At 38.0% G+C, this 72,089-nt stretch overlaps 6 protein-coding genes across 6 annotated transcripts; 1 reads left to right on the top strand and 5 right to left on the bottom strand.

Annotated features, from left to right (window-relative positions):
* Positions 1 to 2,287: 2,287 nt before the first annotated feature.
* LOC129627936 (olfactory receptor 1038-like) lies at positions 2,288 to 3,244 on the bottom strand. The gene has a single exon (XM_055547373.1). The coding sequence runs from the start codon at positions 3,242 to 3,244 to the stop codon at positions 2,288 to 2,290; it is 957 nt and encodes a 318-aa protein (XP_055403348.1).
* A 23,738-nt stretch (positions 3,245 to 26,982) lies between these two features.
* LOC129628544 (olfactory receptor 1038) lies at positions 26,983 to 27,942 on the top strand. Its single transcript, XM_055548000.1, has one exon. The coding sequence runs from the start codon at positions 26,983 to 26,985 to the stop codon at positions 27,940 to 27,942; it is 960 nt and encodes a 319-aa protein (XP_055403975.1).
* Positions 27,943 to 39,074: 11,132 nt separating this feature from the next.
* On the bottom strand, positions 39,075 to 40,016 carry LOC129628543 (olfactory receptor 5AL1-like). The gene has a single exon (XM_055547999.1). It carries the CDS (start codon positions 40,014 to 40,016, stop codon positions 39,075 to 39,077), a length of 942 nt encoding a protein of 313 aa, XP_055403974.1.
* Positions 40,017 to 50,751: 10,735 nt separating this feature from the next.
* Positions 50,752 to 51,693, bottom strand: LOC129628542 (olfactory receptor 5AL1-like). Its single transcript, XM_055547997.1, has one exon. It carries the CDS (start codon positions 51,691 to 51,693, stop codon positions 50,752 to 50,754), a length of 942 nt encoding a protein of 313 aa, XP_055403972.1.
* Positions 51,694 to 62,502: 10,809 nt separating this feature from the next.
* LOC129627935 (olfactory receptor 5AL1-like) lies at positions 62,503 to 63,453 on the bottom strand. The gene has a single exon (XM_055547372.1). It carries the CDS (start codon positions 63,451 to 63,453, stop codon positions 62,503 to 62,505), a length of 951 nt encoding a protein of 316 aa, XP_055403347.1.
* A 3,178-nt stretch (positions 63,454 to 66,631) lies between these two features.
* LOC129628541 (olfactory receptor 8U9-like) lies at positions 66,632 to 67,590 on the bottom strand. The gene is given in 2 exon segments (XM_055547996.1): positions 66,632 to 67,257; positions 67,260 to 67,590. Coding segments are annotated over 2 exon segments (957 nt in total).
* Between the last annotated feature and the right edge of the window lie 4,499 nt (positions 67,591 to 72,089).

Genomic DNA, 72,089 nt, shown 5'->3' with positions numbered 1-72,089 from the left:
GACACTGCAAACAAATAACACTGGTGTGTGCTCGCAGTGCCTCAGCCACACTGGGTCTGCCCCCGCTCACGGCGCATGTAGTCTCCCTGCCCACACTGCTCCGGTTCCAGGCTGCTCCGCTGGGAACCATCTGTGTTCGGCCCTGGGCTGCTTGCACCTCCCAGGTCTAAGCCACTCAGGTTCAGGCACTCGGGTAGTCCTCAGAGGCGCAGACTCGGTTGGGCCAGTGTTTTGTGCCCTTCCCAGGTCCGAGCAGCTCAGGTGATGAGGTGTTTGGTGAGTGTGATTGCTGCCACTTATCGCCTCCCCGCCGCTCGGTTATCTAGGCGTACAACTGGCGCACCTTCTCAGGTGGATGTTGACCATCCAGACCCCCAAGAAGTTTTAGTTAGCAAAGAAGCCTGCTTACAGTTTTGTAGATAATGTCTCTCTGGGGCTGCGATTGCCCCCTTCCGGCTCTGGCTGCCTGTCACCGGAGGGGGATGGTCTGTAGCCGGCTATCTCTGTACAGTCCTTTGTTCCGTGCACGGGCCTGGTGGTGTCTTAGGTTAGGGCTGGCTTTTTGCGTGGTCGATATCCCACAGTCTGGTTTGCTAGCCCAAATTATTTTGCTCAGATAGTGCTTGGGGTATTCAGGCCAGATCCTTGCGATGCAGCCCGCGCCGCGCCTCTCTGCCCAGCCCCCGCTTGCTAATGGCGGATGCAGGCATCTGCAGTGCTTCTCCACTGGGGGAGTTACCGTAGGGCTCACAATCTGTGATTTTTAATTGTTTATTTATTTTTCCTCCCTGTTATGTTGCCCTCTGTGCTTCCAAGGCTCGGCACAGATTCGGCAGTGAGAAGTTTCCTGGTGTTTGGAAACTTCTCTCTTTTTAAGACTCCCTTCCTGGGATGGAGCTCCGTCCCTCCCTCTTTTGTCTCTTTTTTTGTCTTATATATTTTTTCCTACCTCCTTTCGAAGACATGGGTTGCTTTTCTGGGTGCCTGATGTCCTCTGCCAGCATTCAGAAGTTGTTTTGTGGAATTTACTCGGCGTTTAAATGTTCTTTTGATGAATTTGTGGTGGAGAAAGTGTTCTCCCCATCCTACTCCTCTGTCATCTTAGCTCCCCCCCCCATTGCTTCTCTTAAGAATTTGTACAATTTACCTCCACTTAGAACACCTTGTTGCTGCTTTAACAATGGCATATACTAAAGGCATATATTAAAATAGAGGCATATATTAAAAAAAGTTTAATATAAATAATTTAACATGGCAATATTGATGTCTTCACATAAATCTGAAATCTAACAATGAAATGTGTACTAAGATAACTTGGATAAAATAAGCTAAATGTTTCTGAATAACTTATACCATCATGGTTTTTTTTTTCTTTTTTTTTGGCCAGTATTTCCAAAAATAGCAAACTGTTCAGCATGTTCAGGAAAGTTTTTGATTTTGCCCTACAAGAATAGTTCACAATATCACCCACATGGTAGACACCAAATATTTGAATCTAAATTATAAACAAAACAAAACATTCCAGTTGATGGCTTAAGTGGGTCTTAGATTGCATCACTTTACAACCACCCCAACATAAAACTATATTCCTGACATCTGACAGCAACCATATTTATAACTTGATTTTACACTACCACTTCCTATCCCTTCAACCCATTGTAATTTCTTCAAATCCCTAAAATATAAAAGGATCTTAAGCTTTGCTGAGGGAATATAGGGTTATGTCTTCATTTTTGCTTTGATACAGAAAAAGAGAGTATGACTTTCCAAAAGCTAACCCTGATTCCCAGATCTGCATGGCAAATAATGACATCTTTTTGAACAACATGAGAACCATGGAATTACAGAAAGTAACCAACAGTGAATCTAGTGGGGGTCAGAAGCAGAGAGGAATGATTTTTAGCAGACAGGATACAGTTGAGGAACAGCTGCTGCATGACATGGAATGACATGGGGTGGTAAACTTCCTTTACCACCTCCCTTTTTCTGTCTCCACAATGTACAAAATAGAAACATTTTTGAAAGCAGTGGCTAAATCTTATTATCAGTTAAATAGAAACTATCCAGGTCAAAACTATCAAGTGTCACATATGCAAATAGTAGCAATTTGTTAAAAATATGCATTATAATCTTTTAAACCTTTTATCTTACTTATAAATTACATGAAAAATAGAACACATGTGCAATGTCATTTTGCTCATACAAAAATGGTAAAATTAACCTATCAAAGATAATAAAAACAACATATTGGCATGTGGCACAGTTCCAAGACAGTCAGTGTTACAAGTTACATTCTAATGTTTATTAGAGACAGAAAATAACATTTTTCAAAGGCTTTCCTCAAGGCATTTTTTACCTCTTGGTTCCTCAGGCTGTAGATCATGGGATTCAACATAGGAATGACTATTGTGTAGAAGACAGAGGCCATTTTGTCTGTGTGAAGGGAATGGTTTGATTTGGGCTGCAGATACATGAAGATCAGAGTCCCGTAGAATACAGTGACAGCAGTCAGATGAGAACCACAGGTTGAGAATGCTTTGCACCTCCCTTCTGCAGACTGGATTCTCAGGATGGCAGCCACAATGTATAGGTAAGAAATAAGGACCGTGGTCAAAGAGCTGATCATGTTGAATCCAGCAAAGATAAAAATCAAGATCTCTTTGAGGCTGGTGTCTGAGCATGCAAGGGCCATCAAAGGGACATCATCACAATAGAAGTGATTAATAGCATTGGGGCCACAGTAGATCAATCGAAAAGTAACAACTGTGTGGAGGAAAGCAACAGAAAAGCTGTATAAGTAAGGGCCTGTGACCAGTTGCATGCACACCTTTTGGGACATGATCACCATGTAGAGAAGAGGATTGCAGATGGCCACATAGCGGTCATAAGCCATTACTGCAAGAAGGAACGTCTCCAAAACCAAGAAGTTTAGGAAAAAGCCCAGCTGTGTCGCACATGCATAGGGAGATATGGACCTGTGCTTGGTCAGGAGGGCCTCCAGGAACTTTGGGGCTATTGATGAGGAGTAACAAAAGTCCACAAATGCCAGATTACTGAGAAAAAAATACATGGGTGTGTGAAGGTGAGGATCCAACCGGATTACGGAAATCAGGCCAATGTTTCCCACCAGAGTCAGAGAATATACCACTAAAATGAGAAGAAAGAGAAGGATTTCAATCTCCCTCTGGACTGGAAAACCCAAAAGAATGAATTCCATCACCCTGGTAATATTCTCTTCAATCATTTGTTTTAGTCTCTGAACTGCAGAAAAGAGACAAGGTAAGGACAGATAAGTTATCAGGAGTAAGGAATTGTCATCAGATGCCAAAACGTGTGTGTTTTAACTTGAGAAATTACTGCTCATTGAAGCAGAATATCAGAACAAATAAATATAGCCCCTCTCAAACTCTCCTGTTTGACTATTTATAATTTTCTGAAGCCAAAAATTGAGGTTTAATAAAAATAATGTTTATAAAAATATGGGATATTTTAGGTTTAGATTATTTTTAGTTATATTAAATAATAGAGAGAATAAAGATGTTGTTAAATATCCTACTCCCAATATTTACTTCTCAGTGGAGTAAAATTTTAATACATAATATTTTATCTGTTTTAACAGACATATATTTTATTTTTAAAAATGTACATTATGCTAAATATAATAATACAAAGCTAAACAGGATAGTCAATGGATGGAAAAATGGAGGCAATTAAATATTCCTATTTGTGAATTAGGCAAATTTTGGATTCCTTTTCAAATGCTACTTTCTAAAAGTGATACCGTACACTTGTAGTTAGAGTTAGATTACACATATGTTAAAAAGTAGAGTTCTTGATAATCATTTACTCAATGGACATGAGTTTGAGCAATCTCCAGGGGATAGTGAAGGACAGGGAAGGCTGGCATGCTGCAGCCCATGGGGTCACAAAGAACCAGACATGACTGAGTGAGTGAACAATAACAAATAGTTTTACATTAATTATTTTCAACACTTATAATCAGGAATGCTTTCTAAATTATCTGGTCAATTTTTGGTGTAACAATAGCATGCACTCTTGCTTTTGAAAGGTAGCCATCTCTTTGACAAGAGAAATAGCAATTATGTGGAAATGGTACTCCTACCATAATGTTCAACTTGCATGATGTGGTTTTTGAGAGTTCTATGCCTCTTTTCACTTCTGAGGCAAAGGAAGATAACCAGCTAATTTTAATTTCAGGAGTAAAGTTAAAAATAAAAATATTTCACCATAGCAAATTAAAATGAAGTGTGCAAAATAGAAAGAATAACCCTTTACTTTTCCCCTAAACATTTCACCCAAAGGGAAGCTTTGTTTCTTGTTGTTGTTTTTTAACAAGTTACTGTGAGTAGTCAGAAAATGTGTCCTTTTAGTTTTTCCTCCTCTTTCTATTGACTCAGCTTAATGCGATGACTTGTACCTAATGTGTTTTCCAGAAAAAAAAAAAAAAATACACATGCACCTATGTGTATATACTTGTGTGTGTTAAGTCACTTCAGTTGTGTCTGACTCTTTGTGACACTATGAATTGTAATCTGCAAAGGTCCTCTGTCCACAGAATTCTCCGGGCAAGAATACTTTGACGGGTTGCTGTATCCTTTTCCAGGGAATCTTCCCAACCCAGGAATCGAACCTGCATCTCCTTTGGTTCCTGAACTGCAAGCAGACGCTTTACTGCTGAGCCACTAGAGAAGCCCATATATATATATATATATATACACACGCACACACACACACACACACACATACATACACACACACACACACACACACACATACATATATGGTAAATCATCTGCCTGCAATGCAGGAGACCCAGATTCGATTCCTGTGTTGGGAAAAGCCCCTAAGAGAAGGAAATGTCAACCCACTCCAGTATTCTTGCCTGGAGAATCCAATGGACAGAGGAGCCTGGTGGGCTACAGTCCATAGGGTCGCAAGAGTCAGACACAACTTACTGACTAAACCACCACCACATACATATATACATACATATGCATATATACAAACACATGCATACTTACACATAAGTACATACATGTCACATGAAAACTATTTTCCCCCATTCATTTATTTTCCTCTTGCTGGAGGCAAAACCTAGCTTGTGAAAGGCGTTGTTTTAACTAACTTATCTTCCTGAACAGACATCTTAACAGAGCTACTGGCACTACAGATCACCATTCTGGCAAAAGAATGGAAAAAATGATAAAATATTGATCTGAACGTCATTTGCCCATTTCCATTATGGTAATATAATAACTCTGGTCTCACTTTGGTCTTCCATGATAAATATCAATTTGGATATTTTAGAGGTAATTAACAGATATTTTGATACTGAGTTACTTTTCATTGAGCATACATTGAAACCAGGCTTATTTTTTTATATTTCTTCTTTGTAATAAAAGGAAAAAGATGCCAAACTCACACAGCCACATCAATTAAAAAAAAAAAAAAACAACTTCCTTATTTTGTGAATTACTTTCAGCCACAAATGTCTCTTTTTTGCATTTTTTTAAACCATCAAAAGTTTCCCCTGAGAGAAAGACAACACTCACACATACAAATTCTTTTCTGCCTTAGGAATTGGCTTCTACAGTTTCATCAATAAAGTGTTTTCTTCTAAAGGAAACCCAAGTCCTGGGCAAAAGTCAAAGAGGATATTTTATTTGGGGTGGCCCAAGACAGGTATTTCATTATTGTGTATACATGTCACCTTCATCCAGCTGGGGAAGAGTTAGGCAGGGTCATCTACTTTCCTTTAAATTGTGAAAAGTGTAGAGGCTTGGGAAAGGGGGGTTATGGAAATGACTGACAGTACCTCTTAACCTACTTGTTTGTAGAAGAAATATTCCCCTGAAAGTTGAAATACCCAGGGTACCTGAATGTGTGAAGTAGGCCTTTATAAAGTGCAGTCCCTATTCCTTGGGGAGTTAATTCCTAATATTCCCCAGATGTGACTACATCAGGTTCACTGACCCTCCAGGGTGCAACTGTGATTAGAAAGCTTCAATTAGAAAAAAAGAAAAAAATAACCTATAAAGACAAAGGTAACAATAGGTCTTATTTTAAACTAGAATGTTGTGAAGTAATTAGCCTTCAATTAAAATAAATAAATTAAAAAAAAATAAACTATAACGATGTAATCATGAAATCACTAATCCTTGATTCAGTTCACTTCAGTCACTCAGTCATGTCCAACTCTTTGCAGCCCCATGGACTGCAGGATGCCAGGCTTCCCTATCCATCACCAACTCCTGAAGCTTACTCAAACTCATGTCTATCAAGTCAGTAATGCCATCCAAACATCTGATACTCTGTCGGTCCCTTCTCCTCTAGCCTTCAATTTCTCCCAGCATGAGGGTCTTTTCTATGAGTCAGGTCTTAGCATCAAGTGGCCAAAGTACTGGAGTTTCAGCTTCACCATTGGTCCTTACAATAAATATTCAGGACTGATTTACTTTTTGGATAGGTTGGTTGGATCTCCTTGCTGTCCAAGTTCAAAAGCATCAATTCTTCTGCACTCAGCTTTCTTTATATTCCAATTCTCACATCCATATGTGACTACTGGAAAAACCATAGCTTTGACTAGAAGGACTTTTGTTGGCAAAGTGATGTCTCTGCTTTTTAATAGGGTGTCTAGGTTGATAATATCTTTTCTTCCAAGGAGCAAGGATCTTTTAATGTCATGGCTACATTCACCATCTGCACTGGTTTTGGAGCCTCCCAAATAAAGTTTCTCACTGTTTCCCCATCTATTTGAGTGAAGTGATTGGACCAGATGCCATAATATAAATCTTAAGTTGTTTTCTATATTCTTTGCTACGTGTAGGCCTAAGAACAATAAGTACCCTCTATTTACATCATATGTCACTAAAATTCAGCTTTTAAAATTACATAGCATTAATTTGTGTGTGACCTGTGGCAAAAATCTAAGCTATTGTTTTTCCACACAGTGAACTAATTTCCTTAATATTATTAATTAAATAATCTATCTCCTTCTTATTATATTTATAATTAACAAGACTTTAAAAGTATCAACTCATTTACTAAAATATCTCAATAAAATCCATGAATTTAGAGTTTTAGAAAACTTTTAGGGCACTTTTATATATGCTTTACTTTATGAAAAGAAAATGTTTTTTAAGAACATAAATAAAGTATAGTTGACACCTGAACAACACGAGTTTGAACTGCATGGATCCACTCATATGCCATTTTCTTTTCAATAAATACCACTGCAGTCCTACTCTATTCAAAGTTGGTTGACTCTTCAGATGAAGAACTGCATATCTAATGCAAAATTAAAGCAAATTCTACAACCAGTGGGGGTAGGATTAGGGACACAAACCCCACTGGTTGTAGAATTTGCTTTAATTTTGCATTAGATAAAGATAGGCTCAATAAAAGACAGAAATGGTATGAACATAAGAGAAGCAGAAGATATTAAGAAGAGGTGGCAAGAATACACAGAAGCACTATACAAAAAAGCTCTTCATGACTCAGATAATCACTATGGCATGATCACTTTTCAACCCCATGGAAGCAGCATGCCAATCTTCCCTGTCCTTCACTATCTCTGAGAGTTTGCTCAAACTCATGTACATTCAGTCAGTGATGCCATCCAACTATCTCATCCTCCATCACCTCCTTCTCCTCCTGTCCTCAAATTTTCTCAGCATAAAGGTCTTTTCTAATGAGTTGGCTCTCACATCAGGTGGCCAAAGTATTGGAGCTTCAGATTCAGCATCAGTCCTTTCAATGAATACTCAGGTTTAATTTCCTTTAGGATTAATTGGTTTGATCTCCCTGCAGTCCAAGGACTCTCAAGAATCTTCTCCAGCATTACAATTTGAAAGAATAAATTCTTTGACCCTCAGTCTTCTTTATAGTCCAACCGTCTCATCCATACATGACAACTGGAAACAAACAAACAAACAAACATAGACTTGTACTTACTTTAGTGCAAAATTGTCTTTTTTTCAGCACTGTTCTTTGCAAAGTTATTTGTGTTCATATGCTGCCTCTAGTGTATGTCCTCCCACTCCTCATGAAATCATTCCAGTCACTCTTTTACTCCCATTATTCACAATAAAGTCCACTTAAGAAGATCATGCTATTTAATCTATCAGCCATATTTGCCATAGTTTTTCCTTCCTTGATGAGTTTTCTCACATTTGAATTTTCATGCCCCCCTGAGTTTTTCCCTGAATGTTCATCCTCAGTTTCATTGCTGGTTTCTCTTCTTTGCCTTGACCTCTAAATGTTGGACAGACATAAGTTCAAGTCTTTGTCAATTTCATCTGTTTATATCTACACATTTTCCTTTACTTGTTAATTTCATTCAGTCTTATTCCTTATGATCTAAATCAAATCCCTTATGATTATACAGTGGAAGTGAGAAATAGATTTAAAGGCCTAGATCTGGTAGATAGAGCGCCTGACGAGCTATGGAATGAGGTTCGTGACATTGTACAGGAGACAGGGATCAAGACCATCCCCATGGAAAAGAAATGCAAAAAAGCAAAATGGCTGTCTGGGGAGGCCTTACAAATAGCTGTGAAAAGAAGAGAAGCGAAAAGCAAAGGAGAAAAGGAAAGATATAAGCATCTGAATGCAGAGTTCCAAAGAATAGCAAGAAGAGATAAGAAAGCCTTCTTCAGCAATCAATGCAAAGAAATAGAGGAAAACAACAGAATGGGAAAGACTAGAGATCACTTCAAGAAAATCAGGGATACCAAAGGAACATTTCATGTAAAGATGGCTCAATAAAGGACAGAAATGGTATGGACCTAACAGAAGCAGAAGATATTAAGAAGAAATGGCAAGAATACACAGAAGAGCTATCCAAAAAAGATCTTCACGACCCAGATAATCACAATGGTGTGATCACTCACCTAGAGCCAGACATCCTGGAATGTGAAGTCAAGTGGGCCTTAGAAAGCATCACTATGAACAAAGCTAGTGGAGGTGATAGAATTCCAGTTGAGCTATTTCAAATCCTGAAAGGTGATGCTGTGAAAGTGCTGCACTCAATATGCCAGCACATTTGGAAAACTCAGCAGTGGCCACAGGACTGGAAAAGGTCAGTTTTCATTCCAATCCCAAAGAAAGGCAATGCCAAAGAATGCTCAAACTACCACACAATTGCACTCATCTCACACGCTAGTAAAGTAATGTTCAAAATTCTCCAAGTCAGGCTTCAGCAATATGTGAACCATGACCTTCCTGATGTTCAAGCTGGTTTTAGAAAAGTCAGAGGAACCAGAGATCAAATTGCCAACATCCGCTGGATCATGGAAAAAGCAAGAGTTCTAGAAAAACATCTATTTCTGCTGTATTGACTATGCCAAAGCCTTTGACTGTGTGGATCACAATAAACTGTGGAAAATTCTGAAAGTGATGGAAATACCAGACCACCTAATCTGCCTCTTGAGAAATTTTGTATGCAGGTCAGGAAGCAACAGTTAGAACTGGATATGGAACAACAGACTGGTTCCAAATAGGAAAAGGAGCACGTCAAGGCTGTGTATTGTTACCCTGTTTATTTAACTTATATGCAGAGTACATCATAAGAAATGCTGGACTGGAAGAAACACAAGCTGGAATCAAGATTGCCGGGAGAAATATCAATAACCTCAGATATGCAGATGACACCACCCTTATGGCACAAAGTGAAGAGGAACTAAAAAGCCTCTTGATGAAGGTGAAAGTGGAGAGTGAAAAAGTTGGCTTAAAGCTCAATATTCAGAAAACGAAGATCATGGCATCTGGTCCCATCACTTCATGGGAGATAGACGGGGAAACAGTGGAAACAGTGTCAGACTTTATTTTTCTGGGCTCCAAAATCACTACAGATGGTGACTGCAGCCATGAAATTAAAATACGCTTACTCCTTGGAAGGAAAGTTATGAGCAACCTAGATAGCATATTCAAAAGCAGAGACATTAGTTTGCCAACAAAGTTCGTCTAGTCAGGGCTAAGGTTTTTCCTATGGTCATGTATGGATGTGAGAGTTGGACTGTGAAGAAGGCTGAGCACCGAAGAATTGATGCTTTTGAAGTGTGGTGTTGGAGAAGACTCTTGAGAGTCCCTTGGACTGCAAGGAGATCCATCTAGTCCATTCTGAAGGAGATCAGCCCTGGGATTTCTTTGGAAGGAATGATGCTAAAGCTGAAACTCCAGTACTTTGGCCACCTCATGCTAAGAATTGACTCATTGGAAAAGACTCTGATTCTGGGAGGGATTGGGGGCAAGAGGAGAAGGGGACGACAGAGGATGAGATGGCTGGATGGCATCACTGACTCGATGGATGTTAATCTGAGTGAACTCCTGGAGTTGGTGATGGACAGGGAGGCCTGGCGTGCTGCGATTCATGGGGTCACAAAGAGTCGGACACGACTAAGCGACTGATCTGATATGCAAATTGTTCCCATTGTAACTCTTCACCTTAGTGCATTCTGAATTCTGAACTCTCACATTTAACATCAGATTGATGTCTTTACTTGGTAGTGCACTAAGCATCTTAGATTTAGTGTCCAACGCTGAGTTTCTAATACCATGCCCTTTCCTTTCTCAAGCCTGTTCCTCTCAAACTCCTCTGAATCCTGTGGTTGCTCCAGGCAAATACCCTTGAATGACTCTTGATTTGGAGAAATTCAGAGTGGTGTTACCTTCCAGTTCATCTGGCATCCAACTTATTTTACCAGATAAAATGCTACTCCATGTTTTTATCCATCATCCTTTCAGCTAGGTTCCCTGTTTCCATCCTTTCTCTCCTCAGTCGATCATAAAGCAGAGTAATTTGTTTAAAACGTAAATTAGGTTATCTCATTCCCTGGCACAGAATCCTCCAGTAGTTGCCCATTTCACTCATTATAGAAATCAGATTCTTTTTTATGTTTTTTTTTTTTTCAAATTTATTTTGAATTGGAAGATAATTGCTTGACAATGTTGTGTCGATTTCTGCTGTACAACAATGTGAGTCAGCTTTAAGTAGACATATATCTCCTCTTGAGTTTCCCTCCCAGTTCCCTGCTCCATCCCATTCTCTAGGTCATCACAGAGCACCAAATGAGCCCCCTGTCCTCTACAGCAATTTCCCACTAGCTCTATTATACACATGGTGGTGTTTACATGTCAATGCTCCACTCTCAGTGTGCCCCATTCTCTCGGATATGCAGAGGACACTGTTCTAATGGTGGAAAGCAAAGAGAAACTAAAGAACCTTCCGATGAAGGTGAAAGAGGAGAGTGAAAAAGCTGGCTTAATACTCAACATTCAAAAAACTAAGGTCATGGCATCCAATCCCATCACTTCATGGCAAATAGATGGGGAAAAAGTGGAAACAGTGCTAGATTTTATTTTCTTGGGCTCCAAAATTTCTGCAGACTGTGACTGTAGCCGCAAAATTAAAAGATGTTTGCTCCTTGGAAGAAAAGATAATAAATATAGACAACTTCTTAAAAATCAGAGACATTACTCTGCTGACAAAGGTCTGTATAATCAAAGCTATGATTTTTTCAGTAGTCATGTAAAGATGTGACAGTTGAACCATGAATAAGGCTGACCACTAAATAATTGATGCCTTCAAATTGTGGAGCTGCAGAAGACTATTGAGAGTCCCTTGGACTGCAAGAACATCAAACCAGTCAATCCTAAAGGAAATCAACACTGAGTATTCATTGGAAGGACTAATGAAGAAGCTCCAATGATTTGGCCCCCTGATATGGAGTACTGACTCATTGGAAAAGACCCCAGTACTGGGAAAGATTGAGGGCTGGAAGAGAAAGGGGTGACAGAGAATGAGATGGTTGGATGGCATTACTGATTCAATGGACATGAGTTTGAGCAAACTCCAAGAGACGGTGAAAGACAGGGAAGCCTGGCATGCTGCAGTCCATGGGTTTGAAAAGAGCTGGACATGCTTAGGGGCTGATTGACAACTCCTTCTCCTGTGTCCACAGGTCCTTTCTCTACGTCTGTGTCTCTATTCCTGTCCTGCAGTCAGGTTCATCAGCACCATTTTTCTAGATTCCATATATAGGCATTAATATATGATAGAATGTGGTCCACTGGAGAAGGGAATGGAAAACCACTTCAGTATTCTTGCCTTGAGAACCCCATGAACAGTATGAAAAGGCAAAATGATAGGATACTGAAAGAGAAACTCCCCAGGTCAGCAAGTGCCCAATATGCTACTGGAGATCAGTGGAGAAATAACTCCAGAAAGAATGAAGGAATGGAGCCAAAGCAAAAACAATACCCAGCTGTGAATGTGACTGGTGATAGAAGCAAGGTCCAATGCTGTAAAGAGCAATATTGTATAGGAACATGGAATGTCAGGTCCATGAGTCAAGGCAAATTGGAAGTGGTCAAACAAGAGATGGCAAGAGTGAATGTTGAACCCTCCTCCCTCCTCCCTCCCCACACCATCTCTCTGGGTCATCCCAGTGCACCAGCCCCAAGCTCAGGATGGGGAGCACATGTATACCTGTGGCGGATTCGTTTTGATGTTTGGCAAAACTAATACAGGGTATCAGGTTTAAAAATAAAATAAAATAAAATAAAATAAAAATAAGGACAGAGAAACCTAAAAAAAAAAAAAGAGTGAATGTTGACATTCTAGGAATCAGCAAACTGAAATGGACTGGAATGGGTGAATTTAACTCAGATGACAATTATATCTACTACTGCAGCCAGGAATCCCTCAGAAGAAATGGAGTAGCCATCATGGTCAACAAAAGAGTCTGAAATGCAGTACTTGGATACAATCTCAAAAATGACAGAATGATCTCTGTTCATTTCCAAGGCAAACCATTCAATATCACAGTAATCCAAGTCTATGCCCCAACCAGTAAAGCTGAAGAGGCTGAAGTTGAACAGTTCTATGAAGACCTACAAGACCTTTTAGAACTAACACCCAAAAATAATGTCCTTTTCATTATAGGGGACTGGAATGCAAAAGTAGGAAGTCAAAAAACACCTGGAGTAACAGGCAAATTTGGCCTTGGAATACTGAATGAAGCAGGGCAAAGACTAATAGAGTTTTGCCAAGAAAATGCACTGGTCATAACAAACACCCTGTTCCAACAACACAAGAGAAGACTCTCTACATGGACATCACCAGATGGTCAACACTGAAATCAGGTTGATTATATTCTTTGCAGCCAAAGATGGAGAAGCTCTATACAGTCAGCAAAAACAAGAACAGGAGCTGACTGTGGCTCAGACCATGAACTCCTTATTGCCAAATTCAGACTTAAATTGAAGAAAGTAGGGACAACCACTAGACCATTCAGGTATGACCTAAATCAAATCCCTTATGATTATACAGTGGAAGTGAGAGATAGATTTAAGGGCCTAGATCTGATAGATAGAGTGCCTGATGAACTATGGAATGAGGTTTGTGACATTGTATAGGAGACAGAAATCAAGACCATCCCCATGGAAAAGAAATGCAAAAAAGCAAAATGGCTGTCTGGGGAGGCCTTACAAATAGCTGTGAAAAGAAGAGAAGCGAAAAGCAAAGGAGAAAAGGAAAGATATAAACATCTGAATGCAGAGTTCCAAAGAATAGCAAGAAGAGATAAGAAAGCCTTCTTCAGCGATCAATGCAAAGAAATGGAGGAAAACAACAGAATGGGAAAGACTAGAGATCTCTTCAAGAAAATCAGAGATACAAAAGGAATATTTCATGCAAAGATGGGCTCGACAAAGGACGGAAATGGTATGGACCTAACAGAAGCAGAAGATATTAAGAAGAGATGGCAAGAATACATAGAAGAACTGTACAAAAAAGGTCTTCATGACCCAGATAATCACGATGGTGTGATCACTGACCTAGAGCCAGACATCCTGGAATGTGAAGTCAAGTGGGCCTTAGAAAGCATCACTATGAACAAAGCTAGTGGAGGTGATGGAATTTCAGTTGAGCTATTCCAAATCTTGAAAGATGATGATGTGAAAGTGCTACACTCAATATGCCAGCACATTTGGAAAACTCAGCAGTGGCCACAGGACTGGAAAAGGTCAGTTTTCATTCCAATCCCAAAGAAAGGCAATGCCAAAGAATGCTCAGACTACTGCACAATTGCACTCATCTCACACGCTAGTAAAGTAATGCTCAAAATTCTCCAAGCCAGGCTTCAGCAATATGTGAACCATGACCTTCCTGATGTTCAAGCTGGTTTTAGAAAAGGCAGAGGAACCAGAGATCAAATTGCCAACATCCGCTGGATCATGGAAAAAGCAAGAGAGTTCCAGAAAACATCTATTTCTGCTTTATTGACTATGCCAAAGCCTTTGACTGTGTGGATCACAATAAACTGTGGAAAATTCTGAAAGAGATGGGAATAGCAGACCGCCTGATCTGCCTCTTGAGAAATTTGTATACAGGTCAGGAGGCAACAGTTAGAACTGGACATGGAACAACAGACTGATTCCAAATAGGGAAAGGAGTTCGTCAAGGCTGTATATTGTCACCCTGCTTATTTAACTTATATGCAGAGGACATCATGAGCAACGCTGGACTGGAAGAAACAAGCTGGAATCAAGATTGCCGGGAGAAATATCAATAACCTCAGATATGCAGATGACACCACCCTTATGGAAGAAAGTGAAGAGGAACTAAAGAGCCTCTTGATGAAGGTGAAAGTGGAGAGTGAAAAAGTTGGCTTAAAGCTCAATATTCAGAAAATGAAGATCATGTCATCTGGTCCCATCACTTTATGGGAAATAGATGGGCAAACAGTGGAAACAGTGTCAGACTTTATTTTTGAGGGCTCCAAAATCACTGCAGATGGTGACTGCAGCCATGAAATTAGAAGACGCTTGCTCCTTGGAAGGAAAGTTATGAGCAACCTAGATAGCATATTCAAAAGAAGAGATATTACTTTGCCAACAAAGGTTCGTCTAGTCAAGGCTATGGTTTTTCCAGTGGTCATGTATGGATGTGAGAGTTGGACTGTGAAGAAAGATGAGCACCGAAGAATTGGTGCTTTTGAACTGTGGTGTTGAAGAAGACTCTTGAGAGTCCCTTGGACTGCTAGGAGATCCAACCAGTCTGTTCTAATGGAGATCTGCCCTGGGATTTCTTTGGAAGGAATGATGCTAAAGCTGAAACTCCAGTACTTTGGCCCCCTCATGTGAGGGGTTGACTCATTGGAAAAGACTCTGATGCTGGGAGGGATTGGGGGCAAGAGGAGAAGGGGACGACAGAGGATGAGATGGCTGGATGGCATCACTGACTCGATGGACGTGAGTCTGAGTGAACTCCAGGAGTTGGTGATGGACAGGGAGGCCTGGCGTGCTGCGATTCATGGGGTCACAAAGAGTCGGACAGGACTGAGCGACTGATCTGATATGATCTGAGGCTGTTTATGGCTTTCTGACTACATTTATCTTAATTCTTCCCCTTCCCCCATTCCCTTCTTTCTATCCATATATATACATTTTAATATTTCGGGGCATGCCAGCTTGCAAGTGTGTGTTCTAGGCTCCTCTGTCCATTGGATAATCCAGGCAAGAATACTGGAGTGAGTATTCATTGTCATGCCCTCCCTCAGGCAAATCTTCCCAACATAGGTGTCAAACCCATGTCTCATATCTCCTGCATTGGCAAACTTGTTCTTTACCACTGGAGCCACCTGGGAGATCCCATGTTTGCATTTGCTCCCTCTGCCTGGAATACCTTTCTTTAACATGTCAATCTTTCACCCCCTGGACACTTTCACAGTGTGAAATGTGAGAACACTAGAGTTAGGTTATCTAGGCCCAAATTCTGGCTTTGTTGTTATGCGCCATGACAATACTTATTCACATAACACCCTTTTGTTTTCAACATCTTTGAAACAAAAATGGACATAGTAACTGCTTCTGGTGTGGCTCTGAGGATTAAATGTGTGTGTATGTAAACTATGCAAATATGAAGGATGTAATATTGCATAGTTTACACACACACACATTTAATCCTCAGAGCCACACCAGAAGCAGTTACTAAGTCCATTAGAATCATGTCTGTGTTATCATAAATGCCACATCAGCATTAATTGCTAGTACATTACTTCTCTTCCCTAACTTACTTTCTTCCCCCCAATATCATTTATCATTATACCAAATTTTTAGTTGGTTTGTTTCTTTGTCTTCTCTTTTATGTATCATGTGGGAAGAAGTTTTGGTCTCTTATCAGTCTCTTTATATGTATTTGTTGACACAAACTGGAGACTCAATAAAGATTCTCAACAGAGTTGTAACAGTTTACATTTTTTCTGCACTAACATTAATAATCATATATGTATACACAGTTATCACTTGCCAAGCTCATTCTTTAAAAGTAATATTTTCTCTTTTATGCCTATTAAATCATTGTTGTTGTTTAGTTGCTATGTCATTTCCAACTCTTTTTCAACCCTGAGGACTGTAACCCACTAGGCTCCTGTGTTCATGGGATTTTCCAGATAAGCATATGGAGTGGGTTGCCATTTCCTTCCACAGAAGGTCTTCCTGACCCAGGGATTGAACTCGTGTCTCCTTCATTGGCAGCAGATTCTTTATCACTGAGCCACCAGGGAAGCATTAAATCTTTAGTAAATTTTATGTTAATCATTAGTAAAATATAAATTTTACTAATACTTAAATAAATAAACATAAAAGAGGAAACATCCTTTGAAAATAATGAGATTGCTATTGTTGTCAGTCAAACTGCCAAAACTTTTTGAGAAATTCATTTATTGCTCAACAATAATTTATTAAGTCCCCAGTTGTGTCAGGAACTACAGATAAAGTGGCTAAAAAATGACTGCATTTAGTTATGTTTTCTTTGTTGTTTTTGGTTTTTAATTCCTAAATCAAGTTACATAAGGCTTTTTATTTTCTTTACCCAGTTTTTTGTACTTAATTTCTTTTTTTATGTTTATTTATTTTTTAGACACCCACAAAAGTTTGTGAAATTTCCTGTATTGGTTTTGGACAATTGCACAATAAATTAGCCACCAAGGGGAAAAAAAAGTAAATTTATTTATTTTAATTAGAGGCTAATTACTTTACAATATTGTATTGGTTTTGCCATACATCAACATGTATCCTCCACAGGTATACACGTGTCCCCCATCCTGAACCCCCCGCCCACCTCCCTCCCTAGTTTCAATCTTTCTTATTTAACTACCAAGGAAGATACGGCTATTCATGAATAATTCTCTACATATACCTTCATTTGTATTTTTTTTTAGCTTTTATTTGGGCTTCCCTGGTAGCTCAGATGGTAAAGAATATGCCTGCAGTGTAGGAGACCCTGATATTAAACACACACACATACACAATTTTTTCTCTGATACTTTTAAGCTGAAAACTTGACTTATTCCTCGAAGCAAGTTTTGTATTTGTTTTCACAAAGTAAGTTGATTTGAGGGCCCCCCAGATAATGATAAAGAATCTGCCTGCCAGTGCAGGAGAGCAACAGATGCAGGTTCAATCCCTGAGCTGGAAAGATTCCCTGAATTAGGAAATGGTAACCTACTCCAGTATTCTTGCTTGGAAAAGTCCATGGACAGAGGGCTTGGCAGGTTACAATTCACGAAGTAACAAAGAGTTGGGCACAGCTGGACACTGAGCCCTGGCACTGATTGGACTTCATTTGATGCCTTCATTATCTTGTTTTCATTGTGATGAGACTTTTGTGCCCTAATTTCCAGAAAATGATCAAACCGTAAATATGAGCATTTTAATCATATTTTGTTTCATAATTTCCATTCTAGAGTTATGAAGAAACCAAAACTTTGTCTAATTATTGCAGCTCACACACTATCACCTCATCCAGACTATGCACACATGGTGTATGGCGTCTCACATTGGTAGTACATATATTTCACATTTGCTACTTCAATCCTGTCTCCCATCTGAGTTAGCTTTTACCTAGCTGACTATTTAGGATTTTATTTTTTAATTCAGGGAAGTATTAAACCCATTGATATCCTTTAATGCATTCTAGCAGGACCTTCCCTGATAAGTTAGAAATCCGAAATATGAAAAAAAAATAGTAGCAACATTGAATTTGAAAAAAGAATTAATCAGTGATCCTATTACCAAATTATTTGGTGTTAGTGAATATGAAGTATCTCTCCACAAAATTTACAAGTTCCCAAGTGACTGTTGCTTGCCCATAATATATAATATTAAATAAATTAGGTTAATATTTCCATTTCTAGTCTGTTTGCAAAAATTCAGAATATCTGGGAAAACCAAGAAAAATATATATATTTTTGTAGCTACCATTCTTTACTTGTCTATTTTGATTGAATAATTGCTGATCATTAAGTAAAGAGAAACTGAAGTCAGAGCGTGCTTGAGTGCCAGTGATGAAACTGTCTCTCTGGGTCTTATTACAAAACTCTTCCCCGCAAACAGAATCCCCTACTGTAATTGCTGAAAGTAGATTTACCTTTTAATCAGTTTCAAGGAGACTTATTAAAATAATTTCTCAGCTTTTTCTTGGGGATGTATTAACAGAAACCAATTTCAACAAACAAGGTTTCAACTCAGGATTAATGAATATGGGGTGCAGTTTGAGTGTGTTGAAGGAATCATCTGATTCCTCAGGGATGACTCTGTCCTCCGCCTTCAGGCATCTTCCTTTGGGAGATCAAACTGCAGACTGCAGTAAGATTAAAGGTTTTAGAGCAGGATGTAGGTTTGACTCAGGCTTATCAATTACCTCCCCACACACACTTGGGAAAGTCATGAACTCCGAGTCCCAATTAAGAAAGAAAAATACTACTTATAACACCAGGCACTTTTGATGAATAAACCTTTAATGGACAGTAAATGAATTTGCAAGCTGAAAATTGATGCTGCTGTAATAATTGCAAGTAGAATGATAGTAATGGTGGTAACTGTGACTAAGATTTACTGGGTCCTAATTATGTGCCAAGCAAGGTATTAAAAAGATCTACATACGTTATATCGTTATTCCTTACAAAACACAATGATGCAGGAAAAATGCTCCCATATTTTAGATAAGAGAAATTCAGACAATTTGAATAATTTGCCTCAAGTCACAGCTGATTAAAACTTTAGCTAATATCAAGAATCAAGGTCTAACTGCAGAATGGCTATTATTTCAAAATTAATGCAATCTAAAATTCTCAAGAATGCACTATTACTGTGTCCCTTTCAGAATGTCTAACAAAATTCCTGGATACTTGTGTCATTTTTGTAGTAGTATAATAGACAGATGATAGACAAATACACACATACATATATGCTTACACATATCATTAAATTGTTTTATATCTCAACCAAAGAAATTTTCGTTGCTCAAATAAGAATCCCACTATAGAACCCCTATCACACCAACATAAACCAGAGAGCAATAAACTATAAAATTACATCTCTAAATTCCCTTGTTTTTGAAGTACACACACATCATCTATAATATGTATTTTTTTCACTTTGAATTCCATTTTTTCTATCACATTCAGAGGTAACAACTGTAAAGGACAGTTTGAAGGTATATATACATATTTTTTTTTTCATGTGTGAAGATTTGCTGACCTGTATGATATTAGTTTTAAAAAAGATGTATTAGTATTTCAAAGCACAAGCTGAAACAGCTACTTACAGACTTTCAATGATTTTTATCTTTTTACTAAGAAAACTAATTATCATATAATCAGGTTTTTTACTATGGAAATTTTCAAACCTATACAAAATTACAAGATTTGATACAATAATTTCCTCCATAAAAACTGCCAGCTTTAACATGTCTGTTCATTGTCAGATAGGTTCCATCCGTACCTCTTGTTGTTCAGTGGCTCAGTTCATCTGTAGGTCCATTCATGTTGCTGCAAATAGCATTATTTCATTTTTTCTTTATGGCTCAGTAGAAGTATTCTTGGAGAAGGCAATGGCACCCCACTCCAGTACTCTTGCCTGGAAAATCCCATGGATGGAGGAGCCTGGTGGGCTGCAGTCCATAAGGTCGCTAAGAGTCGGACACGACTGAGCGACTTCAATTTCACTTTTCACTTTCATGCATTGGAGAAGGAAATGGCAACCCACTCCAGTATTCTTGCCTGGAGAATCCCAGGGATGGGGGAGCCTGGTGGGCTGCCGTCTATGGGGTCGCACAGAGTCGGACACGACTGAAGAGACTTAGCAGCAGCAGCAGCAGTAGTATTCCACTGTATATATTTTAATTGTAAGGACATATAGGATGGATAAACAACAAGATCCCACTGTATAACATAGGGAACACAGGGAACTATGTTCAATATTCTGTGATAAACCATAAGAGAAATGAACATGAAGAATATATATATATATATATATATATATAATGCATGCTCAGTCATGTCCACCTCATTGAGACCCCATGAACTGTAAGCCTTCCAGGCATTATATATATATATATATATATATATACACACACACACACACACACACACAGATATGAATCAATTTGCTCTGCAGAAGAAATTAATGTCAACTATCCTTTAATAAAAATTTTTTAAAAAATAAAATGTGCCTTATACATACATAGGAATATCAGTGTTAAAAAGAAATTCTGCCATATGTGACAACATAAATGAACCTGGAGGATGTTGTAAGTAAAATAAGCCAGTTAGAGTAGGATACATTGCTTATTATCCCACTTATATAATGTATCTAAAATAGTCCTTCAAAGAAATGGTAGAATGGTGTTTGCCAGGATCTGGGAGGAGGGGTCAATAAGAGTTGTTGAGGAAAGAAAACTATCAGTTATACAAGATGAATAGCTCTAGAGATCTCCTGTACAACACTTTGTCTATAGTTAACAATATCTTATTGTGTACTTAAAAATTAAAGTGGGTAGATCTTATGTTAAGTGTCCTTCAGATCAGATCAGATCAGATCAGTCACTCAGTCATGTCTGACTCTTTGCCACCCCATGAATCGCAGCACGCCAGGCCTCCCTGTCCATCACCAACTCCCGGAGTTCACTCAGACTCACATCCATCAAGTCAGTGATGCCACCCAGCCATCTCGTCCTCTGTCGTCCCCTTCTCCTCTTGCCCCCAATCCCTCCCAGAATCAGAGTCTTTTCCAATGAGTCAACTCTTCGCATGAGGTGGCCAAAGTACTGGAGTTTCAGCTTTAGCATCATTCCCTCCAAAAAAATCCCAGAGCTGATCTCCTTTAGAATGGACTGATTGGATCTCCTTGCAGTCCAAGGGACTCTCAAGAGTCTTCTCCAACACCACAGTTCAAAAGCATCAATTCTTCAGCGCTCAGCCTTCTTCACAGTCCAACTCTCACATGCATACATGACCACTGGAAAAACCATAGCCTTGACTAGACGAAACTTTGTTGGCAAAGTAATGTCTCTGCTTTTCAATATGCTATCTAGGTTGGTCATAACTTTCCTTCCAAGGAGTAAGCGTCTTTTAATTTCATGGCTGCAGTCACCATCTGCAGTGATTTTGGAGCCCTCAAAAATAACAGCTGACACTGTTTCCACTGTTTCCCCATCTATTTTCCATGAAGTGATGGGACCAGATGCCATGATCTTCGTTTTCTGAATGTTGAGCTTTAAGCCAACTTTTTCACTCTCCACTTTCAATTTCATCAAGAGGCTTTTGAGTTCCTCTTCACTTTCTGCCATAAGGGTGGTGTCATCTGCATATCTGAGGTTATTGATATTTCTCCCGGCATTCTTGATTCCAGCTTCTTTCTTCCAGTTCAGTGTTTCTCATGATGTACTCTGCATATAAGTTAAATAAGCAGGGTGACAATATACAGCCTTGACGTAATCCTTTTCCTATTTGGAATCAGTCTGTTGTTCCATGTCCAGTTCTAACTGTTGCTTACTGACCTGCATACAGATTTCTCAAGAGGCAGATCAGATGATCTGGTATTCCCATCTCTTGAAGAATTTTCCACAGTTTATTGTGATGTACACAGTCAAAGGCTTTGGCATAGTCAATAAAGCAGAAATAGATGTTTTCTGGAACTCTCTTGCTTTTTCCATGATCCAGCGGATGTTGGCAATTTGATCTCTAGTTCCTCTGCCTTTTCTAAAACAAGCTTGAACATCAGGAAGTTCACGGTTCACATATTGCTGAAGCCTGGCTTGGAGAATTTTGAGCATTACTTTACTAGCGTGTGAGATGAGTGCAATTGTGCAGTAGTTTGAGCATTCTTTGGCATTGCCTTTCTTTGGGATTGGAATGAAAACTGACCTTTTCCAGTCCTGCGGCCACTGCTGAGTTTTCCAAATTTGCTGGCATATTGAATGTAGCACTTTCACAGCATCATCTTTCAGGATTGGAATAGCTCAACTGGAATTCCATCACCTCCACTAGCTTTGTTCATAGTGATGCTTTCTAAGGCCCACTTGACTTCACATTCCAGAATGTCTGGCTCTAGGTGAGTGTGGTCACACCATCGTGATTATCTGGGTTGTGAAGATCTTTTTTGTACAATTTTTCTGTGTATTCTTGCTACTTTTTCTTAATATCTTGTGCTTCTGTTAGGTCCATACAATTTCTGTCCTTTGTCGAGCCCATCTTTGCATGAAATATTCCTTTTGTATCTCTGATTTTCTTGAAGTGATCTCTAGTCTTTCCCATTCTGTTGTTTTCCTCTATTTCTTTGCATTGATCGCTGAAGAAGGCTTTCTTATCTCTTCTTGCTATTCTTTGGAACTCTGCATTCAGATGTTTATATCTTTCCTTTTCTACTTTGCTTTTCGCTTTTCTTCTTTTCACAGCTATTTGTAAGGCCTCCCCAGACAGCCATTTTGCTTTTTTGCATTTCTTTTCCATGGGGATGGTCTTGATCCCTGTCTCCTGTACAATGTCACGAACCTCATTCCATGGTTCATCAGGCACTCTATCTATCAGATCTAGTCCCTTAAATCTATCTCTCACTTCCACTGTATAATCATAAGGGATTTGATTTAGGTCATACCTGAATGGTCTAGTGGTTTTCCCTACTTTCTTCAATTTAAGCCTGAATTTGGCAATAAGGAGTCAGACACACTTAGCTCCTGTTCTTGTTTTTGCTGACTGTATAGAGCTTCTCCATCTTTGGCTTACTACAGGTTAAAAAAAAATAGCAAAAGAAAGAAAGAAACAGGAACTTCCTTGGTGGCCCAGTGGTTAAGTACCTGCCTGCCAATGTAGGGGACACAGGCTCTATCCCTGGTCTGGAAAGATCCCACATGTTGTGGAGAAACTGAGTCTGTGCACCACAGACTCACAGACTTCCAAAGCCTGTGGCCCTAGACCCCGTGCTCCATAAGGAGCACAGCCACTGGGATGAGAAACCCATGGACTGCAATGAAGACCAAAATGAACAAATTAAAAATAACATTAAAAAAATAAGTCAAGGAAATCATGGTATCATAAATGACAAGAAGTGAGATAATGTACAACATTTTCAGATTTCAGAGGAATCTAACTAAGACTTGGCAAAAGTTTATTGTGTTTATCGATCATATAATAATCACACAAGCTAGAAAGGACTGGTGTCAGTGCTGTGGGAAAAAACTTGTTGGAAAGGACTAAGGTTAGGAGAAACCAGAAGCAGTGGATAACTTTTCAGGAAGTTGGTCTACTACTGTGATTACCGTTTTCATGCACAAACATATTTTGAAATTGGTTTAAAGTTGATTTTCTAGTTTGAAATTTGTTTAAAAAAAAATCTGGATTTCATCATTAATGATAACGTTTTCTTTACTGTGTAGATTCACCAAGATAGAGTCTGACACTGTGATGAAGTGGTTCTATTTTTCAGGTAGTTTTTTGGAGTAAGTATGTTTATTTTTTTTTATGTTCTGATTTACTTTCCTTTTTAAAGCAAATCGCTTTTGAGTATTCATTATCATAGAGTTTACTGAGTCTTTACATACAGTAATACATTCAATATTCATTAAAACATAAAACATGTTTCACTTGACTTTACAATTGAGAAAGCGGAAATCCAAAAAAAAAAAAAAAGAAATACGGACATTACCCACATTCCCATAATTTACTCAGAATTTAAATGCTGGTCTTAACCTTTCACAAAACTTGAGTTCTTATTTAAATGAATGAAAGTGTATGGTCTTTTTACATTGCTGTCTTTAATACAGCCTTCTTTTGCTTCTGTGGAAATTGTCTGATAGGTATACTTGAAGTATAGTTCCCTCAGGAATACAGATAATTATATATTTTTTTTCAATATAATTTGTTCAGCTCGTCATACTTTGAGAGAAACAGAGAAGGAGATATTACATCTTTCAGATATCTCTAGAGGTTCAAATTTAGACTCAGAGGGATCTAGGAGCTATTAAATGACCCAGACAACTTCGGAATGAGTACATTCGGAGCCAGAATCATGGCTAAGCAGGTGAGTCCCGTGAAGTTTGTAGAGTGAATAGTCAACCATCCACCTGGAACTTAGCTTTCCACTGGAAACCTTTCTGCTTTATGAGCTGCTGTATTAAATGGAATCATAATACTTCTAACGTCTTAAGTGCATTTCTTACTTTCATACTCTGCATTTCAGTCCTTTCTACAGGATATCTAATTGTACTTCAAATGCTTTTAGAAAACTTTTTACAAGTTTGATCTCCTGAAATTTGGCTCAACTACAGTTTTCATGTTTGACTTCTCTAAACATTAGGTTCATACCAGAGCAAAGTGGACATATCTGCCAGTATTGTTACACAGTGGGCAGCATGGCTTGATGGATTAGGAATATGGGCTCTGCAGTCAAACAAACCCAGTTACACCCATACTGTACCATATACTCTCTGTGTTGCTGTTGCTGTTTAGTTGCTAAGTCATTTCCAACCCTTTGCAACCCCATGGACTGTACCCCACCAAGCTCCTCTGTCCATGGGATTTCCCAGACAAAAATACAGGAGTGGGTTTCCATTTCCTTTTCTAGGGGATCTTCCCAACATAGGAATTGAACCTGCATCGCCTGCACTGGCAGGCATATTCTTTACTGCTGAGCCACCAGGGAAGTCCCTACTCTGTGACCATAGCTCTAAGCCTGGGTTTTTTCCATTGCTATTCAGATATGATGGGATAGAAATTTCATCAGAGTGTGTTAGCAAGAAACTATGAAAAGTGAAAGTCGCTCAGTCATGTTCAACTCTTTGGGACCCCATGGACTTCACAGTCCATGGAATTCTCCAGGCCAGAATCCTGGAGTGGATAGCCTTTCCCCTCTTCAGGGGATCTTTCCAACCCAGGGATTGAACCCAGGTCTCCCACATTGCTGGAAGATTCTTTACCAGTTGAGCCACAAAAGAAGCCCAAGAATACTGGAATGGGTAGCCTATCCCTTCTCTAGTGGATTATCCCAACCCAGAAATTGAACTGGGTTCTCCTGCATTGCAGGTAGACCAACTGCTCTGTGAGGGAAGCCCATACCACAAGTGAATTCATGTTTTGCACTATGTAGAGTATCTGTAAGGACAGTCCTCAACTTCAATAGATAAATAATAATAGTATTAATAAATAAAATTTGAAATATGAAGGAGTTATACACAGTAATATCTTGAGGCTCCTTATTTTGTTAATATTTCATGGCTCCACTATGTGGGAAATAAAGACAGGATAAAAAATAAAATTCAAACAGGCTAACATTGGATTTAGAGAAACTAGTCTTATTTTTCCAGAGCTGTCAAAAATACAAGTAATTATTCTGAAGACTACTATACATGCTTCCACAAAACTTCGTTTACAACTGAAAGTAAGTACTTTGGATATTTTAAGCCCCTGAAATATACTGACACATGTTTATGGGAAAAGGTGTTCATCTACATATAGTACAGAATAAATTATCTAACAGACTACTTAATGTTATCTCTCAGAAACAAACTACAAAATGTAGTCAATTTTTGAATTGGGAAATAATGCTAAGTCTCTTTAATTCCTATGCAAATAAAATGATAGTTTCCCATAGGTCTGATTAATTACCTTTTAACTTACATAGCATCAAGAACTTATTTTATAAAAGTAAGTAAGTAAGTCATGCTAGATCATTTTTATATTTTAAAGCTTTGGGAACTTACACAAAATTGAAAAACAGGGAAATAAAAATGTACTTTCATGTATCTGTTATGTATTTTTAACTGCTACATATGTTACCTAATCCAAGCTCACTCTGTTTACTGTAAGGCAAGCCAATTAGCTGTGAGTTTAGGTGTTGAGGCAAGGAATATTGACTTTATGCAGAAAGCCAGCAGACAAAGAAGATAGCAGACTGATGTCTCAAAATAATCATCTAATCGGGGTCCAGATGACAGGTTCTTTTATAGAACAGAGATCAGGGGAGGGTGAAGAAGTAAATTAAAAAGGCCATTAGTTTTGCAGTTATCTCCTGGAATGGCAAGCCTTGGGCAGAGGATGTGTTCATTTCTTCCCTCCTGTAGCCATCCACAAGTGGACAGGGTCCTGAACAGATGCACTTTGATTTAACATTCAGGCAGAGGAGCAGGGTTTTCCAAAGTAGACCAATATGTATGAACAGTATTCTTTCAGTGAACAAATGCCACAGGAAACAAAGGTTAAAGGAAAGAAATATATCCAACACGGAGTAAATTATTCCCTGTAACATATACATGGGCACCAAAACCTTGGTGGCACCTGAAACACTGGAATATTACTATTAATTGTCTCAAGTGCTTTCTTTCAGATACTATTTAATTTTTCATCAGCATCTTCCCATATTTTCTACATCATAAAGCAAAGAAGCACCACTTCTTTGTAAAGCAAAGTAAGGCTTAAGAAGACTACTCTGAGAGTAATAGATTCCTTTCCCTGGAGCAAGAATGGCATGTCATTGGAGAGCCGTAGCTACATTGTGCCCACAAGGTGGTGTGACTCACGGATAGAAGATGCTAATGATCACCTTCCCAAACACTGGCAGAGGCTGTAGAAGGTGTCATTTTTATTCTTCAACTCACAACAAACTCTTCAAAATCCATCAGATTAAATGGCTAAAGTGAATCTTACTTTTGTCACTGAATTCATTCTCAAGGGAATTACAGAACGGCCAGAGCTTCAGGTCCCCTGCTTTGTGGTGTTCTTGGTCATTTATCTGGTCACGGTGCTGGGCAACCTGGGCTTGATTACCTTGATTAGAACTGATGCTCGACTCCACACACCTATGTACTATTTCCTCAGTCACTTGGCCTTTGTTGATCTTTGCTACTCCTCTGCTATCACACCAAAGATGATGGTGAACTTTGTTGTGGAGCACAATACTATTGCTTTCTATGCTTGTGCAATGCAACTGGGCTGTTTTCTCACCTTCATGATCACGGAGTGTTTCCTCTTAGCTTCCATGGCCTATGATCGCTATGTAGCCATCTGTAGTCCCCTGCATTATTCCACACTGATGTCAAAGAGAGTCTGTATTCGACTAGTGGCAGTTCCATATGTATACAGCTTTCTGGTTGCCCTGTTCCATACCATCATCACCTTCCATCTAACTTACTGTGGCCCCAAAGTCATTAACCATTTCTACTGTGATGACCTCCCTCTCTTGGCTCTGTCATGCTCAGACACACGCATGAAGGAAATTCTGATCTTTGCCTTTGCTGGTTTTGATATGATCTGTTCGTCTTCCATTGTCCTCACCTCCTACCTCTTCATCATCACCGCCATCCTAAGGATTCGTTCTACCCAGGGGCGACTCAAGGCCATTTCTACCTGTGGCTCCCACATGGTGGCTGTTACTATTTTTTATGGCACGCTGATCTTTATGTACCTGCAACCCAAGTCAAACCACTCCCTGGACACAGACAAAATGGCATCTGTGTTTTACACTGTGGTGATCCCCATGTTGAACCCACTCATCTATAGTCTAAGAAACAAAGAGGTGAAGAATGCCTCCAAGAAAGTCTTGGGAAAAGGTTGTGAAACTTTAAAGATATTAAAATTAAGAAAATAATAATAATAACATTGTATTAAATACAAGAAGAAAAATAAGTGAGTCTTTCCCTTTTTGACATTGCTTATAATTTCTTTACCAGTAAACTGAAAATGTGATTATTACTTCAACAGGCCCTGATAATTACTACAAGGACCCAGGTCAATTCTGGAAAGTCAGTTTGATTCTGAGTCCTGCTCAGGCAGGACATAGTAGCATTTAAAGACCATGAAATCATCTTCAAAAGCAAACACAAATACTCTCCCAAACACATATAAATGTATCCCAAACAAAGGTAGCAGCATCTTTTTCTTAGAACTCAGGACTCTAGAACCAAGACTGCATGCGTTTCAATTCTATCTTCTTTTATTAGCTGTGAAACTCTGGACAATTGACCTGAACTCTGCATGACTCTCTTTCCAACTTTACAAAATAATGGGAACCGGATGGTTGATTGGTTTTGAAGCTTAAGCAGGTTAATGTTTATGAAAGGCTTAGAACTGTATCCTGTAAGTGCTATGCCTGCTAAGTCACTTCAGTCACGTTCATCTCTCTGTGACTCCATGGACTACAGCCTGTCAGGCTCCTCTGTTCATGGGATTTGTTGGGCAAGAATACTGGAGTGGATTGCCATGCCCTCCAGGGGATCTTCCTGACCCAGAAATCAAACCTGCATCTCATATGTCTCCTGGAGGCAGATTCTTTTCCACTAGGTCCACCTGGGAAGCCCATAAGTTCTATGTGTTGTTATATAAATGCTTTTATGTGTAACTAAAAATCAATCAGTTAAGTTCTCAAAAGTTTATCAGTCTTAAACAAGAAAGATAAAGCTTTTAGATTTCTACTACCTTCCAGGAATTTAAACACCTAGTTCCACTGAATCCTATATATCAAATCTACTGGAGTGTAAGGTTTCACTTCTAGGTCTCAATAGTTTAAAAATTGTCTAAGGTCACATAACTAATAATAGGAATATTCTAAGTTCAAATTCAAATCTATTTGAAGTTTGTTTTCTTAACACTTTGGATGTTAAGAGTAAAGGGTATTATAGATTGCACTCTTAGTCTCCCGGTCATGTCCAATTCTTTGCAACACTTCGGACTGTACCCTACCAGGCTTCTCAGTGCACTGGATTCTCCAGGGAAGAATTCTGGAGTGGGCTGCCATTTCCTACTCCAGGGGATCTTTTACACTCAGGGCTTGAATTTGCCTCTCCTGTGTCTCCTGCACTGCAGGCAGAATCCTTACCACTAGAATCACCTGGGAAGCTCTAATTATAGATCATTGTGTTATTGCTATTTAGTTTGCTAAGTTTTGTTAGATTCTTTGTGACCCCATGGAATGTAGCCTACCAGTTTCCTCGTCCATGGGATTTCCCAGGCAAGAATACTGGAGTGGGTTACCACTCCTTTCTCCCAGGGTTCTCCCTGACCCAGGGATCAAACTCAGGTCCCCAGCATTGGCAGGCAGATTCACTGAGCCAGCTGGGAAACCTAATTATAGGTTATCTGTACTTAGAGGTGTCATTATCAGATTTTTAAATATAATTGGAAAACATGGTTTATAAGAAATTATATTTAAAAAATGAATAAATTCTCATATGTTCAAATAGAAATAATCTTAGGTTACAATGTCATTTATTCAGTCACCCTTATAGGATCATGACATGAAATTTAAAAAGTAGTGATTCTAAGTTCTTTTATTATTTTGACAGTTTATAAAAATTAATTAAATTACTGATTTAATATTATCATTTTACAATTTTGGAAGGTGACTTTGCTAGTTACAGTCATTATATAAAACACAGTTTGAGGTTTGTAATGTTGTTGTTTAGTTGCTAAGTCATGTCTGACTTTTTTGTGACCCTATGGATTCTAGCCCACCAGGCTCCTCTGTCCATAGCATTTTCCAGGTTAGAGTACTGGAGAGGGTTGCCCTTTCCTTCCCCAGGGGATCTTCCCAATCAGAGATCAAACCTGAGTCTCCTGCATGGCATCTGAATTCTTCACCCCGAACCAATAGGGAAGTCTTGAGGTATATTGTACAAGGGAATTATTTCCTCTTCTGCACTTAATTTGTAAGAAACCCATGTATGTTGCCATGAAGTGTGTTTAGAATCTTGTGAGTTGAATGAATCCTCAGATTTTTAAGTCAGATTTGACAGAGAACATGGTGCTTCTAGTCACGGCACTACGCCTTGTGAGTGCATATTTATCTGATGGATATTCACACATATTCTCACATATCACATACAAAACACAGAGAAACAACACAGGAAGTTTCTCTTTCACAGGTAAAGAGGTTCAAACCTAAAGAATCTTAATGCCTCACTTGAGGAACTCTGCTCTTCTGATGTTTCACTTTACCTTTTTGCTTCCAATGATTATTTACAATAGCAATGTTGAAACACTAATTGGAGTTTTTATGTCTACACAATTGTAATTCCTTACTATTAGCAGTAATTTCTTAAAGTAATCCTGACTTTTCTCAGGGGACATTCAAGAAGAAACTCACATGTAGTCAATAGTTATGTTATTCAGCTTCTTCCTAAACAGACACATACAATTCTGTGCGGGCTTTAAAACTGTACTGTGAAACATCACTCCCTCAGCTAAAGTATCAAAATCCACATTCTTATGCAGTCTTAGGAGCAGCACTTCCCCAGGTTATCCCAGGCCTGCACTCACTGTAGCTGGAGTCAACCTGCCAAAGTGACCAGCTGCAAGCAGTGGACACAAGAGATGCACCCACACAAAGATACTCCTTCAAGACAAGGAGAGGTAGATGTTTTGTCTAATTCGTAGGAACAGAAATCAAAAGTCAAACATAATGAGGAGACAAAGGAATGAGTTCCAAACAAAAGAGCAAAATAAAACCCCAGAACAAACCCTAATGAAATGGTCTTTAGATAAGTGTTTACCTGATATAGAGTTCAAAGAAATGATCAAAGGAGGTTCACCAAACTCAGAAAATGAATGGAGAGATTCAGTGAGAAACATCAACAGAGACAGAAAATATAAGAAAGAAACAACACAACTGAATATAATAACTGAAATTTTAAAAGAGATATATATATATATATATATATATATATATACATGAAAGGGAATCAATGTTAGAGAAAAATGAAATGATTTGGAAGATAGAATAGTGAAAATCACCCAATAAGAACAGCAACAAGAAGACAAAATTTATAAAAATGAGGAGAGTTAAGGGACCTCTGTGTCAATATCAAGTATAATAATATTCAAATTAAAGGGATCCCTGAAAGAGAAGAGAGAGCGATAGGGGCAGAAAATGTATTTGAAGAAATAATGGTATACAGTATTTTTTTTTTTTTCCCATGGTTCCAGATATATTTCTAATGAGCAATCATGTTTAAAAACAACTGGACTATATGATGATCTCTTACTTTTACCTCTTTTGTTTCACTTTTTCTATTTCATAATCAATGCTCCCATTTCATTTAGTTTATGTTTTCCAATTTCTCCATCTCTTCTTTTTTTTGGGGGGGGATGTTCTTTCTTAAACATTTATCAAAAGTAATAGAAAATCTTTTATATATACTTATATAAATAATATCGGAGAGGGCAATGGCAACCCACTCCAGTACTCTTGCCTGGAAACTCACATGGACGGAGGAGCCTGGTAGGCTGCAGTCCATGGGGTAGCTAGGAGTCGGACACGACTGAGTGACTTCACTTTCACTTTTCACTTTCATGCACTGGAGAAGGAAATGGCAACCCACTCCAGTGTTCTTGCCTGGAGAATCCCAGGGACAGTGGAGCCTGGTGGGCTGCCGTCTCTGGGGTCGCACAGAGTCGGACACAACTGAAGTGACTTAGCAGCAGCATATAAATAATATATATAATACATGTATTTTAGAAAAATTATTAATTTTTGCCTAACTAAAAATTTATGACATTTGATTACACTTGTTTGACTTACTCTGAATAGAATGTTAAATTTCTAATTAAAAAATAGACATGCAATAAAGGTTTACTGTGTAGCAGGGAACTATACTCAATATCTTGTAGTAACCTATAATGGAAATAATTTCAAAAATAATACATTTGTATATAAATTTTTAAAAAGGCAGAAAATTAACCTGAGGAAGAAAACAGACCCTTTGGTACAGAAAGTAAGCTCCTCTCAATTCTTTTCAGTTAAAAAAAAAATTATTTTAATATAAATTTATTTATTTTAATTGGAGGCTAATTACTTTACAATATTGTATTGGTTTTGCCATACATCAACTTTTTGGTTTCTTGAGTGACAATTGAATTATTTTAAAAAGGACAGCACACTTTCTTTACAACTTATTTTTACGTGATATATTTAAACAAAGACCATCACTCACTTATACAATTTATTTACTAGCAACAAAGAAAAAGAAGAAAGGTACCTGACATTTATTGAGTGCTTGCTATTGTTTAGCCTAATTTTGAATTTTATCAACTCATTTAATCCTCTTACCAATGCTAAGAAATAAATCACATGCATTTAAGTTTAGCAATGTGAAAATCAGGATTTACAAAATAAAGAAAGTGAGCTTTAACCCATTTTACCTTTTTGAAAATGATAAATAGAAAACACATGCAGTTAAATTTTCTTGAAGTATGATTTATTAATTTAACAAAAAAATGTAGAAGTACTAGATTATCAAGAATATGTTTAGAATGTAAATATTCTGATGAGTTTAATTTTTTGTTGCTTATGTGTAAGTACCTTATATTCCCTCAATTATATTTTTTATTTACATATTAGTTCAGAGAAGCCCATATTTTAATATAGTTTGACTGCTTCATAGTAACATTACAGTGTTATCTATGAAGAAAAACTATTAGTAATTATATATTTATAGACTGATTTTTTTCCCTCAGACTTTCTTCTTGTCATTTAATTTGGTTTTTAGATAATTAAATTAAGCATCAGTTCAGTTCAGTTCAGTTGCTCAGTCGTGTCCGACTCTTTGCGACCCTATGAGTCGCAGCACGCCAGGCCTCCCTGTCCATCACTAGCTCCTGGAGTTCACTCAGACTCATGTCCATTGAGTCAGTGATGCCATCCAGCCATCTCATCCTCTGTAGTCCTCTTCTCCTCCTGCCCCCAATCCCTCCCAGCATCAGAGTTTTTAAGCATAGGATGTTGATATTTTATTATGTAAGTAATAATCCAGGCTGATACCATTAGAGTTCATTTCTCCTGAATATCTCAACTTACATGAAAAACTCCATGTAGTCCGAGGGACTCTTGAGAGTCTTCTCTGACGCCATAGTTAAAAATGTTTAAAATAGTCACTAAAAACCTGTTTTACCAAAATTAAACTCATTTTTTTTTCCTAGTTATTAGCTACATGCTTATTAAAGAACTACATAAACTGTTTTGGGCTTTTTTATTTTTTAAATACCCTTCTCAGTAAAGTGTTATAAAAATTAGCTGATACCATCCATTTAAAGAGTTTCATCCAGCACCAGACACACAGAAGAAGATTCAACTGAGTTTATCTCTGTTTTTACTTTGAAAAGTGGAACAAAATAAATTAATTTTATTAATGCAATCCTTACTAAATGCAAAAAATAGCTCAAATTTTGTTTCAAGAAAATATATGCTTATTTTAATAGCAGGAATGGAAAAACCAAAAAATATCAGTTTCAAATATGCTCACAACACAAGAAAAACTAAATTTAAAATGGCCATTCAAAAATAAATTTAAAATGGCCAACTAGGTAAGTGAGTGAGTGAGTGATATTTGCTCAATCCTGTCCAACTCTTTGAGACCCCAATGGACTGTAGCCTGCCAGACTCCTCTGTCCATGGAATTCTCCAGGCAAGCATATTTGAGTGGGTTGTCATTGCTACCCAACTGTAGTTTTGATCTGTATTTCACTAACAATTAGTGATATTGAGCATCTTTTAATGTATTTTTTTTTTTACTATCTATATGTCTTCTTTGGAAAAATGTCTATCCATCTTCAAAATATCTACAGACAATGCATGCTAGAGAGGGTATGGAGAAAAAAGAACCCTCCTGTACTGTTGGTGGGGATGTAAATTGGTATAACCACTATGGAGAACAATATGGAAGTTCCTTAAAATAAATAAAACTACAGCTGCCATCTGTGTCTTGGTTGCTCATTCATGTCCAATTCTTTGCAACCCTATGGACTGTCACCCACCAGGCTCCTCTGTCCATGGGGATTCTCCAGGCAAGTATACTGGGGTGGGTTGCCATGCCCTTCTTTGAGTCATCTTCCCCACCCAGGGATTTAAACCAGGTCTCCTGGGCAACTTTACCAGCTGAGTTACTGGAGAAGCCCACCTGGACATATATCTGAAGAAAACCATAACTTCTAAGAATGCACCCCAATGTGCATTGCAGCACAATTTGCAATAGCCTGGACATGGAAGCAACTTAAATGTAAATCAACAGAGGAAGGGATAAAGAAGATGTGGTACATATGTACAATGGAATCTCCAGTTCTGTTTAGTTCAGTTGCTCAGTCGTGTCTGTCTCTTTGCGACCCCATGAACTGCAGCACACCAGGCCTACCTGTCCATCAACAACTCCCGGAGTTCACCTAAACCCATGTCTACCGAGTTTGTGATGCCATCCAGCCATCTCATCCTCTGTTGTCCCATTCTCCTCCTGTCCCCAATCCCTCCCAGCATCTGGGTCTTTTCCACTGAGTCAGCTCTTCACATCAGGTGGCCAAAGTATTGGAGTTTCACCTTCAGCATCAGTCCTTCCAATGAATACCCAGGACTGATCTCCTTTAGGATGGACTGCTTGGATCTCCTTGCAGTCGAAGGGACTCTCAAGAGTCTTCTCCAACACCACAGTTCAAAAGCATCAATTCTTCAGTGCTCAGCTTTCTTCACAGTCCAACTCTCACATCCATACATGACCACTGGAAAAACCATAGTCTTGACTAGATGGATGTTTGTTGGCAAAGCAATATCTCTGCTTTGTAATATGCTATCTAAGTTGGTCATAACTTTCCTTCTAAGGAGTAAGCGTCCTTTAATTTCATGGCTGCAATCACCATCTGCAGTGATTTTGGAGCCCCCCAAAATAAAGTCTGACTCTGTTTCCACTGTTTCCCCATCTATTTCCCATGAAGTGATGGGACCAGATGAATGGAATCTTCAGTTCAGTTCAGTTCAGTCGCTCAGTCGTGTCCGACTCTTTGCGACCCCATGAATCGCAGCACGCCAGGCCTCCCTGTCCATCACCAACTCCCAGAGTTCACTCAAACTCACGTCCATCGAGTCAGTGATGCCATCCAGCCATCTCATCATCTGTCACCCCCTTTTCCTCCTACCCCCAATCCCTCCCAGCATCAGAGTCTTTTCCAATGAGTCATAAAAAGAACGAAACAATACTATTAACAGGAACAGGGATGGACCTAGATGCCGGGGTCCAGCCCTGGCTGATTCAGGGTATTCGAAGCGGGGACAGTGTCAGCGAGGATCAGGATACAATAGCTTCAATTAGATATTAATTAAAGATATAAAGAGTAATAGAATGAGGATAGCTCAGTAGGAAAATTCAGTGGAGAAAAGAGGCTGAGTAGCTTGGTTTATGCAGGAGACCAATAAAACTTCAAGACAAGAAGTTTGCACCACTTACGTAGGCCGCATGTTTCCTTCCGTTCTCCCGAAGGAGAGGAGACACTGAGGCCTCCCCCGTCGGATCTTAGAAGCCCAGGCATAATTAATAAGCATGGCGGGTTCTGCGCTCCAGATGGAGACTCAGCCAGAGTGAGAGAGAGAGCGACATGGGGAGACCAGTATTTCGAGAAACTGATCCCAATTCTTTATTTTCCATGGTCTACTTTTATACACTGAGATATTATGCAAAAGTCACGCGGGGTCAGCAGTCCTGACTTTTATCAAAGTCAGGTGCTTCACACAAATGTATACAGAGGTCTTAGGGGTGTTACATCATCTTCTGGCCAGGGGGCCTGCTGACAATTTATGACCCTCTCCTTGTGACAGTGGTCACTCAACCAGGACACTTATTTCTCCAAGGGTGATTATTCTTAAAACAGATGCCACCCAAATAAAGTTACATTCCTATAAGGTGAGGGTGTAGTGGGTTTTAGTTAAGGAAAGAATTTACTTAGCCTAAGGTCTAACGTGATTAATATCAAAGGTTAATACTTATTTCTTCTATATATTCATTAACGTGTATAAGGGCAGGGGATGTGGAGACATAGCAACAAACATTGGCTCAACAAATGAAAAACCCTTCACTAATACAATTTCTAATCAGCCCACTATATTTATACTAATGTTTTTCTAACTTCTCTAAAGAACCTGTTTTTAGAAGGTTTAAAGCATCTCCTGCCTCTCATGGTTGGGAGGCTGTGAGCAATCACATGTGGCCGGACAAGACTGTCAGGCAGGCTAGAGAACCTTCAGAGGAGTTTGTAGGTTAAAACACTCTTGTCACGCCCAGGAATTTTTATTAACTGGAGCTCTAAGTTAACTCCTTCTCCGAAAGAGGTGGTGGGGGACAGCCCCCTGTAAAGTCAGAGGTATAGGGGAGAGCACAAAGTAGTAAAGTAGGCAGGCTCTGGTTATGGGGGTAGATGCTCGAGGATTTCCAGGGGGACTCTTGAGGCTTGATCCCGCCTTTGTGTATGTTGAGCCTCCTTCCTCATGACTTTGCCATGGGCGGAGTGCCTCACTCTTGCTCCCAACACCTAGAGACTGTCAAAGTGAGTGAAGTAAGTCAGAAAGAGAAAGACAAATATATAATCTTCCTTATATGTGGAATCTACAAAAATGGTACAGATGAACTTGTTTGCAAAACAGAAATAGAATTATAGGTATAGAAAATAAACTTATGATTGCCAAGGGAGGAAAGACAGATGAGTGAACTGGAAGATTGGGATTGACATATACACATTGTTCTGTATGAAATAGATAACTGAAGAGAACCCACTGTATAGCACAGGGATCTCTACTCAGTGGTCTGTGGTGACCTAAATGGGAAGTGAATTGAAAAAAGAGTGGATACATTTATATGTGCAACTAATTCACTTTGCTGTATGGCAAGAAACTAATGCAGTATTGTAAAGCAACTATACCAACAAAATTAATAAAAGCCATTGTGATGAAATTTAGGGGCAGTGGGAGGTAGGATGGGCTTCCCAGTTTGTGCTGGTGGTAAACAACCTGCCTGCCAATGCAGGAGAAGCCAGGGCCCCTCTTCCATCCCTGGATCGGGAAGATCCCCTGGAGGAGGGCATGGCACCCCACTCCAGTGTTCTTGCCAGGAGAATCCCATGGGCTGAGGAGTCTGGTGGGCTACAGTCCATGGGGTCACAAGGACATGACTGAAGGGACAGTGTGCACACATGCGTGGGAGATAGAATGGCCTTGGAATAGCTCAGTGGTGTGGGCACTGCACGGCATCTCAGTGGTGTGGGCAATGCACTTTTAGAGAATAATTATGCCAAATGTTCAACACGAAGCTGTTTGCACTTCTGAAATATAAAATTTATCTGTCTTAAAGAGTTCATATTGCTGATTCCATTTATATAAAACTGTAGGAAATAAGCAGTCAGACATGACTGAAGCAACTTAGCATATGCAGCATGCATGTGAGAATCGCAAAGCAATCATAGTGACAGGAACCAGTTGGTGGTTGCCCAGGGTCAGTGGAGGAGGAACCTTGGGGGATGGGACAAACTTGTTCAGCATTTTCACGTGGTGATGTTTCAAAACTTATCAAATTGAGCACTTTAAATATGTACAGCTTATAAAGTCATTGATATCAATTTGGAACAAAAATGAAAAGGAATTAAATTGTTTTAATGATGACAATACAATAACTTGTTAGCTTTTATATTTTCATTTTGTTGATTTTAAAATAAAGCATATCACATTGCCAACTCTTTCTAAAGAGGCTATACATGCAATAACAATGCTGAAAATTATGTTACTAATTAGGTGTAATAGTTAATGCTTATGAAGCGCTTGTCATGTGCTATGAACAATGTAAGCCTTTTATAGTCATAATCTTATTTAATCATCACAATCAGTCCAGGACAAAGGAACTATTACTATTGTAGATGAAGAAACCAAGAAAAAGAGATGTGAAATATAATAATTTACCTAAGATAACAGCTATTAGTTGGAAAACTAAAATTGTTAGCCATACTGTATGAAGGAAGAGCCCATGTTCCTAATCACAATTGATACAGAACAAGCAAGGAGTTATATGGCAGGAAAGAGCTCTAGTGAGCTAAACTGACACAGTGTCAGCATCGGGGTCACCAAGGGCTCAGTGTCAAGGTGGCTCTGCTTTTGCTACTCTTTGAGCTGAATGCAAGTAGAGGAGTGTTAGGAAGATTATTCAGCCTGTTGGAAAAAAAAAATCTTGCTATTAATCTTTGCCTTTTTTCCAGATTATCTATGCAGCAAACTTGAAATATAAGATACCAAATGTTGGTCTATCTTAGTATGACCCATATGACACAGAATTCAGATAAAGGCACTATGCCCGATGTTCCATTTCTTTAATCATAAAGATGTCTTTTCAAACAGGTTAAGATATCTCTAAGATACCTGCAAGGAGGTCCAACCAGTCCATTCTGAAGGAGATCAGCCCTGGGTGTTCTTTGGAAGGACTGATGCTAAAGCTGAAACTCCAGTATTTTGGCCACCTCATGTGAAGAGTTAACTCATTGGAAAAGACTCTGATGCTGGGAGGGATTGGAGGCAGGAGGAGAAGGGGATGACAGAGGATGAGATGGCTGGATGGCATCACTGACTCGATGGACGTGAGTCTGAGTGAACCCCGGAGTTGGTGATGGACAGGGAGGCCTGGCATGCTGCGATTCATGGGGTTGCAGAGTCGGACACGACTGAGCAACTGAACTGAACTGAAGATATCTCTATCTCTGTTTCGCTGTCTTTCCTTGTTTGTCTGTCTCTTTCTCCTTTTAAATTTAACACCTCAAAATTTACAAAATGCCTTTCATGTGTAAATCACCAAGAATGACAGAGTGGGTAAGACATATTGAGTAAATATGAACACTGGAAGTGAGGAATTTGACCCTATCATTTATCAGCATTTTGACTCTAGATAAGCCACAACTCCAAGTCCTCTGATTCCTCCCTGTCCTTGATTTTTTCAGTTATTTGATAGCCAAATGGAACTTTTCTATAATTCTCTTCAGTGCATTCTTTACTTCCTGATTCCTCAAGCTGTAGATCAATGGGTTTAACATGGGAATCACTACCACGTAGAACACCGAAGCAAATTTATCTGTGTTCAGAGAATGGCTTGAATTGGGCAGGAGGTACATAAAAATGATTGTTGCATAAAATATGGTGATGGAGGTGAGATGGGAAACACAGGTAGAAAAGGCTTTTTGCCTTCCTTCAGCAGAACGGATTCTCAGAATGGCAAAGAGGATGAAGATATAAGAAATGATCACAATCAGTAGAGAGCAAAGGGTGTTGAACCCAGCAATGATTAACAGCATCAGCTCTTTGACATGAGTGTCAGAGCAAGCCAGCGCGACCAAGGGAACGTCATCACAGTAGAAGTGGTTGACCCTATTGGAGCCACAGAAAGACAAGAGGAATGTTGCGACTGTCTGCACAAGACCCACAATGAATCCATAAATATATGTGCTAGCAATGATCCGATTACAGAGCTTTGTAGGCATGAGGATGGCATAGAGTAAAGGGTTGCAAATGGCAACATACCTGTCATAGGCCATGATTGAGAGCAAATACTGTTCACAAACTACAAATGTGATGAAGCAGCACACCTGAATGGCACATGCATAAAATGTTATACTTTTAACTTCACACAGGAAATTCACCAAGGTGTTTGGGGTGACAGACGAAGTAAAAGAAAAATCAATAAAAGCCAGGTGGCTGAGAAAAAAATACATGGGTGTGTGAAGCTGTGGGCTGACTTGTATTAGCACAATCAAACCAAGATTACCCAGGACACTAGCAAAATAGATTACTAGGAACACACCAAAGAGAGTGGCTTGAAGTTCTGGATTATCTGTGAGTCCCAAGAGGATAAACTCAGACACTGCAGAATAATTGCCTTTTGCCATGGTAGAGATTTAACTTTTGTTTTTAACAATAAAACCCCTAGACCACACAGTCTGAGTATTCTTGTCTCCCTTAGAGATAATCAAGCAGATGTTGGGAACTGATTCTGATCTACCCTGATCTTATGTTGCACATTCAAAGGAGACTCTCCATGCAAATTCTGGTTTCAGAATGAAGTGATTTGTTCTCGGCAGAATTTCCAAAGTATGAAATTCTGTGGGGTTTGGAAAGATAGAAACATGGCATAATATTTAAAATCTAACATAATTGAATAATTTCTTATCTATTTTTAATAAAAGAAAATAAAGACAGTTATTTGAGCACAAATATTTTTTAAATTATTGAAATACTTCAAACAAAAATGATAATTCTTTGAAAATTGTTAATTAACAGAAAACAATAAATTAAAAAATAATTTCAGAAGGGGTAGTGTGAAAGGTAATTTTAAATTCTGACCATCTTTATATCAACTGTTCAGGATGATTTTTATTTTATTTTGTTCTCTTACTATGATTTCTAGTTTTCTTTCAATTACTAGGTAATATTTGGGAAGTAAAGGGAGAAAAGCCCTTAGAAACATAGATAGTCTTGCTTTTGCTGAAATATGCATGGGATGATTAAAATTACATTAAAATAATTCAGAAAACATATTTATCAGGTGGCTCCTAACATCTAAATGCAAAACAGGAGAAGAAAAAATCAAGATAATTTTGTAGAACTAAAAACCGGTTTCTGGCTTATTAAAAGAAACAGCTTTTAATGATCTTCATTTGAGCAGATATGTTTGATTTTTAAAATTTTTCTACTACTTCATCTCAGATCATCTTTCCATCAACCCTATCAACTGGTGATAAGCTATCATCTTCATTTTCAGATGGAAGCTGAGAGTGGGAGCTTAAACCCTCTTGCTATTTCATGATTAGTGTGGGGTGAAGCAAAATAGCTCATGAACTAGTTCTGGACTCCCTGACCTCAGTTCATAGTTTATAGAAATGAACTCTTTTCATAGAGGCAAGAATTTCCCCATTAATCAGAAAATTTTGGAAAGGCGATCTCTAAGTTTGTCCACCTTAAGTGCTTAAAATAGTGCCTTTCATGCAGTATGTGTTAAGTGAGCAAATTTTAGCTCTTAAAATAGGCTTCCCAATACAATATTGTAAAGTAATTAGCCTCCAATTAAAATAAATAAATTTATATTTAAATAAATAAATAAATAAAAGAACTTCCTCAGTTAAAAAAAAAAAAAGTGGGCTTCCCACATGGCAGCGTAGTAGCAAAGAATCCTCCTGCCAATGCAGGAGATGGGGGAGACAAGGCTTGTATCCCTGTGTTGGACGATCCCCTGGAGGAGGAAATGGCAAATCACTCCAGTATTCTTACCTGGAAAAGCCCATGGACAGAGGAGCCTGGCTGGCTACCGTCCATGAGTCAGACATGACCGAGCATGCACACATGGTTTTTCATTCCATCAGTATTAATAGTATTCAGATTTAGGCTTGTTCTCAAAAGAAAAGACTGTGCAATCCCATTACACCCATGACTGTAGCTTATTCTTTTTGCAATATTTTGAGGTCTTTTTCCATTGACTTGTGATCTCAGATCATTACCTTTCCTGGCTGTTAATTTTTCTAGTACTTATATTTCTCTGATGCGTTGGAGTCTGTGTAGCTCTTGCTTTGACGTTACCAAACTCACCAATATCTTCAGTCATTTTACTTTCCTCTCTTTAAACTGAAACTTGGATCATCCTTGAAATGTATTTTTCTCCAGGTTTCAAAAGGCTGTTCCATTTGAAACTATCCACATATGTTAAATCTGGCAGGTGAAATAAGGCACTGTTCATGCTGGGACATTCTTTCCTGTTTTTTGCTATGCCTTGCATTCAGGTACACTTCTCTGATGCCTAGAGGCTTGTCCCCATATTCACTGTCATCACATATGCATCCAGGTCGCTCCCTCTTATTCACTAAAGGCTCAGGTACTGATGCCATCATGTTTATCTTCCACAAATTTGCCATCAGCGTCATGAACACCACTTATTTCATACCTTGGCTTCTTAGATCCTTGATCTTGGAATCAGGGACCCCACTGCTATTCCACTTGAGCATCCTACTACCATGATTCCATTTTGAAGCTTGCTTTATGTGACAATTGATAAAATAGTAGCTATCCAAAATCAAAAACTTATCCTATGACCACAACTTTCGGAACTTTCCTTTCACATCAGTTATGACACTACAACCTTTTATGTATCCACTCAATCACTTTAACACTAAGTATTCTTTACCTACCATTGCCTCCTTTATTCAATGCTCACCCTAAACAGCTTAGACTCTGTGATCAATTGCCACAATGACTATTCACAACATACAAGTTCTCTTTCTAATGTATAAACTAATATTTTGGTTCCCAAGCTGTTTTGTTCATCCCATATGTTCATCCTCTACTAATTTATTTGATCTTCCCCATCAGTTTAAAAACAAGATACATGCTGAAATCATTACTAATGACCTGTGACTTCTTTTCCTTTTCCTTTATCCATCAACCACTGTCCTCTTCTTTCTTTCAGTACTAAACATCCTGGAGAGTCATTTGCTTTATTTTTAGCATTTATATATCAACTTGTATTCTGAAATTGTTCTCACCATAATTGTTATACAATTACTCATTCCAAGTTCACAAACTATCTCCTTCTTCCATAGGCAATGGAGACTTCTTTTATGTTGTCTATGTAGCCCCAGATATCATTGACATTACTTTTCATGAAAACCATTGTTTTGGTTTGGTTTGGTTTGCAAGTCATCAGAATTCCATCTTTCTGTCCATGTTTACTCTTCTTGTGGCTCCACTCACCCTGTGTTTATGTTTTAATTAAAGCATTACTTTACATTTCGTTCCTAAGCCATCCTGTGTCATTTTTTGCACACTCTTCTGAAGCTCTCATCAAATGTTCTGGGGATGGTTGCCACTTTTGTGTCACAAAAGTCTAAATTTCTAGGCCAGATTTCACCTCTGATCTCTAGGTATGTATTCAAGAGATTCACAGACAACTTCATTTAGGTATTCCTAAAGTTCCTAAATATAGCATGCTCAAAAGAGAATTCAGCAATTCAAAAACCATCCTATATTTTCGCCTGCTTTGAAGCGTGCATTTTCTAACTCAGTAAGTGGTGTCATCTTCCAGTCAGTTATTCAGGCACAAAGCCAAGAAAATATACTTCATATATCTTTCTAAACTCCACTGATAAAAATTAGATATTGAACATACTAATTATTTAACCTATTTTTTCCCAAATCTGTCTACTTGAAATTTAAGCCTCTATCACAACTTACTGTATTATTGTCCAAACATTTATCTTATTCATCCTTTCTCTGTTCATTGTAACTAGAGTGTACTTTCTAACATGCAAATCATAGCTTACTATTTCCTATTGACATAGGATAGAGTCCCAAAGATTGGCTAACTTAACCTTTGATAAGCAACCCCTTCTTTTCAAAGTAGTCTCACTTCTTGTGGCGTTTTCATGTAATTCCCAGGCTTCAGCCATCATGAGTACTGTCGGTTTCTCAGATGTGATCATGAATTTTGTACATAGTTGAAGCAGAAACACTTCCTTCTGTCTTCACAATCTAGTTGGCTTTATCTTTCTATGTATCCATCAGATCTCGGGTGAAATTTCACTTCTTCCTAGAGGTGTCTCATCACTTCTCAAGTGTTACGTCTAACAATTCATTCATTGAATGAAACTATTAATTACTTTGTAAAATAATCTAAATTTCAAATTTTTGAAAAAACAGATAGTTATTTTTCATCTCCCCCAAACCTTGTAGGAGCTAGCACTGTTTAGAAAATTCAAATATACTAGTAGAATAATGGGGCACATAAATACAAGTTTTGTGTTACCCTAAACCCTTTTCTACTACTTCAGTTACCTTGATTTTTCCTCACTGCCTGCTGCCTCTGAGCAACCCAAAATGAAACCAAAAAGGTGTCCAATATACCTTGTGGCAAACTCTGTGAATGTCATCAAAATTTAACATTATTTAACTGTAGTGAGTATAATTTGTATTATTCGTTGGTCCCTCCAGAATGTGTTCCCTGTGTTGCATAATTTTAAGCAATTTCTGAACAAAACAATGTAATGATGTCTCACAGCATAAACAATCATTATGGCTGATCTTTTGGGACTCAGTTTGCTTAACACACAGGGATTGATCACTTGATGTTTCAGATCATTCTGCTGAATCTAAGTAAAATAAAACATTAATAATTACTAGCAAAGATTATTTTAACATGTGGGAAAAAAACTCAGAAAAGTTTAACTGTTTTTATTTACTTTTTATGCTTTAGTATGAGATTTATTGGGGTTTGCAGGGGCACTAGTGGTAAAGAACTCTCCTGCCAACGCAGGATACATAAAAAACAGGAGTTCAAACCCTAGGTCGGGAGATACCCTGTAGAAGGACATGGTAACCCACTTCAGTATTCTTGCCTGGAAAATCCCTTGGACAGAGGAGCCTGGTGGGCTACGGTCCACAGGGTCGCAAAGAGTCAGACACTATTGAAGTGACTTAGCACGCATACATGCACATGAGCCTTATTCAAGTTTTAATTTTATAAGAAGTCAGTGCACATTAAAGCAGTGAGTTAACTTTGCTGTTGGACTTTGCAAGGCTAATGAGTAATAGTTTATAGTGCACCAAAGATCCAGCCCTACATCTGCAATCCACTCAATTATCTGTTGGGTTGTAAGGAATAACAATTAAGCTATGAGTTTAGAAGCTTGGAGGCACATTTAGTTCAGTCTCAGAAAACTGTTGTTTGAACATTCTGTTCAAAGAAGAAAATAATTTAAAATTAACTTTATTTTTTCCTGAAGTCTAATAGCACTTAAAGGCATGCAAATCAGATAGAAATGAGCATTTCTTTTCTTCAAACTCTCTAACAAATTCTCCTCATTCCACACATGTATAGAGTGATAAATAGAAACACATACAGATAAAAAATTCATAGACAATGCTTATTACAAAGAAAGAACAGTTATTATTAAATGTGAACATTTTATCCTAGGAAGACTGTTATGGTTTTTATAACACCATTTTCTCTAGTAGAATAAAAGCATAAATGACAAAGAACCCTAAACATAAATTGTACAGAAGTCATCATATTTGTTTGCAGTTTATTTCTAACCAATCTGTAATGATTTAACTCTGTAGTTTTTCTTAGAGGCTTGGTAGAAATTCAAGAAAGTTTAAAAGAGCTCTATCAGCATGAACAAGGCTATGAGTGTCTAAAATACATTCCTCAATTATTTTAGGAAAATATTTTAAACATTTTCCTTCTGTCAAAATCATAAAATCTATCTTCAGGATTTCTTGTTAGAGTTCATTTCACTTCAAAGTTTTTTGCAATTCATTCTATGATCACTATTGCTTCAACTATCTAATAGCTTTTTTAAAGAAAACCCCCAAGTTTTAGAGACCTGAAGCAACAATGATTTATTATCTCTCATAATCCTGCGGGCTATGGACAATCTCTCTTCACATTGTGGTGTCAGCTGGGCAGTAGGCTGTCTGTATGGTCTGTGAAGACCTCAGTCACATGGCTGATATTATACTTGATGAGGCTGACAGCTGGATGTGGTCCATGTGATGAGTGTCTGGCTTGGGCTTCCAATGAAAATATGGTGGTTGAGTTCAAACATTTAAAATTTCCCTGGAAAAAAGTTCTAGCCTTGGAAGTTGTACACTTTTAAGCATTCTATTGAATAAGGCACGTCACAGGCACTGTAGCTCTCAGCTACATGTTGGATATTTTGAAAGACTACCAGATTTTATTTAATCTCAAAAAGAGTAGCTTCTGCAAGTAATCCAAAGATGTTGGAAATATCTGTGTTGGCAAACAATGATGTTTGAGTCTCTGGAAAACTGAAATCAGCATTACTGCACAGGCCTTGGAGAAAAGCCAGACCTTCTGATGAAGAAATAAAATGGTGTTCTGTGTTCTAGTGCACCCTATTAGAAACTAAGTGCCAGATGATAAGACAGCAAGTAAACATTTAGCATCTGCTGCTTATTCTATGCTGGATATTACAGGATCCACCAACTCAAATTTCAGCCAAGCCCAATAGGAATCCATCAAATGGAAGTCATTCGCTTACAACCTGGTTAAATTAGGTTGAGATGTTAGTAACAAATTATATGAACAAGGGATGCAGATTTTATATTGCCTGTCTCTGCCACACAGACCCCCACACAGTCTGTGCTACAGTTTAATAAGCTAGAGGTTCCAAATTAGGAGGTCCCAAATAATATTTGGAGCTTCAGTTCAGTTCAGTTCAGTCGCTCAGTCGTGTCCAACTCTTTGCGACCCCATGAATCGCAGCACGCCAGGCTTCCCTGTCCATCACCAACTCCCAGAGTTCACTCAAACTCACATCCATCGAGTTGGTGATGCCATCCAGCCATCTCATCCTCTGTCATCACCTTCTCTTCCTGTCCCAAATCCCTCCCAGCCTCAGAGTCTTTTCCAATGAGTCAACTCTTTGCATGAGGTGGCCAGATACTGGAGTTTCAGCTTTAGCATCATTCCTTCCAAAGAACACCCAGGGTTGATCTCCTTAAGAATCGACTGGTTGGATCTCCTTGCAGTCCAAGGAACTCTCAAGAGTCTTCTCCAACAATACAGTTCAAAAGCACCAATTCTTCAGCAGTCAGATTTCTTCACAGTCCAACTCTCACATTCATACATGACTACTAGAAAAACCATAGCCTTGACTAGATGGACCTTGGTTGGCAAAGTAATGTCTCTGCTTTTTAATTTGGAGCTTAAGAGGGTCCAAAGAAATAGGTTCCAAATAAAATTGGAGTGGAGTGGGTTTGCCATTTCCTTCTCCAGAGGATCTTCCCCACCCAGGGATCGAACCTGGGTCTCCCACATTGCAGGCAGACACTTTACTGTCTCAGCCACCAGGGAAGCCCCATTTCAAATGGGGAGATTGTGGCCTGAAGATCATGGCCACTCTCTGACCCATAGATGGTGATAAATAGTGCTGGACACTTGTTTATGGACTGAGGATATCAAGTGTCCGAGAACATGGCATTTGAAGAAGAGGACTTTAGATGAACTTGTGAAAAGCACAAAGCATGCTGATTTATTTTTTATTTTAAACTTCCAAGGAGTCACTGGGCTTCCCAGGTGGCTCAGTGGTAAAGAATCTGCTTGCTAAGCAGGAGATAAGACTTTGATCCTTGGATCAGGAAGACTGCCTGGAGAAGAAAATGGCAACCCACTGCAGTATTCTTGCCTGGGAAATCCCATGGACAAGGAGCCTGGTGGGCTCCAGTCTGTGGGGCCACAAAGAATAGAACATGGCTTAGTGACTAAACAGCAAGGAGTAACTACTGCAGAAGAGGTCTGCACTGATGAGAAGGGTTGGAAAACCCATCACAGGCATACTCACCACCTTCCCTTCTGCCTCACAGCCCCAGGGACACCATGGACAGCATAGTCACAGTGTCAGGAATGAAGACCATGTATGTTCCCCAAAACACGGCTCCTTCCTACTGCTGCCAATGCTGAGTGCCCAATCTGTTAGAAGCAGAGACCTATGCCAAGCCCTGCATGTGGCACCGCTCTTTTGAGATAAAAATCAGAAACACATGATGCAACAGTTATATCAGACCCCTTCAATGTTGGGCGGAACAGCAGTTCGTCCTCACTGAAATCAATAGATTGAAAAGGAATTTTTCTTCCCAAGACTCACTATCTTAGGATGTGTCATCTTTCAATAGTTTAAAGGGCATTTTGTTCTTTAAATAATAAGCCATACAATATTTCCTCAGAAGAAATACACTCACTCCACAGCAATGAAAGTTTGACATGGCCATGGCATATAATAATGGTATTAACCGATTATCTCCTGTCAAGACTCAGTTGGCTTGATTGGACTTATGAATGGCAACCTGACCACACAGCCAAGTCACCAGCTCAGAAAATGATTTTGCTGCATTGGCGTACCGTCCTCCATGATACGCTGTAGGTAATGAACCGATGAGAACATAAGTTACGGTGTCCCTAATAGCATGGGATCATGGGTCTGGAAACAAACACGTTATAGCAGAATTGATCATTATCATTACATCCTGTGACCAATTTTCTGATTTTATGTCTCCTATTCCTATCATATTAGGCTCTCTGGATTGTAGGATGAGCATCCTGGAGGGCAAATATTTGCACTAACAGTTCAATTAGTGTTTTGAGAAACTGGAATCCTTGACTACTTCACACCAACAGACTGGCAGACAGGAAGGACTTCGTGGGACAGTTAAGGTGATCAACTCTGATTTGCTTAAGAAATTAGGGGTACTCATGCACAACGGAGCCAGGAAAAATATATATGAAACACAGGGGTTCATATGGCATCTTTAGAACTTCTGTGCCCAGTGATAATGCTACCGCCAGTGGGAAACTGCACAAACTATTAATATAAATTAACAAATATGGGGCAATTAATTTCTCAGTAATCATGCAGAATAAAATTTATGTCACTGCACCCAGAAGTAATCAGTGGAGCTAAAGTGCAGGCTGAACATAAAAGGACTGTGCTTAAATGATCATGTTAAAATGTTCAACCAAGAGAGTTTGGCTGTTTAATACAAAAATAAACACATTTTTTACCATACAAATCAACAATTTATCCAAAGGATTTGAAGACATGCATCTACATAAAAATATGCATAAAGATATTTATGGCTGATTTATTCATAATTGTTAAAATTTTGAAGCAACCAAGATGTCCTTCAGTAGGTGAACTGATAAATAAACTGTGGTACATCCAGACAAAGGAATGTTATTCAAAGCTAAAAAGAAATGAGCTATTAGCTTTGAAAAGACACAGAGGAAACTTAGATGCATGTTACTAAGTGAAAAAAGACAACCAGAGAAAGCTACATACTATATAATTACAACTCTATGACATTCTGGAAAAGGCAAAACATCGGAGACGATCAGAAAATCCATGTTTGCCATGGGTGAGGGCAGTGGGGACAAGATGAATAGACAGAGCAGAGAGGACCTTTAGGGCAGTGAAAATACTCTGTGCAGAAGTGCAATGAGGGATTAAGTCATTACACATTTGACCAGAATCACAGAATGCACAATACCTAGAGTGAAACCTAAGGTAAATTATGGACATTGCATGATTAAGATACATCAATGAAGATTCATCTATTGGAACAAGTGCACCATTTTGGTGAGTGGTGTTGATAACTGGGAGGTTATGCATCTGTGACAGTAAGGGGTATAAGACCAAAGCTCTGCATCTCTCTCTCAATTTTGTTGTAAATATAAACCTTCTCTAAAAAATAAAGCCTTTCAAAACATGCACAACCATATAAATGTAACACTGTAAATATAATAATAAGTCATTTTACGGACATTTTAAAACCAAAACACTTTAACCAAGCAACGTATTATATTTAACTTTGGTTCAATGTGGAGGAAAAAAATTACACAGTGTTTATACTATTTGTATAGTTTGTGTCTGTCAAGATAGCCCAAAATCCTCAATATTAGGGAGAAATGAGACAAAATTATGATTTTAAAGTGTTTTATTTTTTTATCTCTATTGACAAAACATTTTATGTTCAAAGACAATGGATAATTTCTATCTCCCTTTTAGAATTAGACCATTAAAATATTTATGAGGTATCTACTACATGCAAGACAAAATAGGAAAATATCTGTTTTCAAGGAGGAAATAAGACATCAGCAAACTGAGTGACAAAGGACAAAGGCTCCTCTGCCTATTGATACTGAATCATTGTACAAGCCTTGATTTTAAATGTCCTACATCTGTACCCTTATGGCAGAAATTGAAGAAGAACTAAAGAGTCTCTTGATGAAAGTGAAAGAAGAGAGTGAAAAAGTTGGCTTAAACCTCAACATTCAGAAAACTAAGATCATGGCATCTGGTCCCATCATTTCATGGCAGATAGATGGGGAAACAGTGGAAACAGTGGCTGATTTTATTCTTTTGGGCTCCAAAATCACTGCAGATAGTGATTGCAGCCATGAAATTAAAAGATGCGTACTCCTTGGAAGGAAAGTTATGACCAACTTAGATAGCATATTGAAAAGCAGAGATATTACTTTGCCAACAAAGGTCCGTCTAGTCAAAGCTATGGTTTTTCCAGTAGTCATGTATGGATGTGAAAGTTGGACTATAAAGAAAGCTGAGCACCAAAGAATTGATGCTTTTGAACTGTGGTGTTGGAGAAGACTCTCGAGAGTCCCTTGGACTGTAGGATGTCCAACCAGTCCATCCTAAAGGAGATCAACCCTGGGTGTTCTTTGGAAGGACTGATGTTGAATCTGAAACTCCAATAATCCGGCCACCTGATGCAAAGAGCTGACTCATTTGAAAAGACCAATACTGTATTGTAAAGTAATTAGCCTCCAATTAAAATAAATAAATTTAAATTAAAAAAAAAAAAGGAAAAGACCCTGATGCTGGGAAAGATTGAGGGCAGGAGGAGAAAAGACGACAGAAGATGAGATGGCTGGATGGCATCACCGACTCGATGGACATGAGTTTGGGTAGACTCCGGGAGTTGGTGATGGACAGGGAGGCCTGGAGTGCTGCGGTCCATGGGGTGGCAAAGAGGTGGCCGTGACTGAGTGACTGAACTGAACTTAAATCTATACCCGGCATATCTTTAGTAACAACATTATTCTTATTTTTTATTCAAATACATCTTTTCAGTTATTTTTCTCAAAGCATTTTTTACCTCCCAATTCCTCAAGCTGTAGATCAGTGGATTTAGCATAGGAATCACCACAGTATAGAAAACTGAGGCAAATTTGTCTTTATCTAGTGAGTGGCTTGACTTGGGCTGCAGGTACATAAAACTGAGGGTCCCATAATACATAGTAATAGAAAACAGGTGAGAGGCGCAGGTAGAAAAGGCTTTCTGTCTCCCTACAGCCGAATGGATCCTTATGATGGCAAAGACGATGAACACATAGGATGTGAGAACAATGAGAAGGGAACAGAAGACATTGAATCCTGCAATGGCTAATAACATCAGCTCTTTAACTCGCGTATCAGAGCAGGCCAGAGCAATCAAAGGAACATCATCACAGTAGAACTGGTTGATCACATTAGGGCCACAGAAAGCCATGTGGAATGTAGCCACTGCTTGTATGAATCCCACCAGGAATCCATAAATATAAGAGCTGGTGACCATTTGGATGCAGAGTTTCCTAGGCATAAGAACCACATAGAGTAAAGGGTGGCATATTGCCACGTACCGATCATAAGCCATGACCGACAGCATTAATAATTCCCAAACTGAAAATGTGATAAAGCCACACACTTGAGTGGCACATGCATAAAATGACACGCTTTTAATTTCACGAAAAGTGTTTACAAGGGTGTTTGGTGTGATGGTGGAGGAACCATAAAAATCCACAAAAGCCAGATGACAGAGGAAAAAATACATGGGTGTGCGAAGTTGAGGACTCACTTGTATTAGCACAATCAAACCAAGATTACCCAGGACAGTAATCAAGTAGATCAACAATAAAACACAAAAGAAAATGAGCTGAAGCTCTGGGTTATCCGTGAGGCCTAAGAGGATGAACTCAGTAACTGCTGAATGATTGCTTTCTGCCATGAAACAAACAGTTCTACAGTAAATTCCACCAGAGCACACACTCTGAATAATCTTGACTCCGTAAGGAATGATTAAGTGTGAGAGGTATCTCTGGCTCTCCAGGATGTTATGCTTAATTCAGTTAAAGTTGAATCTTGATAAGGGCTCTGAATTATGTGTAGATTTACTTGTGAATTTACTGTAAAAAATATGGGGAAATTCCACTAAGAAGCTGTAAAAGAAGAAAGGGAGAATTTCAATTAAAATTTTATAATCAATAAAATAGCAAAGCCTGTGTTGTACTTTTCTTTAAAGGAAAAAAAAAGCATTCAGAATATAAAATTTCTCTGATAGTAAATACATTAACATAATTTCTTAAGTTGTAAATTTCTTTCACAGAACTCATTTGATCATTTCACAAGAATATTAAAAATTAGAAAAATCAAGCATGGAAAGTGTAAGTCCAAAATCAAAATACTAACAGTATGTATCTTTAGGGAACCAGTTTGGTATAATATTAAAATTTTCTCCATTTTGTTTATATTTATGTTCTATTTTTTCAGTACATACATAATATTGATATTTAGGAAAACTGCATTGTGAAACTTTCTAGGTATCTTTTGGGAAAATACACATCAATGAACAATTTTCCAGATTTTAAAATGTTTTCAAATAATTAAGGTATATGTTTTTAAGCTCTATCTTGAGTATTAAATGGTCCCAAGTGAATACCATTTGGACAGCATTTAGAAGAACCTCATTTCACAGAAGATTGATACAGATCCAAGGTGGATTCTCAATGCTCAAAAACTGGTACAACTGAATTTGTTCCCATCCTTTCTTAACAGGGCAGAGGATAAGTTAATATGATTTTTCTTTATCACTGTATTGACTCAGGTTACTTCACATGCACCTCAAAACATGACAAAATAAACATAAGAGCTCCTCCCATGTTAAATTTGGGTTGACATTCCCTTGAAAACTTATCTTGGTTATTCCTTTCTCTTTCTGTTCCCATCACCAATTTTCAACCAAACTTATTGGAACAGGTATCTGTCCCCAATTTCTCAAATATATTTATAGCTATTTTCAGTTGCTAAGTTGTATCTGAATCTTTGTGACTCCATGGACTGCAACATGCCAGGCATCCCTGTCCTTCACTCTCTCCAAGAATTTGCTCAAATTCATGTCCTTTGAGTCATTGATGTCATTCAAACATCTCACCCTATCTCATCCTCTTCTTCTCCTGTCCTCAATCTTTCCCAGCACCAGGATCTTTATCAATGAGGCTGCTCTTCACATCAGGTGGCCAAAGTATTGCAGCTTCAACTTCAGCATCAGTCCTTTCAGTGAATATTCAGGGTTGATTTCCTTTAGGATTGACTGGTTTGATCTCCTTGCAGTCTAAGGGGCTCTCAAGAGTCTTCTCCAGCACAACACTTTGAAGCATAAATTCTTTGGCACTCAACCTTTATGGTCCAACTCTCACATTTATACACCACTACTGGGAAAAATGATAGCTTTGACTATACGGACCTTTGTCAACAAAGTGATGTCTTGGCTTTTTAATATGCCGCCTAGACCTGTCATAGCTTTTCTTCCAAGAAGCAAGCATCTTTTAATTTCAACGCTTCAGGCACTGTCCACAGTGATTTTGGAGCCCAAGACAGTAAAATTTGCCAGTTTCCACTTTTTCCTCTTCTATTTGCCATGAACAGTTGGGACTGGATGCCATGATCTTAGTTTTTTTAATGTTGAGTTTTAAGCCAACTTCTTCACTCTCCTCTTTCACCTTCATCAAGAAGCACTTTCTGCCATTAGAGTGGCTCTTTGTGATCCAACGAATTGTAGCCCACAAGGCTCCTCTGTCCATGGAATTTTCCAGGCAAAGATATTGGAGTGGGTTACCATTTCATACTCCAAGGGATCTTCACAACTCAGATATGTAACCTGCATCTCTTATGCCTCCTGCATTGACAGGCAGACTGTTTTACCACTAGTGCCACCTTGGAAGCTCCATTTATAACTTAACAAGGTGTGATCCACCTCTCTTTCCCATTAAAACAACAAAAACATTCCCTGCGCATGTTTATTATCAATTTCCCTATTTTCAAATCCAATAAAACCTGTATTTTTCCGCAGCACTGTAGCACTGAACTCTATTGAATACAAGTTTGCATTCTAAAGCAGTCTTTTTAATTTATTTGTTCATTTTGATTCTCAACCTTGGAGTCTGTTCCTATTACTATGCTTTAGAAGGCATGTTCTTCATGTTCTCGCCAAAGCTCCTTCTTCTCTTTTTGGCACCTTCTTGGATCAGTTATCCAATCCTATGTGCTGGATAGGCATCTATATGCAGATTATGAGCAAATATATTAATAAATTAATTTTCCAATTATCTTTTTTCTGCTATAGCTTTATACATCTAAATATCTCTCAGAAATTACCATTTATCAAAAGTAAAAATACTTTCATCAAAAGTATTGCACACAGAAAATAACTTGATATTTCTGCACATGGGACCCAAAACATAAGACTTGGAATATATATTTCCTAGCACAATGAACGGGCTTCCCAGATGGCGTTAGTGGTAAAGAATCTGCCTGCCAATGCAGGAGACATAAGAGAAGTGGGTTCGATCCCTGGGTAGGGAAGATCCCGTGGAGGAGGAAATGGCAACCCACTACAGTATTCTTGCCTGGAGAATTCCATGGACAGAGGAGCCTGGCAGGCTCTAGTCCATAGGGTCACAAAGAGTCGAAATGAACAGTGCCATTATCCATTTGCTCTCCAAATCAGAGAGCGGTTTCTTTTACTATGCTTTCCTGATCCTCATGCCCATGTTCAATTTGCCCCCTTACTACTGATAAAGAATCTGCCTGTCAAAGCAGGAGACCCAGTAGATGCGGGTTCAATGCCTGTGTTGGGAGGATCCCCTGGAGGAGGAAATAGCAACCCACTCTAGTATTCTTGCCTGGGAAATCCCATGGACAGAGGAGCCCGGTGGGCTACAGGTGGGCTACTCCAACGAGTCGGACACGACTGAGTGACTAAACAATGACAACACTAACAATTTATCCCTTACACAATTTTCAAATCTGCTCATATTTATTGCTTTATTGGTCCAAGCACAATGATGCTTTGTTTGTTTATTTTTTTGCAAATGAAATCGAACTTTTAGTCTTGTCTCCAGTCAGTCATTGTTCTCTGTTCCTCAGTTATCAGCTTATATGAAATTTTACAGAAACTTTATTCTTATTTTGTCCTGATGAAATCCTTCAGTGTCTTCCCATTGTCATTTGGATAAACTTCAAGTTCTTTCTAGAATAGCCCTTGAAAACTTCATTTCTGCATCTCAGATCAGGTGCCTCCTGAAACATTTTTTATCTAGTTTCTATGTCACAGGTATTCCAAATTGCTGTATATATTTAAATATGAGACAAAATTTTATACATCCTTTATGCTCTTCCTAGAACACTTTTCCTCTGCCATCATTCTATTTGCCTGATTATTCTTCTACTTAATTTTCTCTCTTCTATTGAATCACTTCCTCGTAGAGGATTTCAAAGCAGTTTAAGTCCTCCTCTTATATACATTTTTGCAGCCACTAATTCCTTAATAATACTTAAACCACACTATATTGAAGACAGCTATCAATATATCTATAACACATCCTAAGCTTCAACTCCTTTTGGAAAGCAATAATATTTCTGTCTCATATTCAATTTAATCGTTACCGCCAACTGTACCTAGTATACAGAAGATGGTCAATAATTATCCTTAAATGATTAAGTGGATAAAAGTTATATTTTTGTATGTCCAAATTGTTTCCCCCAAAAAAGGGATTGAACATATTTTTCTACAACCTGATGCCTTTCAATATTCAATATGCCATCATTCAATTCAACAACAAACCCCTAAATAGTTCAGTGTACCTGAAAGGAATCTTTGTGAGGCCAGTAACATTTTAAATTACCTGGGTATTTATGATACAACTTTGTATTTTGTGTATGTAGTCCCTCAGGGAGATTTCTTTCTGTACTACATCCTTTTTAACAAACATTGAAAGATAATATAATTATACACACAAGAACATAATTATTTAATGTTTAGTAACTTGGGGAAAAACTGTTTCCCTTGAAATGGTAGATCACTTTTTCAGCCATGTTTAGTTAAAGAATCCAGAGTAAAGGAAAGTTTTAATGATCTCTTTTGGGAAAAAAATTTGATTAGTTGCTATGTCTGCTTTGATTGTCTTGAAGTCTGTCTCATTGGCTTCATATTAAAATTATAAATTTATTTAAAATAAATGTTACATCTATAGGCCCTGTATTTATTTTTTGGAAACCATTGGATAAAAATTACTTTCCCCATAAGTAACTTTTATTCCTTCCTTCTGAGATTAATGTTCAAATCAATATTATGATTGACATTTCAGTTCGGCTGCAAAGATTAAAATAGTATTCATTTCTTTCTCTTCCGTATCTAGAAGATAAAACATACAAATCATAGTTCAACTGACATTTCACAGAAATATATGGACCACTCCATTCACAACTTGCTTTAGATGGCCAGCCAGATGATACCACACATCTAAGAAGAAAAGATAATAAGAGTTTTGTTCACATAATGGGGCTTTCTAGGGAGAGGAAGGTGAATTCCCAATCTGACCTGAAAACATAGCTAGCAGGAGCCAGTAATGGTTACCGGGCTTGAGGTTTTTTATTTTGATGAGTGAGTGGGACTGAGTGAGGATTCCCATGTGCAGGAAAGACTTGCAGGGCTTGAATTCTGCAAAGGAAGGAGCAGTGCATCCGTTACTCCAGTGATGGACTAAAAGGATACAATTGGTGAAGCTGGAAAGCTGTAAGCAGTCAAACAGCAAAAGACAGAGTTAGACACTGCTCTCCACACCTCTTTGCTTCATCAGGTTCCCCATCCTGTGATATCAGGGATGAATTTTACAATCATGCATTTAAATACATCCTTTTCTGTCCCAAATAAGGAAGACTCTTTCTGTGATATAGGGTGAGATTATTTGTGTAATGAAACAAGGGAAAGAGTCAAGGAAGAGTGAGAAACAAAATTTGATGAGCTGTGAGTTGACTGAGGTTTGGACAAAGGCACCCAAGAGGATATGCCCTTGGGGCTGCCCCAGGCCTCTCTGGTGAGCACACATGGCTAGTGGACACAGCGTCTGGAAGACGAGTCCCTCAGGAGCCTGTACTGGGAGTCTGTGAGGTGAGCCTGGACAACAGTCTGACCATGTCCCAGCACAGAGTCTGTCAGCTTGTCAGCTGGAACCTCCCAGGCCATGCCCAGCACATGCTGGTCCACTAGTGATCTGCCATGGGAGGAAGGGATGACGACACACAGATTGAGGAATGGCAATACTCAGAGACCACAACCAACAACCAGCCCTGAGCATGACCAGCCTCCTGAAGCTGCCCTGTCTGCAGGGTTAGGGAGGGCTCAGGAGGGCCAACCTATCCTCAAGGAGATGCTTGTGTCCAGGGAGCCTTAGTCAGGAGCTTGTTTTAAATGAGACATTCTGAAGTCCTTAAAAGAAAAACTTACTATGTATAAATTATTGTATTTTTGGTTCCTGGGCTGTTGCCAATGGCCTCACTGTTCAGCCTGCCACATGGAACGTTGCACACAGAAAGATTTGTGGCCACACACAGTGGAAGCAAGTAGTGGTTGCTGATAAATTTGTCTTAGACTTTCTCCAAGTGGGCTAAGGTGAAGTCCCTGCAATCTAACATATCCTGATGTACTGGATTAATGTTGTGAGGCAACAGGGAAGGTCACTGAAAAAATTTCAGGTGAAAAGGCATCTGCCTTTCTCAAATATACTACAAATTGGGGAAAATTTTCGGGGGCTTGAGTTGGATCCTGAAGAGCATGTTTGAGGTTTATATGAAGATTGACCTCACCCTGTTTTTTGGATCTTGTGATTTTGTATATGCTTGTTCTGTTGTATCTGGTTCTTTGCAACCCCATGGAATGTAATCCACCAGGCTCCTCTGTCCATGGAATTTTCCAGGTAAGAATACTGGAGAGGGGTGCCTATTCCAGTGGTAAAGAATATACCTGCAAGGAGATGCAGGAGTCATGGATTGGATCCCTGTGTTGGGAAGATCCCCTGGAGGAGGAAATGGCAACCCACTCCAGTATTCTTACCTGGAGAATCCCAAGGACAGAGGAGCCTGGTGGGCTACAGTCTATAGGGTCAGAAAGAGACAGGACTAAAACAACTAAAAACACATGCAGGCATATATATGTAACCTCCTTTTCCTTGTGCTGTGTGTATGCAGATGTTGAAATATAATGTTGTACACTTGAAACATATAATATTGTAAACCAATGTTACCTCAATAAATAAAGAATGTAAACATGTCAGTTCTTTTTATGCTAATGGAAATTGTGCCTTCAAGCAAGAGACTGTATCATAAACCATTTTTAAAACTTATTTCAGCTTTGAATTACCTTTTATAGATCATCACCATGAGTCTATAATATCTTGAAACCTACTTGAGAAGACCTGTCTTAGGAGTACATAGCACACAGTACATAGTGATGCAGGCACAGTGGAATCTGTGGAAGTGACCTGGAATCTGGCAGGTGGTGGCTGTGATTTAAGCCTCCTCTGCTTGGGCCAGGAGGCACAATAAAAATGATACAGATGTTGATTTTCCTCTGTCATGCCTGCAAAGTACTTGACCTCCCAACATGAAGTACTGAAACTGAGTCTAAAAGAGCTGCATTTCTCCTCCTAATTTAAAAGAGTTGAATACTTGAGAAGATACCTTGATATGTTCATTACTTTGGCTGTAATTTTAAGGCTGATCATAAAGTTACTAACAAACATACAGCCATTTAAAAATATTATACAAAATCGCAATTTAAAGTTTTCTTAAAAAGTATGGTATATTGCTTTGTGACAAATTGTGACAAATGAAAACTACAATCTTAGTAATAAGCCCTTATAAAGCAAAAGGCAATTGTGTTAAAATAAACTTTAGGGAAGATGCATGAATTGTTTTATTTATTTTCTTAAGGAAAGATATATTACTTTTAAGTATTACTGGCAAGAAGTTATAGCCTTTTAAATTTACAAAATATTATGAATTGGAACATCAAAATAAGAAATGTGTTAAAATATTATTCAATTAAAGCATTAAACTAAAATTAAATAGCAAATGCTAGATGACTTATTTAACATTTTATTTTGACATAAATTCAGAGTTTCAAGAAAAGGTGCTAATATATTACAAAGAATTCCAGTACAACCTTCGCCCATATTCCTTAAATATTAACCATTTTAACACATTTTTTTTCTTTGATTGTCAAAGACATGATACCTCTTTATTTTTATATACTACTTTTTATAACATTTATTTTCTCTCTAATTATATAAACAATACTTTTCATTGCCCACAAATAGAAACACAGAAAAACCTAAAGTAAAAATTAACCATCAGCTATAATCTCCATTCTCAGAGATAACCTTCATTTGCTTTTATCCCAGTGCCTACTTTTTCTTTCTTTATTTTTTTTAAGTTGAATTATAGAATACTCATTGAAAGGAGTGATGCTGAAGCTCCAGTGTTTTGGTCATCTGATGTGAGAGTTGGACCATAAAAAAGGCTGAGAGCTGAAAGATTGATGCTTTGAAACTGTGGTGTTGGAGAAGACTCTTGTGAGTCTGTTGGACTGCAAGGAGATCAAGCCAATCCACCCTAAAGGAAATCAGTCCTGGATAGCCATTGGAGGGACTGATACTGAAGCTGAAGCTCCAATAATTTGGCCACCTGATGCAAAGAACTGACTCATTTAAAAAGACCCTGATGCTGGGAAAGATTGAAGGCAGGATGAGAAGTGGATGACAGAGGATGAGATGGTTGTGTGACATCATCGACTTGATGGACATGGGTTTGAGCAAGCTCTGGGAGTTGGTGATGGACAGGGAAGCCTGGCGTGCTGCAGTCCATGGGGTCCTAAAGAGTTAGACATGACTGAGCGACTGAAGTGAACTGAACTGATGCAAATAGTTGACTCATCGGAAAAGTCACTGATTTGAGTAAAGACTGAGGGAAGAAGGAGAAGAGGGCATAAGAGGATGAGATGGCTGGATGGCATCACTGATGCAATGGACTTGAACTTGGTCCAACTCCAGGAGACGGTGAGGGACAGGGAAGCCTGGGGTGTTGCAGTCAAGGGGATCGCAAAGAGTCAGACACAACTGGGTGACTGAACAACAATAACAAACTAACTGACTTACAACACTGCGTTGGTTCCATCTGCACAACATAGTGACTGAGTACTCTTACATGTTACAAAACAGTCACCGTGGCTTGTCTAGTCACTGTCTGTTACCATACGCTTGAGTTGCAGTGCAATGGATTATATGCCCCACGATGGCTGCATTTCACACAGAGACTCATTCATTTTGTGACTGGAGGATTGTTCTTCTTAAGGTCTCTCACCTTGTTCACACATCTCCCCACTCCACTTTCGTCAAGAAACTTCTTATTCTCTGTTTTACTATGTGTTTCTTTAGATTTCACATGGCGGTTGAATTGTACGGTATTTGTCTCTTTCCATCTGACATTTCACGTAGCATAATACCCCCTAGGTTAACCCACGTTATCACAAATGACAGGATGTCATTCTTTTTCTTTTAATGGCTGAGTAAAATTCCATTTTCTTTGATGGATATTTATGATACTTTCATAAATCGGTTATTGTAAATAATTCTGCAGTGAACATAAAGGTGTATATATCTTTTCAAATTACTGTTTTGTTTCCTTTAGAACAATACCCAGAAATGAAGTTCTGATCACTTGATATCTACTATTAGTTTCTTGAGGAGTCTCCTACTCTTTTCTGTAGTTGCTGTATCAACAGTGCACAAGGGTGTCCTCTCTATTTTATTGGCAGCATTTGTTATTTGTTACATTTTTGGTAATAGTCATTCTGACAGATGTGAGGTAATATCTCATTGTGGCTTTAATTTGCATTTCCCTGCAACCTCATTTTACAAGGCAGTTATGGCCTTGATACCAAAACCAGATAAAGACACTACCAAAAGAGATAATTACAGGTTAATATCCATGATGGACATAGATGCAAAAACCTTCAATGAAATATCTTCTTTTGAAAGGAACAGTGGCAGAGGATATGATTTTCTGTATAAAACATTCCAACAGGTCACCAAAAAACTGATAGAACTCACCAATGAATAAAATTGATGGACACAAATTTAATAAATAAAAATCTGTTATATTTCTATATAGTGATAATGAATCATCATAGGAATTAAGAAAACAATCTCATTAACAATTGAATAAAAAGAATAAAATATCTGGGAATAAATCTAGCCAAAGAATTTTCTCAGAAATCAATGACATTTATGAATAAAATTAAAGACAAAATAAATGAAAATAAATATTCTGCTCATTAGTCTTGTTAAAATAATTATATTCTCCAAGGCAGTTTATATGTTCAGTGTAATTGTTTTCATATGGTCATAGGTGTATGTTACTCAAAGCAAGGACATTCTTCAAAGACCAAATAACTTCAGTAAAAATCAGCAGATTAACTATATTATTGGATCTGTAGACCTTACTCTTTGCAGAAGGACATGCTTCCCTTGTTAAAATTCAAGTTACTGTTTCAGTCTTTTTAAGTTAGATTTTCTGTCAGTGTTGATATCAGTGTCCATGTTAGAGTTTTAGAATCAACAGTTCTTTTCAGATTCTTCTTACTCTGTGTGTGTGTATATGTGTGTGTGTGTGCATGAGTGTATTTTATATCATACTATTAATTGAAAGCTGCTTTAGTAATCTAAAGACAATATGATTTTTATCATGTAAAATTTATGAATTGAAGCATTCAAGTCAAAATTCCACTATGAAAAAAAGAGAGAGATTTTAAGTGATCTACAAAAGAAAATTCAACCCACTATTTGCAACTGAACTTATTTCAGACTCATATCTTTCAATATTGCTGTTGTAGTTCAATCACTAACCATGTACAACCTTTGCAACCCCATATTATATTATATTATAGTAGACTATATTATATTATAGTCTTATATAGACTTATATTATAGTAGACTATAGCACTATAGTAGACTTATATTATAGTAGACTATATATAGACTTATATTATAGTAGACTATAGCACTCTATGCTTCGCTGTCCTTCCTTATCTCCTGGAGTTTGCTCAGACTCACATCCATTGAATTGAGAATGCCATCCAACCATCTCATCCTCTGTTGTTCTCTTCTCTTACTGCCTTCAATCTTTACAAGCATCAGGGTCTTTTCCAGTGAATTAGCTCTTCACATCAGTTGACCAAAATATTGGAGGTTCAGCTTCAGCATCAGTCTTTCCAATGCATATTCAACATTATCAGAAGTTATAATTTACAAAATAATAAAAATAAAATTAGAAACTAAATGTATCTTCTGTATTAACTTTCACTTGGTGGCTCAGATGGTAAAGAATCTGCCAGCAATGCAGGAGATTGGCTCCATCCCTGTGTCAGGAAGATCCACAGGAGAAGGGAATGGAACTCACTCCAGTCTTCTTGCCTGGAGGATTCCTTGGGCAGAGGAGCCTGGTGGGTTACAGTCCATGGGTCGCAAAGAGTCGGACAGGATGAGACAACACTACCACTTTCACTTTTTAAATATTGCAGTGTTAGAAAGCATGTTACTAAAGGCATGATCATGCAGAAAAACTATTTGTTTTTTGCTTATTTGCTTTTTTTGGGGGGCGGGGGCTCCTAAATGTGAAGGCTTTCAGTTAAAGCATGGATCACTTATATTATATTAGAATACACTTTTTCCATAGTTCTCTTCAAAGCATTTTTTACTTCCTTGTTCCTCAGGCTGTATATGAGAGGATTTAGCATGGGAATTACCACTATATAGAATACAGAAGATATTTTATCAGTATGCAAGGAATGGCTTCTTTCTGGTTGCATATACATGAAGATGATCGTTCCATAAAATATAGTGATGGAAGTCAAGTGGGAAGCGCAAGTAGAAAATGCCTTTTTTCTGCCTTCAGCTGATTTAATCCTTAGAATGGCAAATAGAATGAATACATAGGAGACAAGGACAATAAAAAGAGAGAAAAAGATATTGAACCCAGCAAGTGTGAACAATAAAAACTTTTTGATATATTTGTGATGGGTTTCATGACAGGCCAGGGCAACCAAGGGGACATCGTCACAGTAGAAGTGATTTATTATGTTTGAATGACAGAAAGATAAGTGGAATGTAAGAGTTGCTTGTAGGAGTCCCACAGAAAAGCTATACAGATATGTGCTAAGCACCATCTGAATACAGACCTTTTTGTTCACGACAATGGTATAGAGTAAAGGATTACAAATGGCCACATACCTGTCATAAGCCATGACTGAGAGCATATACAACTCACACACCACAAACATGATAAAGCAAAACAACTGAATGGCACAAGCAGGTAAGGATATTCTTTTAGTTTCTTGGAGGAAGTTCACCAGAGTGTTAGGAGTGACCGAGTAGGTATAGCAAAAATCAACAAAAGCTAGGTGGCTAAGGAAATAATACATAGCTGTATGAAGCTGAGGACTGACACAAATTAGCATGATTAATCCAAGATTACCCATGACACTAATTAAGTAGATCACTAAAAAGATCCCAAAAAGAAGGGCTTGAAGCTCAGGATTGTCTGTGAGTCCCAAGAGGATGAATTCAGTTACTTCTGAATTATTGTGTTTGGCCATGAATTGTATATAGACGCATATCATACTGTTATCTGCAGAACATCCATCGCAGGTACTCTTTCACGTTGTGGATTAAGGAATTGGCTCATGTTTATTTTATGGTGACCATATTGGAGAGAAAAATCCTCACTGGTCAACAGGCCATTCTCAGATTTCAGTGCTGCCTGCTTTGGATTTGAAGGGACTTGCTGCAGGCAGGAATTCCAACACAATCAGTAGACAGGATATTTGTTAAGGAAGACAGAATATCTTGAATTAAAATATAGGATACCATGTATACAAAATTCCAGCATCATAGGTAGTATAGCAGGATAAATATTTTAAGAGTTAAAGAGATGGCCATGAATATATTAAGAGTAATATATTAAGATGAAACACAAGGCATTTCAACTAGAATTAAGACAATCATGACTCTTACTAAATATTATTCTTAATGTGCTAGCCAATGCAATGAAAGAAAAGGTGAAATATAGTTATGTAATATAGTTATGTATAAAGTATGAAAGTGTATCTAAACCAATATGTTTAGTGAAAAGATGATATTGGATTTTTTTTATGATTGTGACAATGTCTTCTATTACAATAGGTAGAAGAATGCTATGTAATGAGAATTATAACATAATTTTCACAAAAATGTGAAACTTCAAAGAAAAGTGAAAACATAGTTTTCAGAATTCCACTTCATATGATAAACAAAATATTTAAACATAAAGCTTAATTTAATATTGAGCTTAGCAATATTAAATTACTATATTCATCTTATATATTCATGTTATTTATGTTTAAGTCAAATAAATTCATAGTTTAACATTATTTTTGGTAGAATGACATTTAGAAAAGAAATTCATCTATAGTCTTGGTCTCAGGACAATAGATTTAGAGTTTGCTATTCGTTTCACCTTCACAGTGTTGAAGAGATGGAGGTGTACATAAGTGTCTGAGATATTTTGACTCCTCAAAGGTCAGACCTAGTATTCAGATTCGGGCTTTCAGACACCAAGGAATCTATGCTCTTTAATTGAAGAGCTGTGTCATGGTAAAAGCTCCATCTTGCCAAGACAGGACAGTGTGAATTCAAAGACATTAATGACAGGCTTTGAGTATACAGAATAGAGACTCAAAATTTGCTGCAGGAACCACTGAAATGTTCAAATAGTGGATAAATGTGTTTAAAGAAAGACAAAAAAAAAGAAACTTTTGAGAACTGTAGATTAAGTCAACCCTGTATCTCTATGATTCACCAAAATATATACCCTATTTCCTTTCTCTGGTTATGTTTCATCAAACATTCAAATGGCATACACACATGCACACACACACACACACACACACACACACTCACACATATGGTCTTCACAGGTGGTGCTAGTGATAAAGAATCTGCCTGCCAACTCAGGAGATGCAGCAGATACAGATTCGATTTTTTGGTCAGGAAGATCCACTGGAGTAGGAAATGACAACACACTCCTGTACTCTTGCCGGGACAGTTCCATGGACAGAGCAGCCTGGTGGGCTACTGTCCATTGGGTTGCAAAGAGTCAGACATAACAGCAACTGAACACACACACACACACATACTATATACATTCATTAATATATATTAAAATGATATGCAAATTACAAACTCAAAACCATTTTCTGTGTAATTGCAAACTGTTCAATTATCATTACACTTATCTGAAATTATATATGCATACCTGTATATCTATATCTATCTATTTATATCACAGTTATCTGTTGTGAACGTTAATCCTCATTTATAAATTGGACTCTCACGTATAGTATAGTTGGGACTAGAATTCAGGTTCTTTAGCAAGAGAGATGATGTGCAAATGCTTATGATTTATTATTACTCTTTTGTGTATTCAATATTTTAGAACACTCCAAATTTTTTAATGCTGTCCTTATTTAATTGACAAATAAGCTACAGGAAGCCCACACACAGTTCAAGTCGATCCTTTGACTACAAGACGTGTTCTTTTCCAAGCTAGACTGCATGGCCTAGTGTGCTCATCACATTATAAACTACACCTTATCCAGTGATGGCCAACTTACCTGAGATCTGCCCAGTATAATTGCATAGGATCCTTGCTACTGGAAAATGATCTATGACGTTTCAATTATTTTGTGTATATTAATTTAGAATATATGATACCCCTGGGATTCCATTCTTGAGTTACACCTTTTTTAGATAACTTGAAAAAATATAACAAGATCTCATAGGCCTTAAAAAAAGAAGTTCACTTAAAAATTAGTCTTCAGAGAGGAGGGAGGAGGGTTCAGGATGGGGAACACATGTATACCTGTGGCGGATTCATTTTGATGTGTGGCAAAACCAATACAATATTGTAAAGTTAAAAAATAAAATAAAATTAAATTAAAAAATTAGTCTTCAGAAACCAGACCAGATGCCAGGCCATGTTAAATCAGTGACTAAGGTAAACTTCAGATGTATTATTCTTCTGAACAAAGACAATTTAAAAAAAATAAATAAATAAAGGCAATTTGTTAAATATATAAATATGGAGCAGTTTTATTAATTCATTCATTAATTTAAAATTATGGAACAGTTTTATAATGTTATATTTTTCAAAGAAACTAGCAAATCAGGGAAAGAAGTACATGTGCATCTTTGCTCTTCATATGGGATATGATTAATGGAACTGGAGAATCCTGAACCAGGGATTTTAAAGTGGTGGAAAGGTGAAACCTTTGTCCTATAACTAGTTATATACCCAGATAATGGTTTGTGCAAATGCTTATGATTTATTATTACTCTTTTGTGTATTCAATATTTTAGAACACTCAAAATTTTTTAATGCTGTCCTTATTTAATTGACAAATAAGCTACAGGAAGCCCACACACAGTTCAAGTCGATTGAATTATTCATGCAATTATTCAATGCAATTATTCATTTGAGAAATAAAAAACATTGGTATAAATTCTTATGGAGCAAATAATTATTTTTTAATATAATTTCATTTGAAAATGAGAGAATTGGCAAAAAATTCTAATGGGCACTTTTATATCTGAAATCTCATTCTAAGTGAAAATCTTTAGAAAATTTTATTGCACAATGAACATACATGTAGAAATCCAGTATTAAGAGTAGGCATTTTGGTAGCTTAAGAGAAAAAAATCAGACTGTGAAGAAAATTCTGTTTTTATTCATTTAAGTCACTTTCTTAATTTCATGAACATAAAAGCCTGGTTTCTATTCATGATGACTTTTATCAGGGCATCTTTCACTTCCTTATTCCTAAGACTGTAGATTAAAGGGTTCAACATGGGAATGATCACTGTATAGAAGACAGAGGCCATCTTATCTGTGTCAAGGGAATGATGAGAACTTGGCTGTAAGTACATAAAGATGAGGGTCCCATAGAATATGGTGACTGCCAGCATGTGGGAGCCACAGGTGGAAAAAGCCTTGCGTCTGCCTTCAGCGGAGTGCATCTTCAGGATGGCAGAAATAATGTACATGTAGGAGACAAAGACAACAAGAAAGGAAGAAATGAACCTGAGACCAGCACAGGCAAAAGTCCATAGCTGCTTGGAGTGAGTATCTGAGCTAGCAAGCCTGATAAGAGGCATGTCATTGCAATATAAATGATTGATGAGGTTGGAATGGCAGTAGGAGAGGCGAAAGGTGAGGATGGTATGAAATAGGGCAACCAGGAAGCTGTAGCCATAGGGGGCAACCACAAGCTGAACGCAGATTCCTGGGGACATTATGACCATATAGAGCAGAGGGTTACAGATGGCCACATACCGGTCATAGGCCATGGAAGCCAGCAGCAAACACTAGCAGTCATGAAGGCCAGGAAACAGCCCAGCTGGGCAGCACATCCATTGAAAGGGATAACATTTTGTTTGTACAAGAAATTCCCCAGCATTTTGGGTGTAATGACAGAAGAATAACAGAAATCAACAAAAGCCAAGTTACTAAGGAAGAAGTACATTGGTGTGTGGAGTCTTTAGTCTGTTCTGATGACTAGGATCAGACCCAGGTTGCCTGCTACTGTGAAGAGGTAGATGGATAAGAACAGGACAAAGAGGGGCATCTTCAACTCCTGACAATCTGTGAGGCCCAAGAGAGTAAATTCTGTCACCTGGGTGCAGTTCATCTGGATCATGTGTCTTCACTATGTCTGGATGAAGAGGGGATAATGAAATCCAACTTAATCAAATTCAAGTCTTAATATCCTTTAAAGCAATTGGTATTATCAAGATGAAAATGCTAACAGTGAAAGTGCTAGCATCCTTGAGCCTGGCAATGGGACAAAGAGTAGATGGAGATGTTTTATAGGAGAGACATATTTATCTCCCCCAAATAAGTACATTTTATGAAATTAACAGCTGTAGATAGGATTCAGTCCACACTGACTCTTTGCTCAAAGCTCTTATGCTGTTTAAAATTTAACATTATTTTTTCAAAACATTAAAGCTATTGCTTTTATCAAAAATATCCTAACATTAATAATATAAAGGAAAATGAGCCCCCTGCAGTGACATCACTCTGACAGACTTGCATATGTGATACAAACCCCACATTGTTGCAGTCCTGACAGAGCAATGAACAGCATGCTCTATCCATCTATTCTATACTCAGTACTTATTGCAGGGAGGCCACCATTGATTGCTACATAATCTTCACAAATGTGTTAATAATGCAAATGCTGGAAATGGGCAACTTCATTAAGGACTATAGCTGCCTCATGGGTTGTTTGTTATTTTATGAGTGCACTGAGGAAGACCAGGGCAGTCAAATAATATATATATATATATATATATAAAATAAATTATAATATAAAAACTTATATTATAAAAAATATATATTTTTTTATTTGACTGCCCTGGTCTTCCTCAGTGCACTCAGGCATTCTCAGCTTGCAGTGACCAGGGCTACTCCTCTGTGTGGTGCCCAGGCTTCTCATTTTGCTGCCTTTCCTGGTTGCAGAACACAGGCTCAGTAGTTGTGTTACATGGGCTTACTGGTCCCATGGCATGTGGGATCTTCCTGGACCAGGTATCAAACCCATGTCGCCTGCATTGGCAGGTGGATTCTTAACCACTGGACCATGAGGGAAGTCCTACTTTGCTTCTTATATTCCCATCTTATAGACAGGGAAGAAACATTGAGAGGTAAAGCAACTGACGTAAGCTTAGACAGCCTGTCTGTAGCACAGGGCTTTCAAACTAGTGTTCTGATGCAGGAGACCACTCACTATTAGATAACTAACAAGCATCTGCCTTTTAATGCAGGGTAGTCTACCCAATACTCTGAAATGGAAAAGTAGCTACAAAAGATTGGATAGATGCATATGTATAAGTGAGTCACTTTGCTGTTCAGCAGGAATTGCAATATTGTAAATCAATAAAAAAAATATGCTCCAATAAAAATTTTAAAGTCAATGTAAAATTTCTATTTTATTTCACTTATTCTATTATATCTATGATAAAAAAATACAATGGAGTCTCAGTAATGAACCATTGATTTTTTAATAGATAAATGTTGATAAATGCCATTTCATTGAGGTTTATGCCAAGCAAGGCACAGCAGAAACAACCTTGAATGAAATTGGGAGATCTTTATTTGAATGCTCTGTCACCCTCAAAATACATTAATTTTAGTATGTCAAAAATTCAGTTTGTTCCTCATTTTCCTAATTTAAAGTGGTGCCTATTTTATCTAAATCAAAAATAATTTTTAAGTGGGCATGTGTGAATGTTTCTACAACTTTCTATGGGAAGAAGATAATTTTTGATGGTATTGATCAATACATAAAGCAAGCCATCAGAGTGTTTAAAAGCCTAGTTAGTTGTCCCACGAATAAATGAATTCTACATTGAAATAATTAAGCAAGTATTTTATTGGAAGTTTGGTTTACTAGTTCCAAGCCAGCAGCTAAGAGTTCATTGTTTAGCAACTAGACATGCTTCAGTATGCCATTTTATCTTATCTTAAAGGTAGCACATGCATATATTTGACAATATATTTGAAAGTATATTATATATGATCTTTTATGATCTCACTCATGATATTTTATATTCAAAATTTATATACTCACATCTCATGCTGCAGTCAACACACATAATTATTTTGCAATCCTCAATTACAGTATGACTTTCCATTTTTCCCTACTTCCTATGTGTTTTATATACTTATCTCTATCCGGTGAATGGTAATTAAAGAGTTGGAAGAAAAAATCTTATTTATTCTTCAAAGCCTATCAAAACTCAACCTTTCCTGAGAAGAGACTTCTTTAAATTCCAGTTCCTCTGTTACTTACCAGTTTTCATTTTTATGTTCTGGAAACACTTTATACCTAATTTATTTACATATAATTTATTATTTCCATCTATTTCTATATTTCTTTTTTTGATAGATTATCTACTCCATGGGTGGGAGTCATGAATTCTTTATTCATTTCTTAATATAGCCCCTTCTACATGCTTGGTGACAATGAATTAAATATTAATTTTGTCACACTATTTCAATTTATGCCCCTGTTCATAATTCATACTTTTATTTGTATCAAATACCTTAAGGGTCACAATGATGATTTAATTTAATGTGCTTATCTCTCATTCTGGGTAAAATGACTAGATTTGCTAAAATGGAAAGGAGAGTCTTGACATAGTTTACAGTCTAATCAGGTAAGTGCCTAACTTGTCTAAATATTTGAATAGATTCTATCTCAGAGATTTCAAATATTTTTTTCATCCCAAACTACTAAAAATGCATTTTATATAATACCACATGTCTGCATAACTGAAATAAGATTAGAGGAGATATTCTTTCCCTTGTTTCCAAAATGCCATCCAAAATATTTTATTCTAAAATTTATTCTATTCTAATTCATTTGAAAACTGTCATTTGTATCCCAATTTTTAAATATACTCTGCTAAACTCTACCTGGGAAGACTGTGTTCCTATTTCTTCTCCAAACAGGTCTGGGCAGCAGCAAACTGCAAGGTTTTGTCACTGACGTATCCCAGGGGTTCTTTCTTACTTAGAGTAGGAGGCAAGTAAAAGAATCAGAAAGCTTAGAGCCCACACCCCAAAGGGATCCCAAGGCAGGCTGGAGATCAATTAGCATTATTATTCTGTTTTGAAGAACTTCAGGTGTACAGTTCTGCATTTGATATCATTGCCCTAAGATTTTCTAGTTTTTGAATTATTCTTATTTATTTGTTGCTTTAATTGTTATGTGGTTGTTGTTGTTCAACAGAAGGATTTAAATGTATGCTTGGAAGAAAAATAAAAATTGCCTTGTGAATTTTCTAACTACATTTCTTTCAAAGAAATAAATATATAACTCCTCCAAGAATCTATTTCTGAACATCATTGTCCTATTCTTTGAAATGTTCGTGAAATGTTCATTTTCTCTTTAGGTTGGCTCTTTCCATCATTACTTGATTTCCTTGGTGACCTAGTCTAAAGAACACTCTCCCAGAGAGCTTTCTTAGCTCTTCTGTGTCTACAACAAGGGTGTACAGATAGAAGATGGTTTTAAAATTTACTTGGAAACAATGTGTCTGCTGTAAACTGAATTGTATCCTTCCCAAATTCATAGATCAAGGGCCCAAACCCAATGTGATGGTATTTGCAGATGGTCCTTAGGGAGGGAGGTAGGGTTAGAAGCGATAATGAGAATGGGATCCTCATGATAAATCAGTGGCCTTATAAGGAGAGACACTAGTTTGTTCTCTCTCTCTTTAACATGTAAACACACACTCTCTGATACACACACATACACACACAGAAGAGCTCATGTGAGGAGAGCACAGTTAGAGAGCAGCCACATACAATACCGCAAGAGAGTTTCTACAAAGAACCAAACTGATCAGGAGCTTGATCTTGGACTTACTGGCCCCCCAGATTATGAGAAAATAACTTTCTGTTGTTAAAAACCACTTATTTTTATAGTATTTTGTTATAACTTGAATGGACAAAGACAGCATGTTTATGGAAACAATAATTCTCTACATTGAAACAGTTTTTGTTGGGTTTATGAGAGGGGGTAATGAGGGAGAAAGGAACTATGGAATCATCTTTATTTTTCCAATATAGAGCAATTTCTGTTGCCTTCTCCATAATTTTTTTTAGTATAAATTTATTTATTTTAATTGGAGGCTAATTACTTTACAATACTGTATTGGTTTTGCCATACATTGACATGAATCCGCCACGGATGTACATGTGTTCCACATCCTGAACCCCTCTCCCACCTCCCTCCCCATACCATCCCTCTGGGTCAGCCCAGTGCACCAGCCCTGAGCATCCCGTATCATGCATTGAACCTGGACAGGCAGTTTGTTTCACATATGGTAATATACATGTCTCAATGCCATTCTCCCAAATCATCCCACCCTCGCCCTTACCCACAGAGTCCAAAGGACTCTTCTATATATCTGTGTCTCTTTTGCTGTCTCACATACAGTGTTATTGTTACCATCTTTCTAAATTCCATATATATGTGTTAGTATACTGTATTGGTATTTTTGTTTCTGGCCTTCTCCATAATTTAGGGCATCCAGAAATTAACTGAGAATTCACCAGATACTTTAATTATATCTTCCAGAGGATTCGGATAGGAGGTGAAAAATAAAACTTCAGTTACACATAGTG

Source organism: Bubalus kerabau, chromosome 15 (assembly GCF_029407905.1).
Source record: "Bubalus kerabau isolate K-KA32 ecotype Philippines breed swamp buffalo chromosome 15, PCC_UOA_SB_1v2, whole genome shotgun sequence".
Taxonomy (NCBI): Eukaryota; Metazoa; Chordata; class Mammalia; order Artiodactyla; family Bovidae; genus Bubalus; species Bubalus kerabau.
The sequence above is the reverse complement of the archived record's forward strand: the minus strand, read 5'-3'. Positions and strand labels throughout refer to the sequence as shown.

Bases quoted from the DNA above. Each gene is read 5' to 3' on its own strand.
- LOC129627935 (XM_055547372.1), bottom strand. From the start codon at position 63,453: ATGGCCAAACACAATAATTCAGAAGTAACTGAATTCATCCTCTTGGGA.
- LOC129627936 (XM_055547373.1), bottom strand. From the start codon at position 3,244: ATGATTGAAGAGAATATTACCAGGGTGATGGAATTCATTCTTTTGGGT.
- LOC129628542 (XM_055547997.1), bottom strand. From the start codon at position 51,693: ATGGCAGAAAGCAATCATTCAGCAGTTACTGAGTTCATCCTCTTAGGC.
- LOC129628544 (XM_055548000.1), top strand. From the start codon at position 26,983: ATGGCTAAAGTGAATCTTACTTTTGTCACTGAATTCATTCTCAAGGGA.
- LOC129628543 (XM_055547999.1), bottom strand. From the start codon at position 40,016: ATGGCAAAAGGCAATTATTCTGCAGTGTCTGAGTTTATCCTCTTGGGA.